We start from the raw sequence: 72089 nt of genomic DNA on the forward strand, positions 1-72089 counted from the left end.
AGTTACGATAAGAGGCTTACACAGTCAAAATCTCAATATAGATCATTTGACAAACGTCTTTGGTGGCCACTCGTTAAATTGGTTTCACCCGCATATTTGGGCCTTATTTAAAAGATATCTTTGAATAATGGTAAGCAGTTTAGCTCCTCTGAAAAGAGGAGGCCGATGCAAATGAACTCCATTTCACTCTACTTTGTTTAATCTATAACATTGTAGGTTTTCTGCAGTCTTTTCTAAGAGAGTTTAGTTTCTATATTCTTGCATAGATTAATACAGCTTAGGCATACCTATCTTGAATTTAAGTCACTCTAATACTCCTCATTGCATATCAAGGACACAAGAACATATTATCTGATCATTCCTTGCATTCATTACATTAATGAATCGAATATGAATAAGTGTCCCTCTTCCAAAAGAGTTCATTACCATAAACATTAATATTAATGTCATTAGGTGGTGATGCAGAGCTGCAATACCTAATGATGTGTTTCAGTATAATAGTATTTGCAAAAGAAAACCTGAGGAAAGCAAAATACTCTTCATAATTATTCTTTTAAATGTGACATTTTGGAAACAACACTTGCATTAAAATTATGGAAAACTAACTCACTTGCTTTTTTTGCAAAAGCAAAGCCTGTTCCGCTTATCATAATTTAAATGCTTACAATTTGCAGTCTGCCACTTTGGAGTTTCAGGCAGGTAAGATGTATAAGGAATGCTCCTCTCTATGTGCTTGCTTCTCTCAGACACATCTGTTTGGAATAACAATGACATCTGCTGAACATCACTGGATTTAAAACAGCTTCATTTTGCTCTGTAAACGGGAGTTTTTTTTTTGGCAAACAAGATAACACTAGTTTATTATCAACAATTACATTTCCTGGAATTAAATGTAAAAACAGCATTACAGAGTCACGTTGAACATCTACTATTACAAATCATGCTGCATGCAAGAAACGCATAGGGCATATACTCATAGTAAAAACAACACATACAGTAATGGCACACGTCCCAACTATGTGCCCTGAATATTCTGAAAAGCTGTTGCAGTTGGTCACTTTTGGTACCAAATTCATCAACAAGCTGGTTGTATTTTACCCCCATTGAAACGTTGGCTGTCAACAGAGCTCCCATCAAAAAGCAGCGGTACCATCCAGCGCCTAGAGCGCCTGGCTCTGTCCTCTTTTTCAGCCGGACTGGTCTCTGGCAGCTGCACGCATGCACACTGGCCGAGGTCAAAGCTGTCACTTCAGAGGGCACTGTCAAATCTCAGCCAGCGCTGGATGATGTGGGAGTGCTCCCTACAATCACCCAGATGTTTCCAATCAGCTGGGCTTCTCCTATCCTACTCACCCATTTTCACCACCGGCTGAATTTGGAGTGCTACCATCAACCACATGAAACATTTTATAAAAGTGAATGATCAAATCTGATTAAGTGAAATCAGTGCTGACATTTCCAATGATAATTTGCCATTTACTTATTTTTTGTCGACCTTTACATTCCTATTTTGATATAAAATATTGATAAATAAAATACAGTGCAGATAAAGAGAAGCATTTATGTCAGTGTGACTGCACTTTGTATATTTTCATTTAAACATTTTCAAGTTCTTCATGTAGTGTCAAGAGATATTATGACAATTTCAGATTTGGTTTTATATCTGTGTGTGTGTGTGTGTGTGTGTGTGTGTGTGTGTGTGTGTGTGTGTGTGTGTGTGTGTGTGTTGCTTAGGATCTCTATTTGACTATTGGTTGTTTTCATGTCTATTAACCTGTTTATGTTGATCCTGTGTCCATTTCCCATGCATATTATCATTGTTAATGAGTGATAGTAACTCTGCCTCTCTTTGTCTGTTTTCCATCAGTGTGACTGATAACTAATTAGCTTGATTAATCCCTTATGTAATTGTACTGGTAGTACGGTTTATATATTGGTGTCGTTTTTTTTATACATTTTTTGCAGCTTTTAGATTGTGGGCAGTCTTGCAATACTATGGATTGCTTTTGCCTGTGTGTATAACATGGCAGTAATACTGGACTGTCAAACCACAACAGTACAAATAATTTATTAAATGAGCAAATAGTGGGAAAAATGTTGTTAGATTGTACGCTTTTTATTAAACCACAATTCAGTTGGTGCATAAAAATACTTTCAGTAATAAATAACACCTTCACCTACAATACCCTTCTACTTATATCACTTGCCTTAAGTAAAAACGCATATTCTAATACCTGTAATGAGTAGGCAAAAATATTGCAGGGAAAATCTAAAATAAGTTGTCGGTCACTGTTTTGGTAACAAATGCATCAACAAGCTGGCAGTATTTTACCCCACCTCAGGAATTGGCAATCAACAAAACTCCCATCACAATCAAAAGTGCAGTGCTTAAAGCGCATGGCTGTATCCTTATTTAGATCTACTTATTCCAAACCTAAAGTGTTAATAATAAAGATAACACAACTGATTACAAGAAAGCCTGGTATTATTCCAGCAGAGTAGCAGTAGATATTTCTGGGTGTAATGAAGCTGCCATGTTGCTATTTAACTGTATTTTATTACGGTGTAAAAGATTTTGTGTTTTATATTTGATTTCTTGTTTTTTATATTTTATGTATGCACCATGACATCAAGTCAAATTCCTAGTATGTGCGAACCTACCTGGCAATAAACCTGTTTCTGATTCTGATTCTGATGTATGCAGGAAGCAACAGAGAACAAACACCATGCACAGAGGGCGGCAGGTAGGAGGGTCAAGAGTGGTCAACAGGTTAATCCAGACATCAATATTACTCCAAAGAAGGGCAACATTTTCTGCTACAATTGATGGTGAATTGCTCTGTAACTTAAAACAAATCCTAATGATGTTCTCTCTTTAGTAGTCATTCTAGGCATTACTGCCCCGCTCAAAGCACATGCATTAAATGTGACGGAGGGCATTATTAAATTCTGGATACTTGTACCTCAAGGAGCAAAAATGAATCATCCTTGACTGTACAGCGGCACAACAGTGCGAGACAAGGCGTGCCTCAACCAGCGAATGCAAATTACCACAATTTAGAGTCTTGTATTCAGCGGGAGACCATCGCTAAATAGTCAGACAAGCTAGTCACAGATATTAAAATAAATTATGTTTAATTTGAATTTTAGTCACGCTACATTAACTAATAGAAAGTTATTAACATTTCAAAAGACAGGGGAAAAAAAGCTTTTGCCTGCAAAATTAACAGTGGCTGGGCTGACCTGTAAGCCATGCAGTCTGATCACTGTAATGACAGCATAATGGCATATTTACATTAAAATCTGGGCAGCTAATATGTGATTCAGAATGGGAGGCTCAGTCAAGGATTATTTAGTCTGGCCTGCTGGCCTCTCGCTGAATGTTTCTTTCTTAACTTCAATACAAAGCAGAAGTTCTCATTTCGTGACTATTTATGTGGCTGCTCTCTGGCTTGCTTTCCCTCTCACCACCCTAATGTTCTCTTTAGTTGCAACCTTTTATCTTTCATCTCCTCTCTCTTTTCCCTCCTTGGTCTTTAAAGGCAATTATCATTTCACTTCAGAAATGTCAGAATCCTACACTTCACTTGTATCTTGAGGAGCCTTGTTGGGATGAATGGAATTCTTCACCGATAAAGATGAGTGGCTCTCTCGCACAAACCCCTAACCCTCTGATATTGCTAGTCTTTGAAACAAGAGAAGAATTTCTTTGCATTCCTAATTCATTTCTCCATACTTTGATATTCTGCAAGAAACTGCTGTGTTATTTCAAGATATAGGATGTGAGTAAGGAAGTGATAGGATCACACTGGTGGAGAAGTTTTAGGCTTCAGGTTTAATTGGTGTGAAAGCACAGATGGAATTAAATTGTCATAATATAGAATACATTTTGCCTCTGTATTATCGGATTGTGAGGAACAATGGCTTTACAATGAAGTTATGTCTGCAACAGTGATTAATGTCTGGACTATTTAACAATCAATCATTTAGTCCAAAAAACTCAGATCATAAGTTCAAACAACCTGAGGTGACTTCTGAAAAAGCTTTTCTATTATTATGTAAAAGAAAATGCAAACAGCCCAAAACCTTAATATCTTTTATTAAAAATCTATCTAAAATGATAAAAGTAGAAAACGCCAACTGTTTGAAAGTGGAATTTGCAAATGTTTAGAGTTTTTATCTTAATAAATGACAAACAATGTGTCCTATATCAAATTCAGTCAGTCAACAGAGTTGTAGGACTTGATGGATAAATATCAAATAAATATATCTAATTCTAATCTAATCTTATTGTCACGATCTGCCTGTATTGTATTTAGTCTTGTCTTGTTTCATGTTTTATGTTGAAAGGTCTTCACTTCCTGTCTTGCCTGTTTCTGTCTGCGTTGTGTCTTGTTTAAATCTGTCTGTGGTTCCCGGTCGTTAGTTTCCCTGGTGTGTCTAATTTACCCGATTCTGTTCACCTGGTGTTCCTGTGTTTTCTCCTCCCTCCTCACCTGTGTCTTGTTTCTGTGATTAGTCTTGTGTGTATTTAAGTTCTGGTTTTTCTGTCTGTCTTTGTCGGTTCGTCTTTTGTCATGACTAGTTCGTCGGTGAGTGTTCTGTTTTGTCTTTGTTGTTCACCTAGCCTTGACATAAAGGAATTCTCACTTTAATCTGCATTTGGGTCCTACCTGCTTCACACACCGTGACAGAACGAACCGACCACAAAATGGACCCAGCAGATGATCCATGGGAGGTTGAATTACAGCATTTAACCTTCTATCTGGCTTGCTGCTTCGATTGGTGGAAGGGAGCGTTCAGTGTTCGGCAGAAGATGGCAGCTCTGGTAGAGGCGCTCCGGTTGGCAGCAGAGAAGCCATGTTTTGTTGAATTACCTGACTGGATTTTGGACTTCCTTCAAGCATGTGATTCCCGGCCTGCTAGCCCCAGGCATGCTAGCTCCCTGTCGCCCAATTCCCAACCTGGCACCATACGCCTTGGTGGGTTCCGCCTGAAGTCAACCCGTGCTTCTGCCCCAGTTCCTGCTCCTGTCCAGGAGTCGTATTCCGGAACTCGTCTGGCTTATGGAGGTCCACGGAGTATTCAGGAGGCGTCGCAAGGCCAGGCTAGCAGCCCGAGTCCCAGCAGCCATGGTTCCGGCTCCAGTGCCGGACCCAGCAGCCATGCCTCCATGCTCCAGTACCGGCCCACGCAGCTTTGCGTCCATACTGGATTACCTGGCTTACACAGCCAGGGTCCAGGCTTCCGCGCCGGACCCAGCAGCCATGATTCTGGCTTCAATTCCGGCTCCAGAACCGGACCTTACAGCCATGTTTCCGGCTCCAGAACCGGACCTTACAGCCATGTTTCCGGCTCCAGAACCGGCCCCCGCAGCCATGGTTCCGGCCACAGCAGCCATGGTTCCGGCTTCAGTACCGGCCCCGGAAGCCATGGGCTCGACTCCAGTTTCGGCTACAGGGCTGGCTCCCCAGCCGACGCCAGCTCCCCGAGTCTTGTCGGCGTATCGGCCGACTCCAGCACCTCGTCTTCTGCTGGCTCCCCAGCCGACGCCAGCTCCCCGAGTCTTGTCGGCGTACCGGCCGACTCCAGCACCTCGTCTCCTGCTGGCTCCCCAGACGACGCCAGCTCCCCGTGTCCTGTCGGCATACCGACCGACTCATGTCCCCTCTCCAGTTCCTACCCGAGTCCCCTCTCCAGTTCCTACCCGAGTCCCCTCTCCAGTTCCTACCCGAGTCCCCTCTCGAGTTCCCTCTCGGGTCCCCTCTCGAGTTCCCTCTCGGGTTCCCTCTCGGGTCCCCTCTCGAGTTCCCTCTCGGGTCCCCTACTCGGGTCCCCTCTCGAGTCCCCTCTAGTCCCCTCTCCAGTCTCCTCTCGAGTCCCCTCTCGTGTCCCCTCTCGAGTTCCCTGCTCTAGTTCCCCTCTCTAGTTCCCCTCGCGAGTCCCCTCTCGAGTCACGTCTCGAGTTCCCCCTTGGTTCCCCTCTCGAGTCTCCTCTCGAGTCACGTCTCAAGTCCCTACCCAATGTCCTGGTCCGTTGGAGGTTCCGCTGGGGGTCCTGCCAACTCCATGTCCTGTCCCGTTGGAGGCCCCGTCGACTACTCCTCTGCCGAGGGTCCTACCAATCGTATGTCTGTCCCGTTGGAGGCCCCGTCGACTACTCCTCTGCCGAGGGTCCTACCAATCGTATGTCTGTCCCGTTGGAGGTCCCGCCGTCTACTCTCCTGCCGGGGGTCCTGCCAGCTCCTTGTCCTGTCTCGTTGGAGGTCCCGCCGACTACTCTCCTGCCGGGGGTCCTGCCAACCCTTTGTCCTGTCTCGTTGGAGGTCCCGCCGTCTACTCTCCTGCCGGGGGTCCTGCCAACCCTTTGTCCTGTGCCGTTGGAGGCCCCGCCGACTACTCTCCTGCCAGGGGTCCTGCCAACCCTTTGTCCTGTCCCCTTGGAGGTCCCGCCGTCTACTCTCCTGCCGGGGGTCCTGCCAGCTCCTTGTCCTGTCTCGTTGGAGGTCCCGCCGACTACTCTCCTGCCGGTGGTCCTGCCAACCCTTTGTCCTGTGCCGTTGGAGGCCCCGCCGACTGCTCTCCTGCCGGGGGTCCTGCAAATCCCGTGTCCTGGTCCTCTTCAGTGGGGGATCCTGCCGATGGCTGTCCCACCAGCTCCAACACCGGGTCCTGCCCGGCCTCCGGCACTGTCCTGTCAGCGCCTTCCTGCCCGGCCTCCGGAGCTCTCTGGTCTTCGCCCTCGAGCCCGGCCCCCTGAGAGCCACGGTCTTCGCCCTCGATCCCGGCCCTCTGTGAGCCGTGGTCTTCGCCCGCGATCCCGGCCCCCTGACTCTTCCTGCCGCTGCCTTCGCCCTCATGCTCGGCCGCCCGAGTCCCCCACCTTAGACTCTGCCTTTCCCCCGGGCCGTCCGCCCGAATCCCCCTTTTTGAACTCTGCCTTGCCCCCGGGCCGTCCGCCCGAGAACCCTTCCTGGTCCTCTGCTGTGCTCCTGGGTTGTCAGCCCAGACTCGTCCTCCGGACCCCCTCCACCCACCCTGGTGGCCCTAGTTTTGTGTCCCCCCTCCGGTCCCCCTCCACCCACCCTGCTGGACATTGTTTTTTTTGGTGTTTTAGGGACGTCTGGAATCCGTCTCTTGAGGGGGGGGTACTGTCACGATCTGCCTGTATTGTATTTAGTCTTGTTTTATGTTGAAAGGTCTTCACTTCCTGTCTTGCCTGTTTCTGTCTGCGTTGTGTCTTGTTTAAATCTGTCTGTGGTTCCCGGTCGTTAGTTTTCCTGGTGTGTCTAATTTACCCGATTGTGTTCACCTGGTGTCCCTGTGTTTTCTCCTCCCTCCTCACCTGTGTCTTGTTTCTGTGATTAGTCTTGTGTGTATTTAAGTTCTGGTTTTTCTGTCTGTCTTTGTCGGTTCGTCTTTTGTCATGACTAGTTCGTCGGTGAGTGTTCTGTTTTGTCTTTGTTGTTCACCTAGCCTTGAAATAAAGGAATTCTCACTTTAATCTGCATTTGGGTCCTACCTGCTTCACACACCGTGACACTTATCAATACACCAATCACTTTGGCCTTTTATTTTATTGTTTGGTTATTTCATTAAAATTACATGAAGATATTACGTTTTTTAATGTATAAAGCTAAACTGATTTTTGTACAGCAGTGTTTATGTTAACTTGGTAATTTCTTTTTATTTGGATTCACCCTATGTAGTAAAACCAATTTAAAAACATGTCACATTCAAATGTAGTTTAGAGCAGATATAAGGGCAGTTTCAGTGTTTATCGATGTATTTATCTAAACTCTTAGTGTCAAATAAATGTTTGATAAGGTATAGTGGTAATAAAATATCCTAAGATTAGCTTGGAAATACATTATAGTTATAACAAACCATTCATTAAACATTATTTTTATAATTTTATACTGAATAAGGGGGGGGGGAGTTAAGTCTTTAAAGGTGCTTTGACTCTGCTCCAACTTTACCTAATGATTTTTTTTTTGCAAGTGTCTTTTAGAAACACATATAATATTGCCACATGCACTCCCCATGACTGCTGGCTGTGAATATTGGACTCTGACATCCTGCAGGTGGGATGAGGTGATTTGTATTTAAAAATGCAAAATGACATCTAATGTTTAGCGTTGCTGCTTGTTTCCCAGACCCGGAGTGGACCTGACCATCTGCTCCCCCGGTCAGATGGAGCTACACTTTTGGCAGAGCTCAGAGCTGTTCCTTTGGCCTCTATCTCAAAGGACACCCAGTATTATCAGATTTCTCTTTGCTAGAAAACTGAGACGGTGGCGCTATAAGAATAACAATATGCTTAGAGAATGAAACGGGTGGGGGATAAAATGGGTGGAATGGAGGGAGTGGGACAACAATAACAACAAGTTGTCTTGCTAGCAGCCAGATACTGTCACATTACGGATGGAATCACTTCAGAAACGTGGAGAATTAATATCCTAATGAAGCTTCGAGTGGCCATTAGGTGTGTGTAATGTGGCTCCAGGGGGCTCGGATAGATGTCCAGCAGCTTTAGGCCCTTATTTGTGCACAGTTACCTCAGCGGTAGCTTTTATTAGGGAAACATTAGAGGAGGAGGGAAGAAGCCACAGAAAGATAGCATTTTATTACTCTGGCTCCCAGGGTGCCATGCTCTACCTGTCACAGGCACACAAAGCATGCTGTTTTAGTTTTAGTTTTAGTTTAGTTTTTACAGCTAAATATCTCTTTTACAAATGCCCCTGTCTGCGGAGCAACATTTGGGCTATTATCACCAAAGTGTTTCAGCATTGTCTGGAGATGAGTTATTTGGTATAATGTTTCAAACTGTGTGAAACGATTTCTGTGCAGACAGCCCTGAATATAAATTTCGTTCACATTAATATACTCCATTTCTCTCTTTTATCCACACCTCTCCCTCTCTCTCTTTTTCTATTTTGACAGGACTATTGCTTGCCTCTGCTTTTTATCTCCTTACATTTTCGGGGGAATGAATTGCTCTCCACTGTCACATGGTTTCTGGCCAATAATTCATTTTTGGTGGGTCAAATGTTTCAGAATGTCATCTTTGACAGGAACCAACCAGCAGGATGAATACAAGGAAAGACACGGCCTGCTGATTTTTTTGTTTTGTTCGATCACTGCATACACTTAAAGCATGGTAACCATGCAGTACACAAAGCACAGGCACATGTCTATGTAGAAATCAATATTGAATTAAAACTCACTCCCCACTCATGAATAAAAAACAAAAATGAAAAATGGTAAGGGTGCTGTCGGAGCTGCAGGACTCTACAGTCAGCTAATGAAGGTTATGTTGCATGGCAGAATTCAGTAATTGCACCGCACAAGTGAGGTATTAGACAGGATGTAGCTAATGGAAAACAATCACATTTAACATGGCTCCTTGGTTCTAGCTGTTCAATAAGTGAGCAGCAGGCTGGCTCACAGCAAACAGGAGGCAAGGGGGGTTCGCGCAGCACGGGGTTTTAATGTGATCGGACTATAACAGACAATCTATTTACAGTGTGCTCTGGGGAGCTAATAAACAAATGTTGAGTAATTTCAGCCAGCAGTAATTACCCTTGCAGCTGACAAGGAGAGTGTGATACTCTCTCCTTCACCTCCGGCTCGGTCCAGGAGGTGTGGGCTCTTCGTAGCTGTCCTCCTCTGCTCTTATAGATGTGGCTGCTGGCCAGCAGTCAACCGCACAGGATCATTTACAGTACGCTGCCTCTCTCTGAGCACCAGGGTGTCAGATTGTACACCATTGTTCTGTTTTGCTTTGGCAATAGCCAGACACAAATGAGTATGATGAAACCGGAGCATGTACTCCAACAATTTGGTGAGTTTCAAAACTTGGTAGAAATGGTGTTTGGATGTGTTGTGATAGTTTCCACATAATCATCTTAAAAAGAAACTCTAGCAGCAGGTTACCAACTTGAGTGGTAATTACCATTTGTACATGATTTCAGTGACACTCCTCACTTTCTTTAGCCACATGATATTGCCCTCTAACCCACCAGTAGAGGAAGAGAACAAATATTAAATTTAGGAAGCAAACAAATTACTTTGCAGGTTAGACAGGCGAGAAGGCCAAAGTCATCTTTATCCAGGGAGCTCAGGCTTGATCCCTCAGTTACGGGGAAATAGATTTTTATGCAAATACTGTATGTCTCTATTGATCGCTCTGCCTTTCTCTGATGGAACTGGATGTAGAAAACCGCATGTAATTAGATAGAGATAATCATTACTGAATAATCATGAACTGAACATGTTTACATCAGCGTAGCAAACAATCTCATTTAAAAGTTTCTAATACTCAATGTGTCCGTAGATGATCAAATAAACTGTCACAAATTAAATATAAGAAGATTTTCCAGTGACAATGTTATAAGAAGGGTTTTTTGTTGTAAGCAGCTTGTGCCAACCGCCGATATTTTCTGTTGCTGATCATGCCTATAGTGCATTGGCCTTAGTCCCCTCTCTCTTTCTGACCAGTATGGCACAAACAATGCCTCATATCAGATCCCTGTGTTCTCTCCCGAATAACAAGGAGGGAGTGGAGCGGTGACGTGAGGGGTCCAGTCTGAGGGGCTGACAGACGGATAGTGAGCCAGCCTGTCCCTTATCCTCAGACAGGCAGATGTCCCCTCTCCCTGCGTGGCCGGCTGCTGACCAGGGGAGAGCCAGGCGGCTGCTGAAATGAGGAAACTTGAGAGCTCCTCAGGGGGTGAGCTGGTCATTTGATGTCCAGCACAAGGGCAGGGTGTGATGCTGAATGAGCTGAGGGAGAGAGGCAGCCTCTGCAGTCTGTTACAAAGGCCCGGCCTGACGGGTTGGGAAGGAGGGAAAAATACTGAGCACAGACAGACCATTGCTTTATTTCATCTATTTTGTCATACAGAAAATGGTCGTGAAGAACATGGAGGATTTTGGTGTGGGGAAAATCTGAGGACCTTTCTGTAAAACACACATTGATAAAATCACATCCAATAAAGTCAGAATCAGAATTATTACTGTTAAATATATGCTTTACTTTATCTACAAACTGTAATCAGCTTTGTTATGACCAAGAGCTGTCCATGATACTACACTGTACAATCCCATTGAAATATGTGAAGTACAGTCACAATGGAGCCATGGCATCTTTCTTACCTGGCCTAGGTTCAGTCTTGCAGGCAGTGGAGAGCCCTTTGAAGGCTACAGAGAGGCTGAGATGAGAGGAAGCCCTGCCTGCAGAGGGATCAACCATGTCCAAGTGCCAGCACCACAGTGCTGTAATTAATCGCCAGCGATGGCAGCCTCAGTCCTGCACTTCTCCCTCACGACAAAACCTGCAGTCAGGAGACGCAACATTAACTGCTCGTACCATTTCCATTTTCTGAAAGGGGGTGGTGTGTGTGTGAGGGTGGAATCGTCCCGGGGTGGGTCTGTAGATATAGGACTACCGAGGGGGCTCAGGCGCAGAGAGCGACGGTGCATAAGCCATGGCTATGTACCTTTCATCTTGGAGGAGATTTGGAGAGGTTTCAGACCACAGAGACTTCTTAATTCTCACTAATTCATTTGCGTTCCAGATTCACTGGGCCTGGGATAACCTGAGAATGATAATGAACTCACAAGGGGAGTGCTTGGTCCCTTGCCTTTGAATGTGCTCAGAATAGATTCAGATAATCTTTCCTTGTGAATCTTTCTGGAGGAGAAGAATCCCATTAAGAGTGATTGCTTGTCATGAGATGTCCTCCAAATTGGGGTGGTTTTAACATATCCCGCTGCTGTCTGTGGACCAAACGCCAACATCGTGGTTCTTTTAAAAACACAAACATGCAATATGGATGCATCCACACAAAAAAGGAATAGATTTTTGCAAGTTTTCGATTTCAAAATCATACTTTATAATGAATATTTATTTACAAGCTTCATGAATCTTCAATCAATATATTCTACCCACCAGCTTATATAAAAACTAGGTTTTTTTTCTCCTTGGAAATCAAGCTTCATCCAAACAATATATTATCATCACAAATGAGGGAGCCAGCTATTTACATTTATGGATTGAAATGCCACATTTTCAATACACAAGCAAGAAGACCATGTTTACTGTATATCTGACAGGCAAGCAATGTTTTCAGTTTAAAACTTGGTACCTTTATTTGTTGGCAACATCACCATTGGGATATGTCCACAGTACCCTTTCATTACTATAAACAAACCATTTTTTTAAATAAAATGTTTGCAATTGCATTCTTGACTCATAACCAAACCGTGTTTACTGTCACATCAGGACTGAAATTTAGACTGAAAGAATGTTCCATGTGCTTCTTTATAGCTGGCTGACAATGACTTGAGAGATTTTGAAGAGATTTATAGGTCTGCGGAGTTCTAAGGGATAGATTGCAAACTCCGGTGAGAAAAAGGGAGGGAAAGCTGCCTTACTTCAGGGCCCGGTCTCATCTTTGGTCAAACAGAAGTGAGCTTAATTTGTGGGTCTGCCTGGGGAATTTCAAAGGAAAAAAGCTTTGAGTGACGCCAAGCTTGAGCTCCCTGATGTTAGTGAGATGAATGAAAGCAGGGTCTATAGGCTACAGGCCTTCTCACACTCCCACATTAACAGAGGTCTTTCAAGTTCTCATCAGGATAATTGTATGGGATGCAGTAAAATGCAAGACAGTGCTTTAGAGGAGCCATGCAGCACTTGTCATCAGTCTGATTAAGACGCATGCATTTGTTTGATGATATGACCACACTTTTAGGTGATTATAAAGTAATAACACATTCCTGGTGCAGAGTACCTGGTTTTTATCAAGAGACGAAAACAAAGTCTCCAGTTGTAACATTACTTCATAATTGTTATTTTTATTTATGGATTAAAACACTATAATGTAGTTAGCAGAAATATGGATACAATGTCTATAAAGTTATAGTTAATATAAAGTATTGGTCACTTATAACCTCCTCTATGAAGACATATCTTATTTAATTTTATTGTAATTTACTGTCTTTTAAATACAATTTGTTTAACGTATGGTACCAACAATAGGAGTTTGGCATTAATACATGTATATCTGAGTACACCTACATTTTAGTTTACATCACTGTTTTTATCAGATGCTTTTATATTGCTTGTGAATGGTTAATAGTGAGACTTAAAGTGACAAGTTGCACCCAAAATCACAGTCATACTAATGTTAAAAAAGATGATTCTTCCCCACTTTATTTTGAGAAATTATTTGGGTAGAAATCTGACAGAAATGGCTATTTACTGACAGTACTATAAGCTATAATATCGCATTTACAGAGTACAGGATAGCAGGTTGCTGTGGCAGAAATGTCTTACTGTACTATTGTATGGAACAGGCTGGCCTTGATAGAATGACCTAATATTTTGACAGGACAAAATATAAAGCTGCTCTTTATTCTTTGGACAATTCACCAGTAGCAGGCATGGGAATGGCTTTAATCAATAGGCATGTGGGTGTACTGTATGATTTATTCCAGGCTTTGCTTTATGTACAAAGAAATCTCGGACATTGCATAGAGTGCAAGCAATAACAGGACCCCCTCAATTTTCCCCGAAGCTTGTGTTGTGATGGTTGTTGCTGCAAGTATTTACAAGTGTTATCTGATCAGCCTCAGAGGCTTCGCAACGAGACAGATGATGAGGTGTGGCAAACGAGCCTCATCAGCGCCCAAAATTGATGATTCAATGCTGGATGACAGACAACCCTATTTGTATTAAGATAAGGCGTTGACAGTTGTGTATCAATCAAAATTGAGTTATTATTGAGCATAAAGAAAGGCATTTGTAATATCATTAAATCCAGATATGCCTCTCTTCACATCTGGCAGGTAGCCATGCGTGTTAAGGGGGGGTTGAGGGACAGAAAGAGAGAAGCAAAGCAAGAAAAAAATAACACTCGGGGCAATCATTCCTGGCAGTGTGTTGGCAGCTGCAGTGTTTTTTTCTGTAATTTCAATATGTTTCTCTGTACCCCAAGCTTAGGTGCAATAACAGTTTACAGATTGCTTATGTCATCAAATTTTGACAAACTTCTCAATATGTTTTGACCTTCATCTATAGCCATCTGCTTTCTACTCTTTCCTCTCCTTATAGCCCCCTCAGTCTAAATTGTTTCACCATGCAGTAATTGAGTACCTTAAATAGGTTGTGCTTGAAAGCCATAATCATATAATTCTAGACAACCGCGATAAAGTTTGCGTTATGAGTCATTAGGTTAGTCGTGTATATTCTAGTCAGTCAGTTGTGTTATTCATACTGTATGGGAGGAAACTCCAACAGATCAAAAGCTTAATACCTCTTAAATGGCGTTCTGACAACGTGGCATTAAGAAAGTATCTTGTTCCATGAGCCGGTGATCAGAGTAAACAACTCACAGCGTATAATATAGTCCATCCACAGTTTGACATTTCCCTTGGATTTTCATATCTTTGCTTGAAATGACAGTCTATGTAACATGTGGAGGCCTTAAAAATGTCATGGCTGATATGAAATCAATTTGCATTTCCCCGGTGCCTGGATAACATGGCCCTGTCAGAGGACCCTGCAGATCTGCTGGAGATAATGACGTTATAGAGGAAGGCTCGCACAGTGGAAAGGATGAAATTGAAAGAATGACGTTCTGTGTTTCCCATGATTGCCTTGACTGGAGGATGTGTGGCTATTGGACATGTACTCCTCTGTCTTTGCTCCCCATTAGCTCCACTTGTTCCCAGACAGGGGTTAAGACGGACTAAAGAGATCCACCAATCCGATCACTCAAAGCCTCCATGTGTCAGCGATGGTATTTCAACAGTATCAACTTTTAAATAAATAAATGACTGAATCGCAAATAGGCTCATTAATTCCACCCAATTGAAGGTTTTAAATATTTGGTGACCTGCAGAACATAAAAGCTCCAAATATTACAATTAATTAGGGATTTCATAACAGCAATTAAGATATTTTAGTTTTAGGTCACTTTTGACGTTATGCCTTCATTTATAAAGATAATTAATATGTTGATTGAGTCTTCAACAGATGAGAAAAAAGAGAATTGACACCAATTCAAATTAGATATCATTTTTTATTGGATAAAATAGGAAAAATAATAATTTAAAAATCCCTCCGTACTGGCTGTTATCCCATTGACTTCACACTGCAGCACTGGCATGGAGTTGCATGAATGGAGTATGATCCCATCATTATATTCTTCAAAGAGGGCAATGCAGTAATAGTGACTACATGCCACTTTGACCACTTTGCAAAAATGTGAAAAGGAATTATCGGAATGGTGGAGATCACACACAGAAGTGTGCTGCATTGGTAAAGCCATATTACCGTGCACAATCCAGAATTTGTTGTAAACATAGGAAGTGGATGGTTGACAGCGCTGACCTGAGGACATTTAGACGTGATCAGCTGGTGCAGGGGGCCAGCTTGTTATCGGGCTCAGTCTATGCTGACGGAGAGGGACATCTTTACCGCTGCGGCAACACTAATATACGCGGCTATAACTACAGGTGATTCCAGCAGAATCTTTCCTCAGTTTGCCTATTTCTGTTGAATGTGAAAAAAGCTGACCTCTACACTCTGTGACGCCTAAAGTGGAAAGCGTTGTGACTCTGGTCTATTCATTTGTGGTGGGCAGTAATAAATAAACTGGAGACCAAAGTCATCAGATGCTTCTGATTTCTTCTCAATTTCAACTGAACACAACAAACTGACTATATCAACAGACACAACAGTGTCATAACTAAGAAAGCACATCCAGGAGGGCTTTTTAAGCCCTATCAATCATGGGTGGAATTTAATGAAATACATTTACACTTTTTTGTACTTTTTAACTCCTTTTTCTACTACATTTATTTCACAATTAGTAACTTTGCAGAATATTTACATTAAGATAAATCAGTTTGCAAAATGTTCAGCAATCCACTGCTCCACCTTACACATTTAAAATGCTCCTTGTGTATTTATTCATCAATAATAATGTTCCAACTTCCCATATGCATATTTTTTGTTACAAACCTTTAATTATTGGGTAGTTTTTTCCTGATTTTGTGTAGGTTTATTCAAGTAAACTTTTAAATGAAGGGGTTTCACTCGTGAGGGAGTATTTGTATACTCTATAACAGTGTTTCTCAAACTTTCTCATACCAAGGACCACTTAACCAATAAAAAAAACGCGGACCACCTAACTCCACAAATATCAAAAAACACATCATTTTTCTAGAACAGATTACAAATCGCCTGAAAATGGTACAAACAAGTAGCAACATGTGTGATGAAGGTGTTGTGCTGGGCTATATCATGCAATCGAAAGTGAAACTTAACCTCACTCCATTGCGGAGATATTCCCGCGAGAGTGCGGAAAACTTACATTTATTTATTTATTTAAAATGTGAAATTGTACCAATATACTCGCGGACCACCAGGGGGCACTCACGGACCACAAGTGGTCCGCGGACCACACTTTGAGAAGCACTGCGCTATAACAATACCTCATACTCTTACTATGTCTTCCACTAAAATTGATCAGAGGTGTAACAAGTCATTAATATAGGATTGATAGATACTGCTGTGAAAGTTAGATATTGTGTCAAACAGAATCACGATATAATATTTTTTAAATTAATGATAGCAGCAACCTTGCCGTGTTAAAGTGATGCTAACTGTTCATATCCATATTATAAATATTTCTGTATTGCTCGTGATAAATTAAAACGGTTACTTGGTTCTCTGTAGTTACAGCTGGAGGTACATTCTAGAAGATGGTTGTAAAAGTAAATATTTAGGTTGTTTAATTTTTTTTGAGTAAAACAGAGGATATCGTGCTGACTACGTTGAGACACTAATTATTTTCTAGGGTCGTGGTTTGACTTGCGAATACATTTTTCTTTGTTTCCATACATCTCATTATTTTTTCAAATCAAGATAAAATTGCTTTGAATGCCTTGGGATTAGCAAGGTCATATCATAAATATCTAAATGTATATGGTAGGTTTAATGACGCAGGGGAATCAGTGAAGTACAAAATGTGCTGTTTTCCGTGTTATTACAATAAATAATCAATCTTATTACAGAAGTGCTCATGGGGTCTAATGTCCACACTTTTCAAGCTGTCATTTAAAATGCACTGCAGTACACCAGGATGTCCCATGTATAATGAAGACATTACTTACAATACAAGGTTGATAAAGAGACATCATGGCTTTAATCAACCTTATACAAGTCTGAAGAGGGTCAGAAATGTCTCTGCCGCACCAATAACTATTTTTAATTGATAAAAACATAATTTTGTCCAGTCCCCTGGGCCTAGGATGGAGATTCAGTATAACTTGAGGGCCTTCCCTCACATGGCGTGAACAAACCTTTATGCTCTGCTGCTGTGTAATTGTGTGTGTGTGTGTTTTTCCAAATTGTAGTCACAGAAACACACAGACACGGCAAGGAATTATACTTGTCTGTACGGTTTGTTAGCACTCAAGAGATAAAACTTTACATGTTGCTCCCAATTAGCACAGCAGTGACCGCACACTGTCTCCTGTGCTCAGCTTCCCCTCTGAAGAGGGGCTATTTATGTGGAGACTCATGAGAATGTGAGAATTGAGGCGAGATATGGACTGTGTGAGATAGAGTGTGTGTGTTAGAAGGGAGACAGGGTGAGAGAGGGAGTGAACGAAAGAGATAGAGAAAAAGGGAGAATTGAAATGGCTTAAGCATCCATTTTGAGAAGAGAGACAGGTCCTATTAGCATTTAACAGCATTTGTGCAACTTGGTGCCGAGGTTATGATGCAAATGAGGAGGAATTAAAACTGGCCAGAGGTTTGTCATTGATGGATTGCAGTCTGGCAGTGCTCACACTTCCCAGTGTCCATCAGAAGCGATTACTGTGTAATTAAACCTTATTTCTGGATTCTCTAGTGCATAATTACTTTGTGAATGTAACCATCATCTAAAAGCTACAAAATGCTTTACCATTTAGTGTAGCAGTCAGTTCCATGGGCTTGTGTCAGATATAGCCATCAGACAGAGCAAAAGAACTGTCACTTTTCATAAGAGGCAAAAAATTAAATGAAACAGAATGCTTATTACAGAAAAAATAGGCTTTCAAGAGTCCTTTCTGTTATTTGCATAATTTATCCCCCAACCCCCTACATATACACACACACACCGCAAGCTTTAGGCAATTTCCCTCACATTTAAATAGATTGCACATTTAAGGCTACTTAAGGAAAATTATCACTTTGCATATTTTAATTGTTATGAAGGAAGTGATTTGAGAGAGGTCTGTGGCTCATCCTCTTGAGCCATGCGGTTGCGAAGCTGTCTGATTCGGCTGCTCGGCGCTGCAGCTCCACAGATAACCTCCGAGTTCACACACATCCACTCCAGTTTCATCAGAATGCAAATGAAGCACCGAACGCTGGGACAAGTGGATCTTTGATATTTACAAAATAGCCACTAATAACTTGAGTGTAATTTGTTTGACTCAACTTTATTTTTTTCTCTTATCAGTCCTGATTTTTTTCCCCCACTAGTCAAATGGCTCTTGTTTAAAAATGCAGTGCAAGGAAACAAAGGGCGTGTTTGCTGCTAGAATTTCCGAGACAGCAGTATGTGGACTGTATCTATATCCATCCATTTAGATCTCTCTCATAACAGACATGCTGCTGAGGCACAAGTCCAAGATAGACACTGTTAAACATGAAAACAAAGCATGTGCATACATATGCAGTTAGATGTTATGATCTCCAACAAACATCAGTCACAGTTAACACTGTGAAAGGCAACAACCTGCTAAAGGAGCAATATTATGGAGCAGTTCAACTGTAGAGACTGTTTAAGGTGTCGCTGCCAGTCTGTTTCAGTTGGTACACAGTATAATGGAAAATGGGTTCATCTTCATCACAAACATCAGTTGTGTAGACACTTACCTCCTGGTGCACTGAATGTGTAGCTTGCTAAGTTAGATTCAATTTAGAACAACATGTTTAAACAGACTTTATTTATCATACTTTCATTAAAAACATTATGGATGTGGGCGTGGCTCACCTTGAACAATGTATTTATTTGTATCAGAAATGTTACAAAGTTGTACTTCAGAGATGAAATGTATAGAATACTAGAATGAACTGTTCCTGTTTTAAACACACAATTGATCAGGCAACGCTCTTCAGCATAATAGTCATGCTTGATAAGACTAGTGAACAATTCCATTCTCCAAGGACAGATTTCCATGAGAGACTGCAATGTTTCAAGTGTTAGTGTTCTCACCTTGACAAGCTGGTCAATGCTTGTGAGAGGAGTATTCAGAAACTGACAATATTAAATTCACTTTTTTTCTTTTTTCTTAACCCTTAGTTTTTGTAGTTCATTTTACTCCACATTATGTGCAACACAGGCTCTATGGAAAGGAAAACATGTTTTATGTATTCCAATGTATGAATATTTCCCCCAAATCAAATCTGTGTTTTTCACCCTGTGTTTATAATCAATGGAGTGCAGAAATAGTTCTAGGATAAAGCTCACCCATTTGTGTAAATTGCGGCAGGAACTTCCCCCGCACAGAAAACCTATTAATGTTAACATGAAAGAGGAATCTTAAGCATAGCTTCTCATTTCGTAATACAAAAACAGCAACTATGGGAATTGTATTATTGTGGATCATTACAGGTGTATTAAGTGAGTGGAGTGACATTTAAAAGTAAGCCTCAAAATTAGCCTATTTTAATTGCTGCAAACCAAATTACTTTACTTCATATTGTTTTTGAACACTAGTGAAATAAGAGAAATTATGATTTAAGTTGTCATGGATTCAACATGGTCTCAAGAAATAGCTGGAAACGGAAATAGCACAGGCTTACATCAATCACACCATTGCAAATGTAATGAAGGAAAAGTTACAAAATGCTTCCACTTTTCAGGACAAAAAGAAAACATCTTTATTTAGTATTTCAAAAACCTTTTTGTACCATGAAATCAAAATACATTTAAATCGACTGTACTGTAAGTATGGCAATACATACACACATATAAACATGTATGTGGTGCATTTTTCATATGTATGCTGTACATCATTAGCAAATGTACAATACGTACAGCTATGTGCAAGTTTATTCTCTGTACATGAATATGAAAAGTAAAAACCCAGATTGTTCATATGTTAATGTTATTCCCTCATACTTGCATGTAGAGTTGCAAGTGCACATGCATACACGTTAACATGCGCACTACAACAATTCACAAAGGATTAAAGCAATTTGTTTCTTTTTAGGAAATGATTTGAACTTGCATTGGAGACCTTGTAGAAGACCTACACAGCCAACAGCAATTCAATGGATATGTGATATCGTAAATAAACAGTAGTATGAGGAGGTTGACCTTATCTTTGCCCTCAAGGTGTCATATTTTTTATGTGACTTGTAATTGACAGTGTAAAGACAGTCTTTGTGAGGTAGACTGCTTAACTTCAAGAGCAAGCTTTTGTTTTGTTTTTCACTTTTTCACTTTTTTTTTCTTTTTTTTTTATCCACAAATGCATGACATTCAAAATGACAGGACATAAGTACTACATGTACAATATGTAGCAATGAGGTAGAAATGGTTATAAAGAATACCAGACTGTAAAACTACATAAGAATGGAATAAAGGTCTTAAGCAGTCCTCAACAAAATGTAATTACACAAATACTGACAGATTCTGAAACAAAAAAACGATTCAAGTGGCATCACTGTAAGACTCAATGTGCTTATCATAGGTCATGTGTTGGTTGTGAGTGTTGGCCTTTTTTTAATAAATCCCCCCCATTAACCAAAGCTTTTTTTAATGATAACATGTATAGCATGATAAAACATACACCTTAATAACCTCCATTGTTTCCTTACATCAGATCTTGTTGAAGGCTTTTTACTCTCTAGCTGTGATGTAAACTGAAACATCCAAATGTAATTATTCACCATTTGCCTTGTGTTACACTGTGTTCTACCACATGGTTCTGGATACAACAAACAGAAATGTGACGCGAGCTGTTTCTGTTGGAGTTATTACAAGCACAACTTCATTTGAGTGTAACATTCCCCCTTTTAACACACAATATCTCTCTGTAAGTTTATGAACTGTCGCCTACTTAAACTTGTGAAATCTGCGCATGTTAATGGCACTTAGGGCTCCTTATCACATTCTTGTCAAATATCATTTTGAAATTCACAATCACAGACACACAATTATATTCCGGTGTAAAAACACACTGGTTGTTTGTGACACAGTCTGCTAATATCTATGTTGATTTTTGTTTTAAAAGATTAACAAATTGTTACTTTTTGTAATGTAGGCTTGAGGTAAATGACTCTTCATAAACACAGACAGAATACAACAGAGGGGTTTACAGTTTTTTGCCCTTTCAGTGTTTTAAAAATGCAAATATCAAAAGTGTGACATTAAGGTCACTAAAATTCACAACTTCTTCAACTTGTTTCACTTTGGATTTAATTTGGCAACCAATAAACACCTCAAAGTATAGTATCAAATTAAACAATATTAGAGGGGCTTTACAAAACGTTTTTTCCATTTATATTTGCTTAACTACACATGTTTCACATTTGAAGCATCAAACCGGAGTTTGCTACACGTGTGTGTAAAAGAAATGTGGCTGAAGACACATCAAGGTGTTTACAGTTTGTGTAAAAAAGAAATTGCTATTTTACAGGATGAATGTAAACAATACATCTGTCTTTAGATTTGGTTTATAAAGAATCTGTGTAAATGAAAATGTGAAACTACAGCAAGATATTATGTTGAGAAGCGTGCAAGCTTTCCCTGCTGCTACGTAGCTTTTGTGTAGATGCTATGTATAAATCCCAACATGTGCAATAGGCAACAAGATTTAAGGATCTCCTTTGAAAAACCAACACAAGGTCCTTTAGTGCCTCTGCAGAATGACACACCTACAGTGATATCTACTTCAGTGGCATTTTTCAATGTGCGAGTGCTTTGCTTTCCCTACTGCTCAGAGGACGTAGTACATTCAATAACATTTCTTACTTGCCAATTCAGCTGTCAGTCTTGCTCTTTCATTGCCAAAAAAGAGTATGGAAATGTAATGGCAGCAAATAGTGATTAATAACACTGTAAACACAACAGTTAAAATGAATAAAAATACAAAACAGAATTCAAAAACAGTTTTTTGTACAGCGAGACTAGCCTTTAAAACATTTTCTTAAAAAGGAATGCCACTCAATTCATGATGGTCATAGTTATGGCCTAAGACAGACAAAACAACAATTAAAACAACTTGGAATTAAAATAATCGAACTGGTTTCAAGTCAGAGAATTCCTACGAAAGATCACTGTGATAACTTTTAAATTAAAATGTTTCCTTTGACATCACAGATTCAGGGGCCAAACAAGCAACAACATCCACTGGTGAATGTTAGCTAACACAGACCAATCTGTCCTAACGCAAAGGCGATGTGTATCCCAACCATAACATTCAGTGCTATTCCCCTTTAAGTGCATTATCTGGTTCATGGGAGTTATAAAAATGTAAAGCTAATAGATGTTACACACAACACAATACTGTTTGGTGTTGTTTCAAAAGGTCTCCTCATCAAACAAGCAGAATAGGTGCTGTCTTTTGCTGTCTTCATGTATTTGTCTTTCAGAGATAGCTAACAAAGTGAGGTAGAAAGGAACTTAGGCTATACATAATCCTTAGGTTTCATTATTGATAAAACAGCAGCAGGATGGAATTAAATAGCTCGGGGCCACTGTCTTCTTCAACCCCAATATGTTTGTCTGCACCTTTCAAATTTCTCTCAGCTCTGCATCACCACAAGCTCAAGTAAAGAACTCCAAACAAATTACTTTTTTTTGTCTTGTAAATAAACCGAAATGACTCTCATACATTCAATGTAGGGACTTTCTAATTTCCTGTGAAGCTTTTTGAGGTATTATATAGCCTTACATGGTTTGATGATGTTATATCAAATGTTACACAAGCCTATGAGGTACTGTACATATCATCACTTTCCTGAGTTTTTAAATAGAGAACATTAAAATAAAAATTGTACAATTTTACATTTATGTGAAACACTGTGAATTACTACCAAAACAATACTTAACGGCAAATACATAGTAATGTATTGTTGAGATTGAAGTCACATTGTATAATGATATTGTTTTTTTTTGTAATTTCATTTTGTATAGGCTAGTACAGCAACTACATTCACCTTATTCATCCAAGAGAAAACATTTGTGAGTGTTGTTGTAACGGCACACATAAAACCTTTGTAAGGTACTGAAGCCCAACTGAAATGATACCAATAAATGTAATTTAGCCCAAATAAACCACAACTGTTCACAGAGAGCACAAAACAGAAAACAGCTGTAGAACACTTATGGAAAGCAAGTTTTTTGGAAAGCAAAGCAAGTTTCTTGTCTAATTTTAAAGCTTTTTTTCATATTAGCACATGTCACCAATGGAGATTGTGAAGCAAAAAGTAAGACAAAAATTAAACAGCACCACCTCAGGCACTTGATAGCAACTAAATCTCAAGATCAGCAGAATAGTATGTATATATATTTAGATATATATATATATATGTATATACAAAAGGGGGGGGCATCTTCTTCCTTGTTGTTTGAGTTATAGAGAGCACAATGGCATCAGCCATATAAATAATTCAATTAGCATTTACCAATGTGTTGTGTCCAGGCTGTTAGCTTTTGTGTAACACCAAGGACATCCATTTGCCCTATACAGTATATTCATGTCACCACTGTTTGTTATTTTTGCTTGATCACTGAAGGCCAACTACTGAGAAATATATTCAATTAGTCTCTTTCATTGACTACAACCAAACATTTTATTCCACTCAGTGTACATGTCAAGTTCCTTTTGTGATATGCTGGGCTGGAATTTGCAAAACACACTGTCAAAGTCTTGGTAGGAGACTGGTCTCATCTGAGCTGGGTGAAGGGTTGACAAATCAGTACCAGGAATGCCGTGGAGAGGACCTACCACAGCCTCCTGACACAGCTGAGCCACATCCAGTCCGGAAAAGCCCTCTGTCCTCTGAACCAGTAGTGACATCTCTTTATCACTAAGACAGTAGTTGTGCTGTGAGAGCAGTTGGCTGATTATCTGGTGTCGTGCTGTCCCATCAGGCAAGGGGATGAGCAGTCGCTTGGCAAAGTACCTCCGTAGGGACTCGGGGATCTCTTCAGGCTTATTGGTGGAGCAAACCACGAGGACATGGTCCTCAGCAGAGGTCAGAATACTGTCAAGCTGCATGAGGAGCTCAGCCTTGAGGCGATTCACTGGGCTATCCTCACTGACCTGAGCTGATAGCAGCAGGTCCACCTCTCTGATGAACACCACCGATGGCTGGCGACACCGGGCCACGAGGAAAGAAGCTTGGATGATCTTTTCCCCTTCCCCGAGCCACTTGGTCACCAGAGCAGAACCGCTAAGTTGCAAGAAGGCCGCCCCCAGTTGTGTTGCCATGCAGTGGGCCATCAGCGTTCTACCAGTTCCCTGAGGTCCGAATAAAAGGAGGCTCCGAGGTAATGTGGCAAGTCCACTAAACATATCTGGCCGTAAAATGGGCCACAGTATCTCCTCTTTGATGGCTGTTTTGGCCATATCCAGACCCGCGATGTCGCTCCAGTCCACTGGAGGGCCCTGCTGAAGGATTTCTGTGGTCACCATCTCCACCAGGCTGGAGTCACTGTTCTTCAATTGTTCCTCTGCAGCATGGATGGACGAGGTAGCCGTACCAATGTCAGGCCCTGTTAGGGAGTGAGAGAGGTGCTGTCTGTGCTCTTCAGTTTGCTCGCTCATGATGGGGGATCCAAACTTGCTGTAGGGCTCACCAGTCCTCAGATCACCCACAGAGCTTTTGGTTGATCCATAGTTTGGAGGCGATAGTGCTCTGCCAGAGTGTAAAATAAATGTCCTTTGATGATCAGAAGACATTGGCTGTTTGGTGGGCTTAAAAGCTAAAGATGATGCCTCTCCATTTCTGTCAAAGCCATTGCCCCTGTTTGAGTCACTGTCTATTGTTCTGTACATTGGACTATGTGAAGAGCGCTGTTGGTTGTAGTTGAAATTACCATAGCTAGAGTCCATATCTCCATGTCCACTCATGTAGAAAGCTTTTCTTTTTAATGAGCTTGATGTGCTGCCATTTAACGGTGTAGGTGCAATTGGTGTATGATTATGGGACTGGTAGGTGTAGCCGGGCAGTGTGGAGGGAGGAATTGGTGTAGGAGCTGCAATACCGGACGACAGATACACAGAAGGGGGGGGTGCGCCCCCAGGGCTGTAACCAGGGCCAACTGCAGTCTGAGAAGGATACCCTGTTGGAGGATAATTGTAGTTGGGAGACCCGGCGTTGTAGCTCGGCACTAAGGCAGGGGGAGGCGGTGGGGGCGGTGGTTGTAAGAGCCCAGCACTGTGCAAAGGAGAGGGGTGGGGGGAGGGGAGAGCCGGGGTACTCTGGCCGCTGTAGCTTGAATGCAGGTAAGAGCCGTTGTAGCTGGCAGTATATTCCTGAGAGGGGAGGCCCGAGTGGAGAGTAGTGGCTGTGTGGCTCCCACAGTTACTGCTGGAGTAGCTGGGCTCAGACAAGCTGCTGGCCACCCCTGGGGAGCTGCCTATGCTAGCCGACACATCTGTAGGGGGCAGGGCAGCTGTCATTCCAGCTTTGCTCACAGATATAACATCTGGAGCACAGTTCATTGGGTAAATCCCCTCCTGCCAGGAATCATTCTCTGACTTTCTTCCATTCATGAGTCCAGTGGTGCTATCAGAGTAGGAACACAGCAGGCCTCTCTCATTTGGGCTCTCTAGGATCCCAGAGTACTTCTCTGCATATTTCTTAAGCAGATTGGAAGCAGTCAGTGCAGAGATGTCATCGTTTGCCCACGCATACTGGTATGTTCGCTGTAAGTGCCCCCGGTAGGCCTCTACTTTGTGTGCTGGAGAGCGGGTAGTGGATGAGATGTCAAAGTGTTGTTCTGCCCATTGTGTGTGCTCTGGGGTCCACTGCATCTTTAGACCTAGATATTCAATATAAGGGAGACAAATATTAAAGTAAGCATTAAATCATGGTAATAATCAATGTAATATTTTCATATTTTTTAAATGTCCGATAATAATCATCCATAATGCATTCATTTTTATAGATTGTTTAGGTGGTAAATGGTTGGAAATCAGGCAGTTATTTTTTCAATCAACTGTCCAAATGTCTCCCACATGACGAAAATACAACGTTAACAAAACACACATCTGGTCAGTATGAGGGTATAGGATCTAACACCTGGTTAGCGTGCTATAATCCACCCAACGCAGAGCAGAATGACACAGACATTGCGGGTCAGTCTATAATCCAACTCTCATCTGAGGCATTCTGAGACAGTTTCAAATCTACTTGGAGAAGAGCTGCAAAGCAATCTTTCTTGGCAGCGCTCTGTTGCTTTCATCACACAAACCCCTCAGCCCAGCATGAATTACATCCACATTCAGCCTGCCCACTGCTTCCTAGTCCACAGAGCGAGGGAGAGGAGAACAAAAAACATGCTTCACTTGTCTTTTTCTCTGCAGCATCTCTCAGTAACTCTATATGGCCTTGAGGGTTTGAATGACATAAACAATCGAGTTAAATCCTAAAGTCAATCTGCAAATTCAAGTTTTTAAACATGCTGTCGTCTTTTGCTTTGTTTAGGATTATCAAAGGATAGCCCAAAGAATGTAGACTATTAAAGAGGTTACAACTCAAATAATACATCGACACTAATCCGACCATAACCTACAAGCAGATATGAAAGGAGACATATTGAACAAAACGTTCAATGCCCGTTGTAATGCTCCCTGCTTTTGCTAATCAGGCGATGCAGTGCTATAGTTTGTACTTCAGTAGGTTAAGTCCATATCACAGGATTTAGGCAACAAACAGCCACTGTCCAGAGGCAGATTACAAACGCAGTGTTTGCGGATTCCCTTCTGACTCCCTCCAAGCTATTTGCCCACCCGCAACACTAGACACCAGGAGCTAATTAGCAGGATGATGCTGCACTAATTGCGTTAATTTACAAGGTTTTAGTCAAAGAGATCCATGCTATGTCTCACATGGTTGTCAACCATCCAAGCTAATGATTAAGAAAAAAAAGCCAGAGACAAAAAGCCCGAACAGACAAACGTGTATATTACCCATACTGTGCTGCAACAGAATGTGAAGTGAATTAGAAGATAGTCTTTTATCCCTATGTCCCTCTTATTATCACTGCATTTAACTACCCCCCCAATTAACATGTTGAATTTGAAATTTGTTGCCATGTTGTTGCAGAGAAAAGTGTTCCCCTCCCAACAATAAAAAACTGTATTTGGGCAGGAGCAAGTAGCGCTGAGTTGTCTGCCAACAAAATCTCATCCATTCACAGCATTTACTGACACCGCAGTGGAAGTATCAGGGTAATGGTTTTGTAAAATCATTCAGTAGAGTTCATTAACACTCAAGTCACAATTAGTCAATAACAAAATTGCACACAGCTTATTGAGTGTGATTCTTCTATTACTGCTAATCCTGATAATGTGGCACTTTGGATAATCAAAGGAGTGCTACTTGCAAAGTGTACTTGAGATCTTTAAGCATCAGGTATTTTACAAAATGGAAACCATCGAAGACGATTATCTAAATACAGCGCGCTGCTAAAAAATAACTGGGAAAGATTTATATTCTACAGAAAGTAATGCAATCTTGACATTTGGATGTATGGAGAACATGTTTTTTTCTGTTCTACAGGCAAAAAGGTATGTTTTATTAAAAAAACACAGACAAATAAAACATAAATTGATAAAATTATACTTTTCACTATGTTGATTACCAAAATAATTGTAGTACAATACAATATTAGCAACAACATCACCAACATTTGTGTCAATGAATCAACCAGTTTTCTCTTATGAGAAATATGGGACGCATGCTAACAAAAATCAGATTTCAAATGTTTTGATTTAGACAAAGGTTACGGAGTAGATAGTAAATGCATCCACTTCCAAGTAGGCACATAAACACTAACACATAAATCGACATAAATGCACCCATGTGCACTCACAACCATGCATTAGCATAATGATCTCGTACTTTGGCATTACGGTAAAACGGTTGTCCTTTATTCTACCTGCCTGAAAATTCAGATACAACATCCACAGGTTCCTTTGTCTTTCTTTGAAATGGTATAATTACAGAGCGCTCCATTAGTGGAATGTTTTCAGATAGCCTCGGGGCTCCAGCTCAAATTCCACTGATCAGCCACCAAGAAATACTGCCTTTGTTGGACCATTGTGTGTATCAATGTATAGATCTGGGGGGTCCTCTAGGGACAATTACAATGATGGTAATATAAGAAAATAATGTTTCGTCAGTTATCTGTTTCTATCTTCAGGTTGACTCAACTAAATGCTGCTGAATTTGAAAAAACAGACATTTGTTATTTAATCATAATTTATTTGATATTACAATTTATGTTATACACTTCTATAGATTATCTTATTGAATATAAAAAGAGCAGGCTGAGCCAAAATGCCATGTGATGCAATGGCGTTAAACTACGCTATGGTGTTTAATTTGTGGTTCAATGATCATCCCTGATGAAACAGAGATGCTGACCTTTTAGGGAACTATTCATCTGGTAGCCCAGGCTGTTTTTAAGCAAACAAGAGTGGGCCTCCACTCTGTCCATCCAATTTCCCAGTGCGTAAATTGGACCACCGCTTGCACAATTCTCTATTCATTACTGTTCTGCTGAAAGGAAGCACAGAGGTGGCAGAGCGGTTTTCCTTTCCTCTTTCTCAGTGAGTGTGAGTCTACAGTATGTGTGAGAGAGAGAGAGAGAGAGAGAGAGAGAGAGAGAGAGAGAGAGAGAGAGAGAGAGAGAGAGAGATATAATAAAGAGCTGGACTTTCCTTCCTTTTCTTAGATTGGGGGAGTGAAAGGTGGGAGGGTATAGGGAGAGGGGGGAGGGAAGTGAAAGCTGTCGTAATTGAAACGTGGCCTAATCAGACTCATTACCATTTTTACCAATTTGCACCACCAAAGATGCTTATTAGGTAACTGTGTTTAATAAGCCGCTCTTTAGAAAACTAACTGTAATGAGCTCTTTAAAGTCAGACTTGAGCGTGATTATGCACTGGAAGTGTTTTGCACAGCTAAAGCAGACTGGTACATTTAGTCATGTACAATGTCATAATTAAGCTGCACAAACTCTGCACTTCACACCACACAATAGTCCCAGCTGAGGCAGTAGACATGCCAAAAAGTATTTATAATGACTGATCATTACAACCCTGGGATTTTCATCGCTGGACGTAAACATAATTATGGGAGCTTTTGCTTTTATTCTGCACACACAAACCACTCTACTTGACAAGCGTGCAAATATTGCAGACAGATAGTAATTACGTTTATAAATAAAAACAAGCTCATATTCATATTCAAATTCACTGGAGATATTCTAAGTAGGGGTGGGGAAAAACACTCTAATACAATGTGAAGCAGTAATCGGTACAGCTACAGAGTCTCATTCATCTCACATATCAAGTTAAGACTGTTTAAACTCAATTTAGATCTCCATGTGGCAGTAATTCCAATCTTTAGACGGCAGGGTGCCATTTAACCCCTCATTTAGAAAATATATGCCTTCTTCAGTCACTGTCTTTTCCAGGGCTACTGCACATACATTTCACAGCATGACCACCAATAGCAGCAAATTACTACATGTCCCCACACTATCAAAGTGCACCAATCTTAGTCTATTTCATATAATCCGAATACAAAAGGTGGAACATTACTGGTAACGTCTGCACTTACAGTTAGTTAATTGTAGTTGACCTGTCAGGCAGGCAGACAACTTTGTTTACTCTCTTAGTAATCAGAATAAGAATAAGGATCGTACACATAGCAACGTGAGTTAGACAGACACACTTATACTTATTATCTAAAAAATAATTCTGATTAAAACATTTTTTTTTAAACAAATATGGTTAGATTTTGTATATCCACAGAGTGACTTCTGTGACTAATTAATCTGTTAATTAATGTAATTAATCATGTAGTGAATTAAGTGTCATGCAATACTCATAAATGTTAATAAGCTACTAGAGCATTAAACATGTGCCTACCTATGATGTCTAAACTGTACGCCATACTGCCAGTAGAGCAATGCAATGATATGTAGTTTCCCCTCTGAATTAAAGTATACATCCCAAATATATAATACTTTGATCTGCAGCTAGAGTAAATGTAATTTGCATTTTAAGATGTTTTGTGTTTATAAAAAAAGTTTGAGAAAAACGGCCCCAACTTGCAGTCAGTTCCCAACAATGTATGACTCTACAGAGCGGCCAATTATTTTAACAGCAGCTGTAAGAGCTTGTACTAGAATAAAGCTGTTTGCCTGCGAAGGGAAGTTGATGATCTGAGAAATTCATCTGAAATCCAGTGAGAAGATGTAAATGCCACTCTGAAATCCATTCATAATTTCACTGTACAAATTCCCACTTTGGATTTTAAATGACTGTTAAAGTAGCCTTTTTAAATATGTTGCGTATATGAGTGTACTGTGTAAATGTTTTGTTATTAAAGTGATGTGTAAGAGTAAGGACAAAAGTCGGCAAGGAACAACCAGTGAAGCGCTATGTGTGCATAATTTGCAACTGAAAAAAGTCCCCAACACATTTTTTTTTAATCCTGTCAGAGGAATATAAATTAAACATTTAAGTGCCTCGCTAAAAAAAAAAGAAAAAAAAGAAAGGACTTGCTGAGAATTGTGTGATGGACTAAATCTATTGGTCTTTGTCTTTTCCTGGGAATTGTTGACAATACGAAAGTATATCTGCAACTGCTTTTTCATATGCTCTGTATTCAAATGAAAGAAGACACAACAATTATACATACATTATCATTTATCTCTGTATGTTACATGTGAGCTTGTATATTTCACACACTTTTGTCACACAAACTGTAGTATCTCATCTTTCCAGTCGTCTATTGTCCTTGTCATAAAGATGCACACCCTATAAGCACACTTCACAGTGATTCTCAGTGAATATACACAGATGTTGTAATCTTCAATTTTGATATCATAATGCATTATTTTACACACCCTGGAATTTCTCACATCCCAGGGGCTTTTGGTCTGAGCTAATGATAAACTCTATTGGCCTGAGGGGAACATGTAATAGAGTAAATCTTGAAGTTGAGAGATTCTCTGAGCTGTGATTTCTCTGTCTCAGTGATGCTAATTAAACCATGGCTCTTCAGGCCAAGAAGTACAACTTGTACACTGAATAAAACCAAGACAATTATAGGAGACAGGCTTTATAGTGTTCTGTAGTGCATAATACTGATGTATACTCAAACGGCTTGTTAGTTAAAACTAAAAGAACACAGTTGTTGAATTCAAGCACTTTCTAAAACTTGTGTAAGAGCGCATGTACAGTAGAGGCAGTGGTTTTTGTGAGCCTCTATGAATTTGGCTTTCCTGCCTCTCAAGTGATCACTTACACACTTCAAAAGAGAAGAGAGGCAGATTGTGACCTTGCTACATGAACACTCATTGACCAAAAACTACTCAGTACATCTTTATTTCCCAAAATCCTGTTACCCTGAGGAAGACTCCAATCAAAGAGGCTCAGGCGGGTTTAGGGCAACAAATCTGGATTTTATCACATTTAGCACATCTTGACTTCTACTGTGAGGCAGCGGTTTGGTGGGACCAGAAGCCACTCATCTGATTTAAAAACCAACAGGCTGAGCCCCATTAGAAATGAACAGATTATCTTGTTCACTGGTCCAATTCACAACTGCGATTACACTTCCAACCATTAGACTTTACAGCCATCTTAACCTGGCTAACACAGGAAGGAAAATGCATTGTAAAAAAATCTCATTCTTCACGGTGTGATCTTGACATACAAATCAGAAAGTAAGTCATTTTTTTGAAAATTCACAGCCACTGGCAATACTGCAACGTTTCACAGACGCACTGCTTCTCTGTTTAACAATCGCAGCTAACTAAGAACTAACGTATAAGAGGTATCAGTCTGTGTTTCTAAATTGGGGTTTTCTATTTTCAATTTTGTTGTGTTTTAAAATGTTTTTACATCATGTATGAGGGTTTTCAGTCTGTGGCTATAAGGATGGTTTTTTACAATAGTTTATTTTTGTCCTATCGGTTTTGTCTAAATGTATTTATGCTGCTTTTTTTATATATTTATTGATGTACAGCACTTTGGTCAATATGTCCATCTAAGAAATAAATACCAGAAAATGTCTAATTTGTTCTAATGAGGATAAAATGATTCCATGCCGCTATACAGAAATGAATGCAAATGCACTTGTTGAGGTAAGCCGGGGCAATCTGTCGTTCTACTTATTGTTTCCCACACATTAAAATGATTAAAAGTTCAAATGGAACTATAATTGAAAATGCCCAAGTGAACAGAAAAAGGATGTTTGCCTGTAACCACTGCCAGCTTTTCGTCCAAGCATCCAGAAGCATTCTGTGGTATCGACTGCAAGTCTCAAAGAAGGTCACTTCTCCAACACAGGCCAGACAAAAGGTGAAATGAGACAACTGAAGCAATCTTAGGTCAATATGAAATAGAAATCTCTCAGCTATACTGTAATAAAGTTACTGAAGTGCAGTAGTGAAGCCATAAAGGGGAACTTTTACAAGGAGAGAGCGGTCTAGGAGATTGGTTCGCCCACTGGCAAACAATGGCTTCTGAGAGCTGAGGTGGCATGGTCAGTGCAGCACCATGGAGCCGAATAACAGCATTCACTTTTAAAAGTAAGTTAGGTTTAACTAGGACATTTGTATTACAGCACTTTATGTGTGTGACAAAATGTATTTTTATTATTGTAGTTTTAAAATGGTGACGCTTATGTTTACAGTGTCTAAGCTAAATATTAGAATTCATATTTTGATTATGAACAAAATCTGTTGAAGAGAATTACTTTAAAACCAAAATCTTTGCAACAGAAATAATACATGCACCTGAATCAAAGCATGAATTATGCCGATTGAGGCATATATTAATACAAAGTACGGGGTACAATCAAGCCGGCATTCAGCATTTATTTAGTATTATATGCAGAGAGAAAATCAACTGTTGACTGATAACCAGACATACTGAGTGGACCTGAAGTGTTTCCTATTAATGTGGTACGTTTCTCTCATTGTGGTAATTGTGAGTGATTGCTACAAGTTGCAGCATAGACTCTATATACTTTGAGATCATATATCTCTCCTCTGGTTGTATATGTTTCCATATAAAACAGTAAAATAAATGTTGGGTTGGGGATTTTATTTCAAAAGTAAAGCCAAGACAAACCATTTGCAGCCTAAAATATGAATTTATCGTAGCCAGACTTCCATTTGTTATACAATTGGTTGGCGTGGCTCATGTTCACACTTCATTATGACATTTTTATATCCAATTTACATGACTTTAGGCGTGTGTATACGTTATAACAAATATGTGAAACGGCAATGTAAATTGCATACAGCAAATTGACAATAATAATAATTTATTTTTCGACAATGGCAAGCTATGGAGGGCAAGGAATTCATTGAAAGATGCTTTTAAAAAACCTGCAATGCAGTCTATATTTTTCTTCCCCCAACCACAAAGACACAAAATAAAACATGTTTGCAAAGTGTCATGGCAGAGGTTCTGAATGACAGCTTTCATTGAAAACAAGTGTCAAGCACTGTGAGGCTGCTGAGAGTGGCAGCCTTCAAAGACTTCAGGGCTTTGATAGAGATGTGGAAAGAAAGCAAGAAGGGCCATGCAAATTCAAATTAATCTAGAGTATTCCTAGACTATGAAATAAAGAAAAGAAAAAAACAGATCCTGTGGCACAAAGCAATCGTTGAGAACAAATTAGATAATTAATAGAAATTGAGAGGTGGGAATTTTTAATATCTTCACTAACACCTTTCTGACTGGTGTTTGAAATCCCTTCCTCAGGTAAAATGCGAAGAAATAAATCTTCGACGCAAAACTGAAATTATAATAAAGGGGCACAACAAATCCATTTCCACAATTCATTAAGCAGACCTCAATACGCAGTTTAAAGCAATGATTGTTCTACATTGTGCAGCATTTGCATGTAACCGGCTCAACCAATTAAACACTAATTAATTAGACACAATTCTATTAAGAAACAAATCCCACTCATCAATATACACAACCCAGGGTCACCCACTGCTCAAATGTGAATTGGCTCTTTGCATCACATGGACTGGACTAGAAAATAGCACAATAGCACTATTGGAGCTCACAATAAACAGTTTGGCTCAGATATATTTGATGGAGCATGAACTCATCAGCGCTGATAGATTTTACCTCCCTGGATAGGAAGCAGCACTCGGAGGTGTCGCTTGGACATGCAGCTTTCTCTCAAATGATCACTATTAGGGCGAGGTGTTCAATATCACAACTCACAAATGCTCATATGTTAGCATAATAGTCAACACTGCAATCATACTTCCACCGTCATTATCAAAAACAGATACAATATTTAGTAAGGATGAACTGATTCCACTTTATTCAGTGCGATACAGATAACAGTGTTCAATTAATAAGCTGCACGCCTCACTGTGTGGAAGTGGCTGAGATAATTATTTTAGGCAACATCAGGCTTGGCTTAAACATAGATTTGTGTTTCTTTCTATAATTCATTGCTAAAAAAATATACTAAGATATAAATATAGTGAATTTGTTAATTAGTATTATAATAGTAACTCATATCAGCAACTTAATTTGATTTATTGCCATTAAAGTGTACATTCAAACCAAAACCAGCCACTAAAATACTATTTACATCCTTTTCAGATTTCACAATATCCAAAACCCAAATGCTATATACCCTGCAAAATAAATGTAGACTTGTTTTCTTAAAATAAATGTATTATATATATATATTGTCTTAAATTAGATATATGCCTAACAGCAGAAGTGATCCATGGACTTCTATTGCAAGGCTTGGATGCAGTCTTCAAAAGAACTCGCGTGATTCCTAACACTGGTTGAATGCTCTATGTGCCAGTGTTCCATCTATCACAATAAATGCTTAGGCAATAGGCAAACGGCCTGCTGGCTGAAATGTGTAATTAAAAACAACTATTCCACAGTTTATTTGTTATGTGTTGCCTCTCTTTCAGGTTATGTGCATACTGTTAAAAAAGAAATCTGCCTCTGGCTAGCGCGAGTTCCCTTGATGAACTGTGAACAGTAGACAGTGAAGAGTCTACTGGTCCACTTTGTACAAGGCAATTCGTACAGCCTTGCTCATTTGAGTATGCATGAAATAACAACGTCCTATTGGGAGCGTTCTTAGTTTCAAACATTTGGGGTCAAATACACGAGCAGATTCCACATCTGCAGCCCCTGGCCACTGAGGTCTGGAATCTACCTCCCTCCTGGCTGGGTGACGCTGCATGTTCTATTTCCAGACCGAGGGTTGAAGTGAGGCTGCAGGGAGTGTAACACTGACCCACATGGCCTGTGACCCAGAAGAGTTGCCTGAAGCTCTGCACACTAAAAACTTGCAGCAGCCTTTCAAAGGTAAACGAAACCTTTGCACATAGCATGTGTCTTTTCATGCCAAATGATTTGCATCCTCTTTATTCACATCTTTGACTTGTTGTTAATGTATTCCTTGCTGTTGTGGAGCCTCATGCTCACTCTCTGAAGTCTCAAGTGGGAAGAGAGAAAGGAAGTTGAAGAGGCAAAACTACTTTACTTTCAGACCCAGTGTCTACAGGCCACATGTCTCCAGTCATCTGTCACTAGTTTACACATACGATGACACTTCCTCTCTCTGTGGGAACCCGTTGTCACCACTTGGCCGCCAGCAGAGGCTGACTGGGTGCTAGATGGGTCTCCCCCAGGTACCTCTAGGGAGCCACATTAGGCCTAACTGACAGACTGACAGGAACTCGCAGACACACACAGGCAGGCGCACACACACACACACACATACAGTCCGTCCCTCGCCCAAGCTTTCACTCCTCCTACAGTACGGCAGCTCACATGCTCCCCAGGCATGGCACACTTTGCATAAAGTAGTGACTTTGCTCTACATCAATTTTTTCATACACAAAACTATTTTTCACCCCTCTAGCCTTTCCTTGCTACATGGAAGTTTTGAAATGAATAATGGAAACAACAGAGCTGAGGACTCATGGGATCCATTTAAAGATGTGGGAGAGGCGATGCAGTCAGGGTTGGACTGCAGAAACATCCCGCTCCAAGTGAATGAATCTACTATTGTTCTTTCCAGTATATAAATGCTGATATAAACCACGTGCACACCAATTAATGCCAACAATGAAATAGTGTTTATGGATTTTTTAAATATGGGTGAAAATACAACATTAAAATATACTTTAGTTTTTTTACCGTATAGGAAAGAAACAATCTGTGGCCAACTTGAGCTGGCAGAAAACAGCTAAGAACTTAAGGTCATTCTTCCCGCCCCTTATTTCTGCAGTAATACATTGCACTCTGGAATAACAGAAACCCAGCCTTTGTTTGGTACCAACAATATCCTAGAAAGCATAACTGGAAACATGGCTTGATTTACTTTGCTAAAGTGGGACTACAGTATGTTTAGCTTTTCTCTGTAAACCTCTGGTATTTCCACCTTGCCTCCCCAGATACTTCAAGTGGAAGTGAGCGAGCATGGGGCGATCCACTGTAACAGCTATTTTAGACAATGCAAAGTCAACACGACTCCCTGAGGTGATTTCCTGATAATGAACACAAAAGAAGTGTCAGCCTTCATAAAGCTCTGTGATTATGCTCAAGTCTTCAGTGCTCCTTTTTTTTCACTATTATCTTTCTGATTTAAATTAATCTAATTCCATGTGGACCCTAGGAGGGACTGTCAAATAGGCCACATGCCAAGACTTCTAGTGATTATTCACTTACAACGTGCTAGTGAAACTGAAGTTGTTATGTGAAAATAAATATTTATTAATTTAAATTATGCATTACATACAATACAAGTAATCAAAAGACAAAAACAATCTTAAATGTGTCATATTTAATGATGTCTACATCCAGATTAAGAACCTTATAAATCAAAGGTTTATCTCCATCTCATAAAAGCTACCTTGAAGAAAAAGAAATGATTCATGCAGTCAACTAACACAGCACCATAGGTAATAACTTAAGCACTATAAACACAACATCTGGCTCAGATATCCAGTCGCTCAGACGCTGCTGTGGTCACTTCTCAGTGACACTGCAGACCCCCGCTGCATTGCCGCAGCCTGACACCTTACACCTTTATGGCAGCGTATACGCAACCTTCTCTCCCCTCTTCCCTTCACTCGGCTCATCCCCCTCCTCTCCACGCCATCAGGCAGACCTCAACCCATCCTCTGCCGTCCTCGGCACTCAAGGCCCCCTCTGCCAGCACTTGGCAAAATGCCAACCTGTCAGCCCCCCCCCCCCCATCTCCACAAAGGTATAATGAATTGCTGAGACCTTAGCAAAAAAACACAGATAGCCCCCATCTCGTCTGATCATCGCTTTAGCTAATTGCCTCAAATATCAATTTGAGACAATTAACATGGGATGTAATGAATGGGACAATGAAAACCAGTCAAAAGATTACAGTTTATATTCAAAGCAAATCCTTGCATGATCTTGAATATAAATATCAAAGTTAAGTAAAGCATCTATTTCAATACATGAATTATAATGCTATAGTAATGAAGAAATCAAATAAATAACTAAAATATTAAAATTCTAATTTCAGTGTTACATCATTGATCTCTTATTTTATTTAGAGTGAGCCAAATGTTTTTAATTAAATCAGATCAGCTCCACTTGGTGTTATCATAATTAAGGGGTAATGTTGATTAAGACAGTTCAGCATTAAGACACATTTGAGAGTTTGAGGTCAAAAGAAAACTACATTTCAAACCCTCAGTTCATGAATCTGACAAATGTGATGTGGTGTAAAGTACTTATAGGTTCTCTTGTTGCATGGGTTTTCAGTCCAGCTAGAATAGCGACCTCGATTGCCAGATTAGTTAGACACTGTTTTGTGAGAACACAAGAGGAATTTCAATACAGCAACATATTGAGTTTTCTCTTATCCTCTTGTGAAAGGCTTGCTGCTCTCACAATACGAAACTCCCCAACAGCATGCAATAAAAGAAAAAACACCTTGGAAGAAGGACAGGCAAAAACACCTCTTCACCAAGGTTATTCAATGATAAGCAATAGTACTCAGGCACACAATGGCAGCTCAAAGTGCCAGCGATTTAAAGAAGTCATGGAATTGTTGATTCTGTTATTAATCAAAGTCCTTGGGGGTTGGATATTCACTGCCTGAGAGTAACAATACATAATTTATCTAAAGACATAATTAGCAATTATGAAAGCAGATTCAGTCATAATGTTTTAAGATGTCAATGGATCAATTAAATGGTAAGACCATCGTCCTAGAGCTGTATATTGCCAATGCATTTAGACTGTGTTCACAAAACCACAAATGACACTCTCAGTGAATAAACATTATAAATCATTTTAAGGGGATGTTAAGAAGACTGCATTCAAAAGACAGGCACTGTGGAAAATCATTTTTTTGGGGAGATGCACACAATGCTTCAAGACTTACAGGCATGCAACACTCTAGGCTTGGACTATCTTTGCTGAATTTAAGAAAGGAGAACCTCCAATCCTTTTGTCCACTAATAGAAAATCAAGAATTTACCATGTCTTATTAAAATGTAAACAGTGTAATGAGGACATCAGTGATTTAGGCAAACGTCTCTCTGGCTGCCACTGGGGGTATGATAATTACAGAGGCAAATCTATGAATGCACATGAATCTCCTACAAGTCCAGATTAAAAGCCTTAGTGCTAAACCTAGTTTAGTACACCTGGGGATTGGCTAGAATAGACAATCCCCCACAGATGCAGAGCTGCTTCGTCTCCTTACGAGTGCACAGACACCTCATGTGCAGGAGATGAAACAAAGCCTCTGTTTCGATGTGTTGGAAATGAGGAGAACAAGGAATTTAAAGCAACACATGCCATACTCCATGTTAATAATGTCTGGCATAAAAGGCCTGACTAAACGAGAGTTGCTACATGACTTATGAACATGTTTCTCTTATAATCAGTCATTCAGTTAGCTCTATAGGCACATTGTGCATATGGTGTAGATCATAAAACTATGAATTATTCTATAACAATTAGTTTATTTGAAAAATAAATAAGAGTGAGGCACTTTGTCCCCCCTTATACTGGTTATTTAAAAAAAAAAAACATGCACAAAGAGAAACAGACAGACATACAGTGCATGCATACACACAATCACATACAAAGATGCACATCTAAATAATACGTACATGCTACAACACACCCAGAGAAATGTATGGAGGGATTTGAATTGCGGACAGCAGTGAAACAGTAAGACTAAATATCCACACTATGTTCCATAAATGCAGCCAGTGTTTTTTAATCTAGTAGAATAGGACACATAAGAAGGGTAAGTACAAGCAGCCAATGGTAGGTGCATGTATTTTAGAAAATGTCTATGCCATATGCTGTCACTCAGAGGGAGAAAAAACAAGTCTGAGCAGACAGTCGCTATGTCTAAATGAGATGGTAGGAGGAGGAGGACGAGGAGGAGGAGGAGGGGAGAAAGGGAAGATGTCAAGGATTCGTGGTCCTTCATCTTTGCAGTAGAGCAAACACGTCCCTCAGTCTAGCAACAGACAGCTGCCTCCACTTTCTAATGCAGTCCAACTTAGATCACTGCGAGAATTGTCAGCGTAGAGAGAAACACACAGAGATAACATGCACGCTGCCACGGAGGAAACGACAGAGATGTGGATACAAGAGAGGGAGACGAGAGAGAAAGAAAGGAGAGGAAGGGAGGGAGGAATACTTGAATAGTCCCTACTGCGAGCGTCTTTATCCATTGGGGACTCCCTGGCTTTTTATATGAAAAACAGGAAAAAAACCACTTAACATATTTGCTTAAACATGACAATCCTGCACTGATCTCATCAAATATAGTCAAGAGGCTGAGTGGGATTTCTTGTAGTAAATGACAAATAGATCCATCTGAAAAGATTAATATTTCATCCATTTACAGACATCCCAGGGTGTTTACATAGAGGCAGCCCAAGGTATTCAAGACCTGGCTTTAATATTACTGAACACATATACCATACATTAAGTGTCTCTAATAGCGACTTATACCGCTTCCCTCTTTTAATGGTTAAAATAATGCTGTCAATTTGAGCCATCACTAATAGTGCTACTATCTTCAAATTACGGACAGGACATTTAGATCGGCGAAAAAGCTTCACACAGACACATGACAACATTAAAGTACAGATAGTTATAAGAGGCTAAAGATTGGTTTGTGTTTGCATTGTTAGGCGCAACTGTGATTTCAAATACACTGCATGTTAAAACGGTCAGAAAATCACAAGAAAAACACTGACAATTTTGGAAACCTGATTTGATAAATGTGATGAATTAAGTATAAGAACAATTCATATGAACTTTTAAAGCAGTATTTTTTACATAGGTTTGACATTTCTGAATTGTGTACATTACTATGGCTGCACTCAATTCCACCGTCTTTATGAGACAACTAAATATAAGTCTATTTCTATGTCTATGTCCCTGGGAAATCAGGGTGTGTTATCATTTAGCGCAGTTTATGCCACACAACTTATTGACATGACAGTCACTTTTAAAAGTGTAAATATGTGTGACAATCAGGCAAAAGGGTGATAAAAACAGGAGGGTCAGCATCTGTCGTCCGAATCGGCTCAGAGATTCACGTCAAGCAGCAGCTCAGAATGCTATCATAAGTGCTATCCTATCAGAATAAACAGAGCTGTCAGCTTTTTGCCATGCACACCGGAGGTGGCTGGGGTTAAATAAGGACCTGCGAGAATCACCTAACACGCTGCAGGAGCTCAGACATGGAACCCTTCCAGGGTTTGAACTCTGATAAAGATCCTCAGGTTGTTCTTAATAATTAAGATATTTAGAATGAAGGATCCAAGGGAGTGGTTCAATAAATACAGAACAGTTTCTTTTTCTGAGATAAACCCACTCTTACAATTAATGTGGAGATAAAATATAAAATATTACATTTAAAAAGACTGCACAGGGTATTGAGAATGTAAGTAAATGCAATTTGTGGATATGCATTTAATTATTAATAATTTCTCCAAACTATTTGCCACCAAGCTTAGTATCTATATCTGAGCAATAAAACCATAGTTCATTTGTAATAAAAAAATACCCTCCACACATTCATAGGAGGCGGTCTAAATATGAAAAAAAACCTGACCAACACATTTAATACCCACTTTAGAAAAACACATTACAACCAAACACTTAGACATAATGAACGTGGTAGTAATGTACATTTATTTTTTCCACTGAGTGACGGATGCTGTTATTTTGAAGAGGAATGAAAACATACTTCAGCTCACTGGTGATGATGTTAATTTCCTCTCAAAGGAAAACATGCAAATGAAATGTGTGAACACAATTAAGTAAATTGTTCTATGGAGGTGGAAAAGGTTCACTTAGGACAAAGTGTTTACCAAAGAGAGACAGCACACAACTTGTTACTCATCTAACTTTGTGTCCATGCTCAGATCCATTTACTGGCATGTCACACACCATTTCCACTGGAACATAAGAGCTATTTCTGACTCTGCCTTTGAATTACCTTGCGAGCAATTTTGATGTAGTTTTATAAGTGAATTGTCCTATTGTGTGACAAATAAATAAAAAACGACATGGCAGCTTCTTAAATTGAACTTTAAACAAAGTGAGTTTTCCTGTAAGACAAGGGTTGGACAAATTACCTATACAATAATATTGTCAACATAACCAGTTTTGCATTATAGGTGTCTCTTCTTTGTCCATCAACCTTCATATTTATAATAGTATAGATATTTTAATATGTAGTGTATTTGTGATGCAACTTGTACCAAATAATAAATATAAAGCCAATTGTGTTGTTGTAAAATGTTAATTTGAACAACAGTGATTTCAATAGCTGTAATACTTACTATTAAAAAATACATTTAGAATTGTATGGCATGCTACAGCAATTACAAATATTTTAAGTGCAAGTATTTATTTAATGCCTACATTTTGACATAAAGCAGAAATAATGTCTTGCAAAAATTAGATTACTTAATGTTAATTTGAAACAGATAAGTTGAATACATTGTCTTTAATGCAAAATGTTAATGTAAAGTTATGCATGCAAACATATTAAAGCATAGCAATGAAAAAAAAAGTGTAGACGAGGAATGTCAGTAACACAAACCACATTAAAATGGATTACAATTAGTTAACCTTTACAAGATACTCTGAGCCTATAATTGATAATGCCACTTGTATGAAATTAATCATATAAAGTGCCCTTATCTCTGGAATATGCCCGTGTATTATTATAAACTGAATTAAGTAAACTTTTGAAGATGCATCAAACATGCACAAAGAAAAAATGAATACTGCAATAACAGCCTCTTTTGAACAAATACACATATAACAACAATAATGTGGATAATTTCAAAATGAACGTACCATAAATACCGGTGCTAGTGATCATGTCTTCAAGCCTAAGACAAAAGGAGAGGGAAAAACAGCAGAAACGGAATTTTCACGAGGAGGAATTCCAAAGGTTGCTTCTCATTACAGCCACTTTCTCCTCAGCTATCGGATTTCACAAGTTTAAAAAACGCACGGTGCCTTGTTCTCTCCTCAGGTAGGTATTCATTTAGGTATTTAATTAAGACGAGCAAGAGTATATGCGAGCAACATATTAAAACAAATCAAAACAGCGCTGGATGGAGACGCAGAGAGCCACACAGGCACGGCAGGAGCCTGTCACTTCGTGCGCGAGTTGAACGAGAGAATAGGAAGCATGAGAGAGACTGTGGTCATGACATAAAACACACATTCTTCATGCCGCCTATTAGAGGAAGAGGCTAAACCAGCGTGATGCCCCCCTCCCTTTACTTTTAAAATAGATTACTTGCCAGCAGTTGTCCCAGTAAGAGCGCAATGACAACCCATTAAGCTCCCGCCTGCGGTTATCGCGGCAAGTTTTATTCAGGCTGACATGTAAAAACTTCTCCTTGCAGTAAAGTTATTTAAGAGCCTGGATCCAGACGTGTGTTTAACAATCTACTTTAACTACGGAGAGGAAAACAATAATAGCAAAATCGGTCTGATATGTAAACTTCATAGCGCTCATTTCGTCTTTTTTAAAGCGATGACAAGTCACTTGGCTCGTGCAGAATGACTGCGCTCGCTGCAGATCTGTGATGAGCGACAGTGTCTCGCAGCGAGCGTCTGCGCGTGCAGGGCTGCTCCGTTTCTCTTTTTAATTGTCAACATCGCTGATAGACAGGACGAGAGAGACTTACCTGTGTTAGGTGCCAGGGCAGCGTCAGGGTTTATAGTACCATCGATCCGGGCAGTGCGCAGATGAATGGCTCGCTGAGGTTAAGCGTGGCTGCTCGCGATTTGAAACCATTCCAAGTTAGTGAGGGGAAGACTGACCACAGCCTCTGCCATGTTGGAATTCCAAACCCTGGACAGCTGCTTCGCTGACTGAAGGCAGCACGCTGCACACTGCGCATGATCTGTGAGCAGGAGCCACATTCAAAGGGAATCAGCCCAAATAAGCAGCACTTCACAACTAGCATCATGGCAACATTTTGATTTAGGCAATTTGACGTAGGCTATTAACAGTTTAATTGTAGCCCACTGTCTACTACCACTACTACTGCCAAACACTACATGGGGACTCTCCTCTGTCTATAATGCTGATAGCATATTTGCACTGTTGGCAGCAACTTGGCACTAATTGAGGTGCATATTTGGTTGTATAAGGGCCAATACATTTATGAAACATTTCTATCTATAAACATGCTTTATTTCAATGTGTTTGACAGCCTTATCAGAAATTGCTTCTGTTTGAGATCTTTCAAAAATGTATTTACTACATTATTGTTAAACCAGTTATATAGCCTGTAGGCTACTGTATTGTCTCTGTTGATGCAGTGAACTGCATTTACCATAGGGGTCATAAGAGATGCATATTTCTCCATGGTAACAAAAGAAAGTGCAACAACAGTTTGAGACTGGAACATACTTGTATTTATTCTCTTGCCAAGAGTTAAAGAACGATACCTTATATCTTCCTACTATCTATAAAGCCACAGTTATTTGGTTTGCTTAAAAACAGAAACAAAAGACTATGCCGGTTGCCTGGCAACCTCACATTGAGACTTCAGAAAGTCAGCCCCTGGTTAAGAAACGGTCCTCCACCTAGTCCTTCGGAAATCACAATTGTATAGCTTACAAAATATTTGTATTTTCTGATTATATAAACGAGATGTACCAATTTTTTTTATTTGCTAGAGGTATACGATTTTGTTGACTTTAGATACAACTACGCTTACCGTTTAGTCTATATGCTAAGCTAACAGCTATAGCTGTAGCTTCAAACACACATAAAATGCAAAAGTGGTATCTATCTTCTGAATTTCTCTTAGCAAGAAATCAAATAATACAAACAAGTAAGCTCACCACTTTGAAGAGAGTTTGTCCAAAGTACTACATTTATATACAAAAATATTGTATAGGTTATTTCATTGAAAGATTGAAGTACATTTTTCCAGGTTATTTCCAACCTTTCTGTGTTATCCCTAGACCCTCATGGCCTTGAAAGGGAAGGGGAGGTTGAGATCTTCTCCTTTGGGAAAGCATTGCACAAAGACCCTGGTTAGACACATGATATGAGGATCAGCGCCAAAAGTCCTATTATGCCCTCTCATATCCATAACCAAGGCCCTAGGAGTGATGCATTGATTCAGCCTTCACTGCTCCCTTGACTGCACCATGATAATTCCAACTGCATGAGGTCTTTGGAGAAATCCTACCCAAAAGGCAGAAAACGGAGTGGCCATCGAGCTGCTGGACAATGACAGTTTAAGCTTACACTCCAGTATCATTCATTGCTACTGTCCCTGTTAGCACTGTTTCTTTAAAAAACTATTAGGAGACAAAAGCAATTACAGATCATGTTGAAGCTCTCAAAGATTTAAACAAAAAAAAGAGAAGATTATCCTGATAACATTTTATTTGCCCGGCAGCTAATTACATAAACGATCCTTGTGCTCATCATGTCCTGTTAATACGCAGCTGACTAAACCAGAAGTGAGTGTCCATGCTAGGAACAGCCTGTGAAAACCTCTCTGTGCTGTGGAGGTCGTGGTGAAAACAACAGCAGTGCATTTCCAGGTGTAGCCACGTCCATTGTCTCCTTGCTCATATGGGCATGTTCAGTCTGTGCCTTTGTCCTTGTGTCAGCAGGCAGGACATTCTAAATTATTTTGCTCAGCTGCCTCCCTGAACTCTTGCTACAGCACGTCAATACACACATCATGCAGACACCCACACATACAGCTACAGGGATCACAGTGCATGTCCATCACACTTGAATCCTCCTTGACACAGATAAAACCTCAAGGAAATAAAAACTTAGCCAGTTGCTATGATTTGGGGTAAGACCATTTTTTTATCAGAATTCTCAGATAACATATTGTTTTTTTAATGTCAAAATATGAAATACTGTAATAAAAAATGTATATGACCCTTCATTTTGCTGCATATCAGAATATTTTCTAGTCGAACATCAGGGTATGTTTAAAAGTATTACGTAACGGAATCAAACCATATACATGAATGTAGAACACACACTGAATTGTTCATTTCCCCAGGAATGAGGTTTACATGGCACGTGACCGCCTGTTTTTTAACCTTCTGCCTACAGACTCTTGTGTCATGTGTGATCACTTCAGCGATGTTGCTGGGCGTTTATTGTTTCTGCCATGAAACACTGACTTTGGAGAAACCAGCTGCATCAAGCTTTTCCTCACAGGAGCATGCATCTTGATGTAAAAAAAGGAGATTTTATTCCCCGATCAGTGGTTTGTAAAATGATTGACTCATCTTCACAGTGATTGTTGTAAATAATAACAGCATGGAGCATCAATATTTAACAGAGATAACAAATATATTGAGTGCTTCCACTGGCGCTGAAATGTATTGCTTTCCTTTCCTTAAACGGTCTTCATATTTTCCATCATCACCCAAGTTAACCAAATTTGATTTTGAGGTTATTCATGAAATAATGCCGTAAATAACATAATGTGTCAAGTCGCTGCTCTGTATCTCTGAGCGATCAGAGGCAGAGATTCTCTCCAGGAGTAGAGATCTTAGAATATAAATAATACACCGACTGAGGCTTACGACACGGCAGTCTAGTCACAGCCACAAAACCATTTTACTACAAAAGAGCACAAGCTATTATAGAGAGAAAGATGAGCAAATAATGGAAAAGCACAGGCTTGATTTCCCACATTATTTCTAGATGTGTATCCAAGTCCCTGTATAGACTCAGGCTGAAATCCTAATAGGGACAAGCTTGGAGTGAATAGAGCCCACAGAGGATAAGCTACTAAATCTTGCAATAAAAGCAATGTGATTTACAGTAAATTCCACAAGGCTGACAGTGCCACAGCTGAGGGCATAAACAGTCCTTTCAATGCTGCGCCTCAGCTCTGTCTGCTGTGAACTACAATCACACAGGCATGCTGCTCAGCAGCAGTGACTTTGATAAATCACCAGGAAGTCCCACTGTTGGCTTAAAACTACAACTTGTTCAGTTGCAATTCTACATTTGTCCCTCTTTAATGTGTATGGAAGTGGCTTTAGCAGTAATCTGTCAGTGATTGATTAGGTGTGGCCAAATCCCCTCTTCGTTCTCCTCTACTGCTCACTGTTCAGCCACAGATGTGTATTTACAGAGAGATGGCTGTATTAGTGAAGCGGCTGCCTTATTTACCTGCGACATAAACATTGCTACTTCCACTTGGGCACACAGAATGACCACCAGTAAACAAGAAACTAGAGGTGAACTGTTGTTGTCGGTGCTGAATTCATGCACTAATGGATAAACAAACATGCCTAGAGACCTCTGATGGGTTTGTTTAGTGAAGAAGCAATCACAATCCTTAGCTGTCATCCATGTGTGTAGCAGTCACACCAAGTAAGAATAAAAAGGCAGGAAAAGACCAACTACTGATATCTTAAGGCAGCACAATGACCCTTTATTCTGTGGAGAAAAAGCTGATATGTATGTAACTATTAAAACATATTTATTTTGTATGTGACACAAGAGGTTGAAAAAGCAATTTAGACAGGGTGCTGGATATTGATCAAACTTAGCAGCAAATCCATTTTAATTAAATATTAAGAGTGTGTGCTGCATTGATAGCAACTGAGCAGCAACCGTGTCTTGCTTTTCTTTTTCCATCATTAAAAAAATACACAAACTAAAAGAGACATGCTTTAATAATACTTACACATAATTAGACTTGAAGTATAAAAACAGAGCCGTTTTGCATCCGATAAATTTTGTATTCAAAGAACATTTTTAGTTATTTTTAAAAGAAGGTCTGAGTATGAACATCCGTGCATGAATTTTAATGGAGATACTTAAATGGTAATTATTCCACTCAGGCTCAAACGTAGGTAACAAATGGAATTCAATCAGTGTCCGTGCATAATGATGGTCATTAGGAGAAAGAAAATAATAATGACATCCTATCTGCATTAAACCTGCAGACACTTTACACAATGATCCTGCAGCCATTATTGATCTCCATGGAGATAAGCAATTGTCACTTTTCAGCATTGTGCCTGAATGTTAAATACAGCTCATTTTGGGTTTTTTCTGAAAACTATTTCAGCCATCACTACATTTACTTCCCTACTCGAAATCCTTGGTCTCATTCCACATGATTATAATTGTGTTTCATTGTCACAGCTGCCTCTCCTGTTACCATTATGTTTTTCTCCAATTCAAGGTTTCACAAGGCTCGCATTAAATCAACATCAAACCTGAATGTGTCTGTAGAGATAGTTTATCAACTGCTCTTGTGTGAATTTGTTAGAACGCCAAATGAAATGCAATACAGCCATCAAGGACCGAATGCACACTTGTTAAGACTTTACCGTCCTCTTCATTCACTTCTGCATTATGTTTTACAAAGTTAAACTGAAGGCAAAAACAAATGAGTTCATAACATTGATATAAAGGCAACAGAGAGACTTAAATGTGTAGATATCTCATATACTCCAAATACAACGTCTTTTTATCCCCTCAGTAAAACTCATCATTAGTTAAATGTTGTTGCTTACACATATTGTACAATAGGCAGCTTGTATGGAGTCTTCTCCAAGATGGCCACTTGGTTGAATAATTAAATAAGATCTCCAATCAAATGATCCATGATTTGCATGCCTTCTGTTGCCAACTAGCTCCATCTGTTTGGTTTTGAGAGCTTTGACACAGTGGCTCGTTTGAGTGAAACAGCAATAATGTAATTGTGGATGTGACAGATACACCAGATGATGCAGGGACTGTTCGAAAGTCTGGTGCAAGGCATACTGTACAGCACGGTGTCATATGGTTTACAAGAAAGCATGACAAAAACTGCTTAAGACTCTCGGCTGTCTCCTCGTCACAATAAACTGTAAAGCGCCTCTGCAGTGACAACGATCATTCATTTAAATCCAGGCTCCTTATACTCAACTATTTAAAGCATGCATCACAAAGTTCATGTATCTTAATTGAATAGCAGGCCTCAGAGCTTGTAAGGGTGAAGGACAATAGTAGCAGGGCCAGTTTGGCATGGTGCCAGCGGACGATGCAGAGCCGGCCTCAGCTCTCCGCAGCAGGCAGAGCCCATGCCGGACTCCACATCAGGAGAGACAGCCTCCGCTGCTTTGATGGATCTGTCATAGCAGCCAGTGTCTGCCCTCAGTGGGGGTTCAGGTTTTCACCACCAATAATCGCAGGTTAGACTGTTTTCTCTAGTTTGTCTCCCTTTCCTCGTGTGTCTGAAGGACAATGCAGTACCTCGAAACACTTTATTTTAGTGTACACAGGACCCAGATGAAATCAGGTTAACATTTTCAAGCATTCTGTCTGAAATGTTATATAATTCCTGCTTAAACCTTAGACACTCTTGTTTTACATAAATTAATCACCTTCACCAGTATTTTTTCTTCCAACTTTATAGTCAACAATTAAAAAAATTAAATTTTGGCCGATAATAAACAGCATTCAAGCTAAGGTCAAATATCTAGCTGTTAAAATAACCACTAAGATGCTATTTTCTCCAGTTGTAGGCTTTTTATATTGAAGTACATCCGCTTATTAAAACCATTGATGCCAAGGTCATTCAATTAATGTCTCTCCTTTTTATCAGCTTGAGTTTTTATCGGCAATAATAGTGCCACTTTGCCCATCACACTCAAGTGCTTTGTGCCCAAGACTCAAGACCACTATGATCACACAATGTATTTCTTTAATTCTACTTGATGGAACTAGGGAGAAATAATGAAGATATTTTAAAAGATTGTATTTTTTTCTTTTATCTTAATAGATATGGGCACCATTAGTATCAATTATGATAACATTTAAATGAACAGGTGAAATAAAGATAATGGTTCAGAAAGAGAAGCAGGTTATACTACAGTATACTGTTTATATCAGTTGTAAAAATGTGAAAAAAAATGTGAAAATTAAAATGAGTATTTTTTACTAATCCAGCTTTATGGTATGTTAACTTTTTTTATAAATCCAAATCCAATTGGTTGAATAAAATTATCTGGTTAGGAACTTTTTTATAACTCTATAAGACATACAATATAACACAACAACAATCTGTGTTAAATATAAAAAGCTATATAGGAACATTTGGCTAAAAATGAATTATCTGTAAATGCATCCCTATATCTCATTAATGGAATTGGCACATAACAAAATATCATAACTAATTGCAATTAAAATAAGACCCAAATTGCACAAACATCTAAATTAGTTATATTCTAACATTTCAGGGAGCCAAAAAGGAAACTAACCAAGAATCTACAAATCCAACATTACCTCTCTATGTGGTAAACATCCCCACGGATGGGCTGAGCTTTATTCACAGGCAGAGGCTTGTGAACACAGTGCCTGCAGTAGGATTCATTTTGCAAGGCAATGCTTTTCCAAACAGCTCCAAGACTTCCCGATCGACTGTAATCCCCAGCTTTCACACATAAGTCATTGAGAGCGATGGAGTCCCCTCTGTTTACTCACTCCAAACCAAATGATCTTTCACAAGTAGACCACTTCAGATGTGAAATGGAATTTGCCAGGCTGTTCTATCCCAAGTCTATTTCTCTGTACGCTTTACCAATTCCCAAATAGAGTTCAGTCGCTCACAGGTAATGTCTGTGAGGATTGAGCTAGGCTCCTCTGCTGTTTTAATGGCCCACGGGAAAAGGTATTTGACGGAGGTAAAGAAGTACTCTTAAGCACATACACAGCACTGAATCTCATTTTGCTTTAGTTGCTGCAATGCATTTGTTCGGGGGTGTTTAAAATAGTGTGGGAATGATTTAACATTAGAGCGGTTGCACAAAAATGACTTATGTTGTTACATTAATGCCAGAATTCATACAACTCAGCCAGTTAATAACCGGCGGAAAAAAAGAGGATGGAATTTTATATTTCAGTACATAATTTGTATTTAATATGTATTGTGATATAAAATATAATTTCTCCTGAAAAACAATAGATGTCTACTCTGTCACACGCTTACATGTGAGAGTTTAAAGAGCGTAGCTGATGGCTTTATCTTTCCAGTGCGGTTGACAGTGTAACTGCTTTGGTACGTAGTTATGATAAATGGTTGTTTTAAGAGGGCTGCGTTTACTTTGTAGAGTCATTATGAGAATATTATGTATGAGAAAACAGTCATTAATATTCATTATAATTGCAAACTACTGAGCTGAATGCTGATGGAGTGTGTTCGGACGCCAGCACAGGCCAGCCTTTTCTAATGTACCTCTTCATTGCATCTGTGCAGCAATAAATGTAGGTGTTTAGGAGGGTGTCTGTAACAGGATGGGACTTTTACTCATTTTCCCACTCAATCAGTAAGCTCATGACACCCTTGTGGGAAGCAGAGATTAACATACACCAGCAATAACATGCTCGAACAGTACAAACATTGCTAAGATATCAATTCTGAAATATGACCCATAAAAAAGCCTCACACTCAGTGTTTTTCACTCTTGTGGAATTCAGTGTATAAGCTGCCTTATATTCTCCAAAGGATACAGTGTTCCCATTCCAGTTGATAAGGCCTCCAATTTTGTTTGTGTCTGGTAATTGGAGCAATGTTGAAGTGAGGAGCATTGATACATTTCCCAGTCTATGTGTGAATGAGGCTGGCTCTGGAAGGGAAAGGTCAGGCCCTGGACTTGCCTTTCTCCCCCAGGGCCCTCAGCAGTAGGGGCCGGAGAACACCACTAACAATTAAACATGTTGCTTCTCAGGGTAGAGCAGCCGTACTCCTGTTGGTTAGAGAAGTTTTTTACCTTAGTGGGTTGCTGTTGGTCACTCTTCAGAGCAATAATCTGTAGGTCTGAGCAATCAATACAGCCACGACAGCCTCAGCTTCCATTAGCCTCGACATCTCCCAAGTGCCTGTGCATGCGAGAAGCACAGAATGGGCATCAACTAACACATCCGCTCACATACACACAAACTGATATATTCAAGCTCATGCACACATCATCCTTTTACACATGTACAAAGGCGTTGACATGTATGTAAGAGGATGCACCATTCTTCATAGCACACACAGAGACGTAAACACTGACCATATTCACTACGTTACGTAGGTAATTCTTTACTGTATGAGTTGACATATTTTCTGTGAAAAGAAAACTCTCTTCTGATAACATTGTCCCAGTTCTCATTTTTCAACCTGATCTCCTAGAAAATATGCAGCAAATACATTTTATTGGAAATGTAATTTTAAATATTTTTGATGGTCTTATCTGCCAAGTCAAAAAATATGCATACTGAATGTTTCTGCAAAACAACATCATATCTGTTTTTTCTACAATATTAACTCGTTGCATTTTAAGCATGATTAACCTTTATATGGTTATGTTAAGGGTCAAAGCTCTTGGTTGAGGTCAGAGAAAGATCACTATTTTGAAAAGAGTTGAAAGAAGCATGATACAGGATTTACAAGAAAGTTAACATTATTATCTTTCAACAAGTCCTCCAACTCATACGACCAAATAGGTAGATTGTTCATGCGCTTATTACAACCTATAATCACATTTTAAAGTTTTCGACCTCTAGTGCTCCCGTTGACTGCAAACGCTACATAGGGTCGTATGTTCACAAATAACCCTCTCTGGAAAATCCTAAATTGTAGAATACTTTGGCCAATAAAATGCTTTTTGATTAGATTTCTAGTTTGAGGTGTATATTGTACTTTTAGAATCCACGTCCAGTGGATGTGTAGGATCTATAGTTTGATAGATATTACGAAGATGATTTGAGGTCTCGCCAGGAGAACGTGTAACAGCAGCGTCCATGTAAAGTTAGCGTCAACCCTCACAGGGTGAAAACAGTATTTCCGGTCTCGAAGCTTTCATAATAAAACCTTATTATTTTTTTGTTAACAAACCTTTTTGTATTTTTTGTAGTTCATGGTACAATGCATAAGCTTGAAGAGACTGAAACTGTATTTTTCTTACAGTTTCCGACAGTTTTTTTAACCCGCACCGCCTAGTGGTTAAAGCACGTTATTGATTTTTTTTGTTGAATGTTATATTTGATGAAAACATTTAAATATTAAGAGTAGCCTACATACAAAATAGGGGGAAAGTAGAAGGTCAATGATAGAAATATAGAATAGAAAATATCAAGAAGATACTGTAAGTAATCTCTACAATAAAACAGCTAGTGGAGGACGTCCAAAGATATTAATAGGACCTGTTCAAGTCCAGTTTTGGATAGTCTACCGTGGTTTCATTCCATTTCAAAGAGCTCGGCGTAACCTTGTCGCACTGCCACTCCAACATCCAATCACAGAGCTTGAGGACTAATCACTGGGGCTGAAGTCGAATAGTCCATTTAGCTTAGGAACCTTAACGGAGTGAAATGACCCGGAAGTCCCTCAGTGGCAGCCAGTGGCGGCCGGCCCATAGGGGCGCTAGGGGCGCTGCCCCACCTCTTCCCACATACAAAATAAAAATAAAAAATATATTTAAAAAAACAAGGTAAATATTATATAATTGGTATCAGTAAAATGTATAATCTACAATACAATCTCGTTTAAAATTGTGTTACGACGATGTCTAAAGTTACTGATAAATCACATGTTTCCTGCCTGGCCTTGCCCATGTGTCATTACCTTTATATATACAGTCTATGGTCATTACCCTCTCTCGTCTGGGCGGTAAGAAAGGAGCCCTCAACCAGTGCAGCAGCAGCCACTAGCAGCTGACTGTTGCTATCTGTAAACTATGATGCCTAAACATAATTTCAGCCAATCAGCGTCGTCAAATCTGATGATCACCGGGCGCCAATGTCAGCGCCCGGTCCAGTCTGTGAGTAGTTTGGACACTAGTGACTCGTATCCGGCGGTGGGGTGACGCAGTACGGCAGTAGTTGATGAGCATGGCTTCATGTGCAGGTGGAGTCTCCGGACCTCGCTCCCCGCCCAATTCCGTTCAAGAGCTAATCTCCAATCCTTTCGAAAGGAGAAGTTTGGGCGATAAACTGTTGCTTAAAGACCTTGGACCGGACCAACCCGATTTGTATATATCGCAGCAAGCTCGTGAAAAAGACAAAACGTATCAACGAGGCTTCTCAAGTAGCTGGTACACCAGAAAGGCATGGCTAGCTGGATGCAAACAGGTAAATGCTGTCTTTTGTTTCCCATGCTTGCTCTTCAAAGAGCCGGGGACAGATACGATCTGTTCAGAAACTAGACAAAAGTTAAACAAGTACAAACCACAGACTGTCTGTGTCATGGAGAATACAGTCGCTGGTTTATTTATGTCTGTATACGCCGTTGTTGTGAGTGTGGTCGGTCGGAGCAACGTTAGCTTAGCCAAGCTCCATTTAGAAAACACGCATTTTAAAAGGGGTTTTCGCCTGCCGTCTGTCTGCAGACTTGTCAAAGCGTTAATTCATGGTTTTTACTAACCGGTATCAGTATGTTGTTACTTCGGCATCATTTTGAAACATGTATTACAATTAAATCAGAGTAAAATATGTTCATCTTGTTGTAGTTGTAGCCCCCTTGCCAGCGATTCTCTCTCTAGTTTAGCATACTCAGCCTGACTCAGCCTGGTTGTTCCTGGCCCTAGAACCACGATTTGATGGGGCCAGAAAAACTGTGAATTAGGACCCGCTAGCCGGTACTAGGCCAAGTGGAAACACAACCAAAAACGGGCCCCGCACGGCTCGGCACGCTTAAAGCGAGCTCCGCGCTGCAGTGGAAACGCACTATATCAACAGCCCCACCAAAAATATTTTCCACCAGCCGCCACTGGTGGCAGCCATGATAAGTGCCGTTCGAATTCTCTAGATGATAGGAAAGGAGGTTTCAAACTTCCTTTATAACCTCCTTTAGCTTAGGAACCACTGGACCTCCCTTGACGAAAGGAGAGGAGAAAATGCTGTCCCACAATGCCTTGCAGCCGCAGTATTTGCCGTCACACAACAGTCGGCCGTTCACGGAAACAACCGATTATGACCGAGAAATGATATCATGAAAGTTACGGTGCTTATTAAGCATTTTAAAACGTATGTGGTAACTTGCCAAAGTGCTTTGTTTTGAACGCTCATCAGTATTATAATCAAAAAGAGAAATATGAATGTTAGTTTTTACTGAAATTATCAAATAAAGTCAATATTTCAGTGTTTACTGAGCTGTTGTTCAACTTTTAAAAGATGTTTGAATGGTGATATACACAGTGATAGATGTTAAGGACTAACGTTTATAATAAATACATTTGTATTGATATTTTCATAGTTCATACAATCATACGTATTGGGATCATTTGTATTAATGTGGACTGGAGGGAGAGGGTGACAACGAGCATAAGTTTGACTTTCCTTTTTTATTTGAAGAATATGTTTCTCTGTTGTCCACGTTCATAAAGCATAAAACAACAGCATCAGAGCACGGTGCAGAGTCTCTAGATGAGTTTACAGTAGTCCCTCCTTCTTATTATACATCCATGTTGTAGTCCGCTGTATATAAAACTGTAGTTTCCAAAGTTTCCCCACAGCAGCAGACGCACATTTATTACATTACATTACATTGCATTTAGCTGACGCTTTTATCCAAAGCGACTTACAATAAGTACATTCGACCAGGAAGACACAACCTTGAAGAAAACAGAATCATATAAGTACATCAGGTTTCATAGAGCCAAACATTTCAAGTGCTACTCAACTGGCTTTAGGTAAGCCAGTCCTTTATTAGTATAAAAGTGCTTCGTTAATAGTTCTAACGCTCGAAGTGGAGTCGAAAGAGATGAGTTTTCAGTTTGCGCCGGAAGATGTGCAAGCTATCTGCCGTCCTGATGTCAATGGGGAGCTCATTCCACCATCTTGGAGCCAGGACAGCAAACCCACGTGTTTTCGCCGATGGGAACTTGGGTCCCCCTCGCAGCGAGGGCGCAACGAGTCGTTTGGCTGATGCAGAGCGTAGTGCACGCGCTGGGGTGTACGGTTTAACCATGTCCTGGATGTAGGAAGGGCCAGATCCATTCGCAGCATGGTAAGCAAGTACCAGTGTCTTGAAGTGGATTCTAGCAGTTACCGGAAGCCAGTGAAGGGAGCGGAGGAGCGGAGTGGTGTGGGAAAATGTAGGAAGGTTGAAGACCAGACGAGCCGCTGCATTCTGGATGAGCTGCAGAGGTCGGATGGCACATGCAGGTAGACCAGCCAGGAGGGAGTTGCAGTAGTCTAGGCGTGAGATGACGAGAGCCTGGACCAGAACCTGAGTCGCTTTCTGAGTCAGCTGGGGACGTATCTTCCTGATGTTGTAAAGCGTGTATCTGCAGCAACGGGTTGTAGCAGCGATGTTTGCAGTGAAGGACAGGTTGTTATCTAGGGTCACACCCAGATTCCTTGCAGTCTGAGTCGGGGAAACAACTGAGGTGCCGATGTTGATTGTCAGGTCAAGAGTGGGACAATTTTTTCCCGGGAGGAAGAGCAGTTCAATCTTGTCAAGGTTGAGCTTGAGGTGGTGAGCAGACATCCACTGAGAGATGTCAGCTAGACAAGCAGAGATGCGTGCAATGACCTGGGTCTCTGAGCGGGGAAAGGACAGAATTAATTGGGTGTCATCAGCGTAGCAGTGGTAAGAAAAACCATGCGGGCTAATGACTGATCCGAGCGAGTTTGTGTACAGGGATTTATGACGTCCGCTGGCGCATCATAAACACGTCAGATAGTGAAAGTGCAGTCGGATTCTCTAAAGTACCGCAGTCTCTTCTCCTAAATCCTTTTGAATTCTCCTATCCACTATCCCTTAACCATGTGACGTTTCACTCAGAGGTCAAGGAATAGACGATAGGGTTAGACGTTAGGAGCTGATTTTTGGATTATCCGACCGCAACCTAGGTTTGTAAAGCAAAGCGGATGTTGTAGTCCCAAACGATAGCTGAGGATTATGGGTAGTGTAGTGTCTTCGGAAACTCTGTAGTGTCTAAATTCCCCAAAAACTATTTGTTTCTCCGAATCGAAGGTTAAAAACATAAAAGCATTGTACACAATTTAAACCAATCAATATTTTGTAATTAACAAAGATAAACTGATGTTTTTTAGTTAATGAGTAATGCAGATATCACTGTGTATCATTTGACAGTGAGGGGAATACTCCCGGTTTTATTATGAAAACTACACATCCACTGGACGTATATTCTAAAAGTACAATATACACTTCTCGCTAGAAATCTAATCAAAAAGCATTTTAATGGCCAAACTATTCCACAAGGATTTTCCAGAGAGGGTTATGTTGTTTCTTACACGACCACTAGAGGTGCTACACTTTAAAACGTGAATATGGGTCGTAATAAGCTGCTGTACAATCGACCTATTTGGTCGTTTTTTGTAGGAGGACAGGCTGAAACTACCATGTTTCTCATACCATAATGCCTAAACCTACATCACACTGGACTATAACCCTGGGTCTCCAGTATCAAAGTCCTGCACTTTTTACAACCTCAATAATTTAACCAAATTACACTCAGAAAGGTTTTAGAAGTTGTTTTTGGCAATTACTAATAAAAGGCACCTTAGCATGCATTATTGCACATAAAAAAGAACAAACAGCTATCAATTCTGTTTTAAACCATATGTCAAATCTTCCATGAATATATTAATCAGCTGGAAATCCCAGGACTTGCAGAATTGTAATTGTCAGCGTACACAAGAAGGCAAAGGAAAAGAAGCAGTACTGAGTGCTGTGTAGTAGTCAGTCATCTGTAGTTGCTGAATAGCAGATAATAACAATGCAGCCCCCTGGGCTTCTGAGACAGAGCTGTGTGTGCTCAGGCTACTCCATCTGTGCTCTTTCTTGCTTTTAAGCTAGCAGTGTAATGCATTCAACAAGTGCAACACCACTGGCACATCTCCAACAAGACAGGGCTCCAAGGAAGGCAATGCTACAATAGCTTTACAATTATGCAAAGACAGATACCTCACTAAATGCTTTCTAATGGAAATCACAACTTAGAGAGGATTTTTGTATTATTTCTTGATGTAAAAAATATGAATTGGCCCACCTAACTGAACATTACAATTTGAATACTTCCTGCTCTCAAGTGCTGTATAGGGATGATTGCTACAAAACAGTAATATACATCGTTCAGCCATCAGATCTTCTATTATAATTGATGATTTTGTATCATTAAATGGAAAATGAAAAAAATTGGGCTTTTTCTTATTCAGACAAATATATGCCTTCTTATAGTTTTGATGTCTTTCATAGGTGCAATGAACAGAGCAATACACATGCTGACAAACAACATAATTCATTTTGTTCATAATTCTCATGTTTGCAAAGTCATATCTACTATAGTAGGACAGACATCCTGGGTGTGAAAAAGACTCAAGGTTGGTTTAAAAGAGGGATGTTTTTCTTTTACATTCTTATCATCAATAGCTTTATCGCTATACTGACAATAAGGTGCCGAATAGCCCTGTGGGAAGGTGATTCACGATCTGGATACACACCACAAAATTACATGCTTTTGTGCTGCAGAGCAGATAATGATTAATAAAATGTTCTGTGTAATCCAACCCAGAAACACTTCATACATCTTTTGTTGCAGCCAAGAGGTGTGACTGCAGCTTCCATGGGATCGCGGTTTTCTATTTTATGATAATGTTAAGCGCTTGTCTGTCCTTTCTTTAAACAGGAATCCACTCAAAGAACTGGCAACACTTGAATAGGATCTTATAGGAAACATGGGATTTACTGACACGGTTGTTTCACAAAAAAGAGAAGGGGAGATAAATCAGATTTGGTTTAAGCAACTGGTGATCCAGTTATTATGCAGGTTTAATTACTCTTAATTGTTCTGTGACCTTTCTGTACACCCTTAACAATTAGCTGATGACTTTGTCTGTGTTGTGGGTCAGTATAGGGTTGTAATCAACACAAACACAAAGAGGCTTTTTAGAAGAGCTTGGCTTGGCATTCAAGGACCCTTACCTTACTAAATGTTATTAATACCAAAACCATGATCAAATGGTGTTTGATGAAGGGGAAGCACACAACAAAAGATAACCAAGATGTTGTAAAGATTTTTTAAATTGTTCATCTTATCCACTGATAATGTGGCGCAAAATACCTCTTTTTCTCAACAGAGGTAGCATTGGACAACTCGAAAAATTTATTTTCTTTGCATTTTAAAGATTTTCAAAGTTTGTGGATAACTTTTCAAAAACACTAAAAGAGAAATAACAAAAGTAAAACATTGCAAACACTGCAATTATTAACAACAATGCTTCTTTATCTTTGGTCTTCATCACATCATCATTTCCTACTTCAGGAATATCTGTTTCACAATGATACACATTTCCCAGCTTTAATTAAAAAATTGACCAAAATGTGTTATTTCTTCCACCTTGATGACCCAGAAGCCTCATGTGAACAACTTAGGTCAGAGCTGCCCTCACATTATATAATTACGCCGTTATAAGGCTAATCAAACACAATGTGGGAGCTAATTCACCATCATTGTTATTTCACTGACTTTGGGACAACTAAGAGCCTTTTGTAATTTTTACAAAAATATATTGGATTTTGATAATAATTGACCAAGAAAAAAGGTCTATAGTCATGGTTATCTCTTCGAGGATGGACTTAGACACATTGGCGTATTGAGCTATCTGTTATTAGTTTTGCAGATTTTATGTTATGTGATGCTAAGAGTTATTCAATGGGAAATAGATGCATTATTAGTGTTTACATGTTCAAAGTAGGCTGACATTGTGATTCTTTGTTATCCTTTTTTTTTGTACTGGGCCCTGGGCAGATGTAGAAAGGGAGAGAAAACAACAGGCTAACAGACAACAGGCTGTAGCCATTATTGTTTAAACCAGCGATTAGGTGATTGTACAGCGATAGAGTTGACCAGCTTTATTCAAATCAAAGGTTTGGCAGTAGAATATCAGTGGTAATGGCTTCCAGATTTCCTCTTTGTGGTTCTGGACACTAACACTAGTGTCACCAGGCAGGCACTAACATGGTCCCACTTTGTGGACAGCAAAGAACACTGTTTTGGTCTCGGTCAGCAAGTGAGGCAGTCATTAGTGCGTTACCATGGAAAAAATGTGTCACGAACACAGTTTTAACGAGGGTGTACTGCTCAGTAAACTATTGACTGAGCTACTGTAACTGGGCCAGGTTTCAGTGCCTCTCCATAGCTTCTTTAATATATTCCTTGAAAACTGAGTAGTTAAACCTTGTCATCATGATGTGTTTACTGTATATAGAGGCTGATGTTGATTTGATGCATAAAGATGTGTATTAACACTGTGATCATGTTCACTTGGCGTTCTCCCACCACCTGATTTGTGATATTCCTTTAAAGCTGCAATTATCAGAAGATTAACAAGTTTATGCTGCTACGACAGGATGCTGTGAGGATGAGTTTTGGTTCCAAGAGCACTTGGCCGTTTGCCATCGCTGAAGGTGACAGAAATCTTGCCGATCTTGCACGACGGTGAAGGGGGATAGACATAGGCGGCTGGGTGGAGCTTGTAAATCTGAAAGTCATTGCTGTTTGGGCCTCCACCCTGCCCTCACTGCCCCAGTCCCCCAGATCAGCTTTACTCAGCAGATTCCTTCCCGGTGGGAAACAGAGGAGAGGCGGCAGGCGTCTGAAAGCAGCCTAACCAAGGACGTGGCTGAAGCCCCCACTGTCCTGATGCTAATTATTGATCCGATGATTAAGGCAGATGAAGAGATTTTTTTTCTTTTAAAGTGAGAGCTGTGATTGTGCATCTCCAACTTGTCTGGAGAGAAAGACCTGCCAAAAGATCAATACTTTCAATCATGCCAGAGAGCTCTTCTGTCAGTCACGCTGAGTAAGGTGATTACAATTGAGTCTTAAGACAATGAAGAACTTCGCAGGGCTTCCTCAGGCTCACTCAGCCTCCTCGCAGGGAGTCTAATGAACTCAGACCTGCTAAATAGGCCTCCAAACCACTTCAGCGCAGATCCTGAGAGACAGACCCCTGCTGCATTCGCTGCCAACGTCTCTCACCTGTAAGCACACAAGAAGACACAGATCCACATGAGCAGCAAAACAGTAACCTTTGATAATAAAAGAAGACAGAGAAAAGGACCACTGAAACCTTGTGGAATCCTTATACAAATCATTCTTCCTCATGTGGAGTTAAGTAGGAAGCTGTGCACTGACAGGACGTCACAGAAACAGCAAAGGAGTGATGGCCATTCCTCAGTAATAAGCAACTTTGTTCATGGGAGGTGTGTGGCGCAGTGGACTAGTGCGTTGGTGTTCGGATCAGGGGAGCACAGGTTCAAACCCCACTGCAGTCAGCATGCCGTTGTGTCCCTGGGCACACTTCACCCCAAATTGCTCCTGTGGGGATTGCCCACAGTATTGAGTATGTAAGTCGCTTTGGATAAAAGCGCCTAACAAGTAACATGTAATGTAATGTTGACAAATGGATAAGTCAACAGGGACACTGAGTCGTATACACACCGTCTGAAATGTATACTGTAGCTGCTGTGTTTTAATGTTTTTTGAGTGGATTGAATTTTTCAAGGCACATTTTTCTATAGGATCTCTAAAGAAAATTTAAGAAAATTATAACCTTCTGGAAAATAATTAAGTTAAGATACAACATTGTCATGTTAAAAATTATACCTTTTAAGCTAGTTCTTTCAGACCTTTTGTTTGACACCTGTCAAACAACAGGAGCTGAAAACATGGGCTCTATTAAAAGCACCTCCTTCAAAAGAAATTACAGAAAAAGTAAATGTAAGGATTTTACAATGTTAGAAACAAATAGCCTTTAGCAACAAATCCAAGGAAGCCTTAATCTAGATTTACACAAAATCCCTTTTCACTAAAGAAATGTGGCTCACAAAACTGCCGTATTCACAAACATAGCGTCCTGACTGAATGAAATGTTATGCATAAATCCCAGATTCATTCATGTTTTAGATTTGTTTGTATTCTGCATACACATTAAGAGTACAAATGCATAAGCACAAAATACGAAGGCCTTTCTCTTTTACAAAATGTAAACACGCCTTAATTCAAAAGGCTCCAATTAACAATTGCGATGTATTGTCCTAAACACCAGTAGGTCAATACATACTGTAGTCCCTATTTTATGGTAACAATTGTAAAAGTGAAACGCTTGACAGTGAGCGTTACGTTTTTCAAGGTTCGCTTGTGGAGTTTTTTGTCGAAAAACAAATGACATACATCCTTGTGTAGTCAAAGACAGAAGTTGTTTATTTTCTCACAACTCCTACATTGGATTTAAATTCCACATACTGTATGTCCAGTCATGACATGTTGTTGCCTATTTGAACTCTTATAACAACTTCAGTGCTTTCTCAAAGATTCGCTCTGGGCAAACACATTTTTCTACCAAGAAACATATGGGCTCCGCAGCATGCTAATTATAACCTGGCCGTTTGAGAAGATTCTTATTCACTAACAATGTTTTGTAATTTTGTGTTTCACCCATTGTGTGCAGAAAATAATGAATATATCTGTCTATGAATATATTAGAGTATGTATCCCATTGTGAGATAAAACCCTGCACTTTGAATGCACCATCATGCTAACCAGGAAACCTGCAAGACAAACAAAAACAAAGATGTTTCAGTTTTGAGTTGGATATGTTTTTCTGTCTTTAACAGGCAGCATGTAGCAGCATCCATCCCTCTGTGGCTGACACCAGCCTTTCAGGGAGCAGGTGACTTGTTAGTACTCTAAGCAACAACGGGAACAGATGTGTCCCTGACAGTGGATGGATGGTCAGGGTCCATCTGGTCAGTGCAGCCCTGGACAGGAATGATGAATACAGCTTCATCAGTGAATAGCTGTCATCAATCGCATGGCGTGGCGATGGCCGGTGACAGCACGCCAGCCCCTGGGCCCCAGGTGTGGTGAGCAGAGAAAGGGCTGGCTCTGGAATGCAGGTCAATCAGGCAAGTCCAAGCCAATGTTACATATCGAAATGTAAAGTGCATGCATTACAAAGCAGACAGAGTGCATTACTTGGTGTGGGTGCAAAGAATCTGCCGTAAGAATCTTTGATACAGGCACAGGCTGGGTCACAGATTTATTTTCAACAGGGCGGTTACTAAGCCGTCGTGCTAAGGACGAGCACCGGGCGTCTAGACAAGTCATGGCTCTACACTGTCTTACCCGGCAGTCCCAAATGAAATGCGCCGCATCCTTGTCTGCTTCAGCGCATAGACATGGAGAGGTACTAAAACACTGACCTTGCTCTGGACCATTCTGAATATGTTATGGCTCCCCGTTCCCTTGAACTGTCACAACTTCAAATCGACCACTTCTAATGGTTTCATACACTGTGTGGTGATCATTATGCAGGAGGCTCTAGCTGCGCTTGGTCTTGCTTCGAAACAACATCTTACTAAACATACTGTACATCCCTTTGATTGTTATTTTGTATTCATTGTTGTAAGAAATGGCATATTAATAATTGCAGCCAAGCGTCTCTCTGTCCTAATGGTCAGGCATAACGGTGAGGAGGGTGTGTTCCACGACCTCGGTGTCGCTGAAAACATATCACTTTAGTCTGGGAAAAAAATGACAAGTCTACAATACAAGTCTTGCAAATAGGCAATGTCTTTGGCAAATGTACAATTTATGGTAAACAAATTGGCAAACATGGCATTTAATCCTTACTCGAAATAGCACAACAAGGGAATGAAAGAGGAAAAGACACAACAGAATATTGTATAGGAAAAAGCTTCATCCATTTATGTCAGCCTTTAACAAGATCCCTCTTTAGCAGCCTGAATTGTCTTTTTCCTCTTCTTTTTTTATCAATTACAGATTAATAGTCGTCTTTACACAGCTGTCACTGATGTCACCCAGACCTCAGTGTCAGATTATAAATAGCCTGGCCATGTGGCACACCATCAAGGAGAGGGCCTTAACACAAGTGCACACACGACCTATTAGAGAGCAGGAAAGTCTAATACATATTTATTGGCACATTTCACCTCCACTCTTGCTGAATATGACTCTGAAACACTGTTAATCCTTTTTGGTCTGCTGGTGTAGAAAAGCCACCATTTTAAATGTTATTAAATCTGTTTGAATTACACATATTGAAGCACTGTTTGCCAATAAATTTAGCATAATTGAAAATATAACCTGTTTAATGCTTTTTTTCGAAATATTGCTGATGCACTCAAACCTTTTTGACTTTGACCTATTGAGTGGTATTTTATGTAAAATATTGCATATATATCTACAGTACTGTACATGTATGTGTTTTAAAATATTACAATCTCTCCACATTTTTAATGATTTGTTTTAAAAAATGATGAAAGGAAAGCAATTTGAGGGTATTATCCAAAAAGAGGTAAAACTGATGCATTGTCATGTTTGGGCTATAGAGCTCAGTTATTTGCATGACAGTGAAGAGGATTGCTTTTCAGTTGTTTATTCCTGCGGCTTGGTTCATGTGCCTTTTTCTATGAGCAGAGAAAGGTGGTGTAAGCCAGCAGAGGGCTGGTTTTGTACATTTTTGCTGCCCTGTCGTTTTCTCAGCAGGGTGTCTCTTGGGAAAATCAAGTGCAGGGAAGGCCATGGGGGGAGGGTCTAGGAGAAAAAACACACACCCAGGCATCACATCTTCAAAACACATTGAGGTGTCGGCTGTCTGATGCCGCTTACATGTGATTAAGCCTCTGCCTCTAAACAGGGTACGTCTGATGACCCTGCTGGTGTGTGTATCCAACGTGTTGTAGCGCTTGCTCTCCTCTCCTCTCTCCCCCCTCTGTTTTTCCATCTCCCCCTTGACATATGCTGCAGATGACCGTCTCAACAAGAATCATTCTCGTGTTCAAAGCTCCACTTTGCTTTGTGAGGCTCCCTGAAACTGACATTAATCCACTTTTTCTGCGATAGACTGACAAGAGCATGGAATGGAGGTGTCACACTTTCAGGCAGTGCAGGGGGCAGCCGGGTTTTGACGGCCCTGCTAAAGCACTGCCGCTGCCTGTAACAGTCAGAGCACTGCAAATTGGAAATCCAGGGTATATCATCTGTAAAGAACACGTCTACCAGTGGCATTGGATACAACCAAATCATAGAGGGGAGATGAGAAAAAGCCAGAAAGCAAACAGATGAATAAAAGCTTTCCAGTCATTCAAGTGGAATTTAACCAGGAATTTTATATTGCAAAAAATCCAAACAGCACACACATTCTGCTTACAATTTCCCCATGAGACATTACCAGAGGACTGTAACACAATACAGGTAACATACTGTGTGATGTTTCAGCTGTTTGTCAGAGAGTGTGTGGTTCACATCTCGCTGATCTTCAAACAAAAACTCTGCATTTCTCTGACATCTGCTGGGATGTTGAGTTTCACCAGGCACCCTGGGTATGTATTAGAACATGTGGGGCAAATTGCATTACCTGAAGGAATTTGACTAGGTCAGATGCAAAGATGAACTACATGTATCAAAGTAATACTTTTCTTTTGAAGGAACATATTGGGTTCTTAGCAGGAAAACTTGTTATGATTTCATTCCATCACTGACCAATATCTTGGGATTTCCAAGGCCATTACTTCATTCTTTTACCTACAGTACTATGCAGATTGATGGTTTAAGTGTCTACTAACGGATCTAATATTGTAATTGTTCGTTTGTCAGTAAGAAACTGAATTACGTCACATAAATGTGTGGTACAACACATGTGTTATTGCTAACAAGAGTTTTTTTTTTTATTTAGCCTTTATTTATACAGGTGTAAAATCTCATTGAGACACAAGGTCTCATTTTCAAGAGAGACCTGTTCAGTGGTAACACTACCACACAAAGTTACAGACAGACAGGACACTAAACACAGAGAGTGCAAGATAAAGATCAGAATGACTTCACTATAGACTGCAATTAGCATTCTCAACAAAAACTGACCAAGGAAAGTTAGTTGTTTGTTAATGTACCAAAATCAGTTTCATTGAAAACTTTATGGCAAGATGTTTTTGTTTTGAATCCCCGTCATGTACAACACCAGCAGACAGTTTTTCCCTGTGATCTGAGTCGAGATCATTGCTGTTGGGTAGAATTAGTTGAGTCGTTTGGATGCCTTGCTTATCTAATGGTTTGGTGATGGCAGAAGCCTTCAGCTTGCATTAAAGTAGACATCAGCCCACAAGAGAGAGTTGCCCGAGAGAGAGAGCTAAAGTACAAACTAACAATGGCAGCTCCGCGTTTTTTTTATATTTAAAGCGCCCAGCAGGTGTCAGCCACAGCAGTCTCTCTGCCCCCTTTGACACCCCATGGCTGCTCTGCTCCACCGTATGAAAGAAAAGCAAGGGGGAGGGGGGGCAGCTGCCGCCTGGGATTAGGTACCTGAATCCAATCTTGAGGAGCAGTGGGCTCCAGTGGCGTTAAAGTATTTTCTGGAGAATTTCTCATGTTCCCCACTAGCTGATTATTTCCAGATTTGAGTTCTGCCTCAGCGGAGATGAGCTCCACACTGTTTTGCAAGTCGTGGTTAAGATGTAGCTTGACACTCTTGGGCCACATCAGATGAGTTGTATAATCCCATTTAGAGGAGCACATCCCACAGGCAAATCATAATTCCCACAAACGGACATACAGTAAGTGTTTGTAAACATGCTACATACATGAAACGTTAACACTACATTTAAGATGTGCAGTAGGCAAATTGGTGATTTTTAAAACATGCATGATCTTTGTTTCAACCATAAAAAACAAAGGCATTCCCTTTGCATCTCTCTTTGCCTTCTTCTTTCACTGGTGTCAGCACTGCTCTGTCTACTCTTCCTCATTAACCTTCCTTGTTCTTCCACTTCATAGCACTGCTAATGTGACCCCCCCACCCCCAACTCTTAGAAGACTTTAAAATCCTTTGAATAACCAAAGGGAGGGAGGTAGTTATTGTGACATAAGTGCACAGTGATTAGCTTCTAGTAGAAATCACTTGCAAGGTTATGTTAATGTTTATATATTTAATTTGACGTATACGAGACATATTTGTTTAGCTGTAACCTTGCAACTGTGTGAAGGGTTTGTGCAGTATTGACATTAGCTGTAATGTTTAGTGGAGTTTGAATTATAGATAAAAGTATTTTTTCAGTTTCTCAGTTAATCATTCAATTGATTGATTGATTCAGTTTATGCCATGCTGTTAGATTATCCTAATGATATGCCATCTTCGCCATCATCATCATTATCATAACGTTATATACCGACTGTGTAATGTACACTGTAAAATGTTTGGCTGTAAAATTACAGTAAATTACTGGCTACTAGTTGCATGGATTTCACAGTAATTTACTGTAAATATTTCACAGTAATTTACTGTAGATATTTTACAGTAAATTAGAATAAAAGTAAAACTGAATACTGTGACTTTACAGTTGACATGCCCATGGAATTACTGTGATATAGCAGTACAGAGCTGTGGTATTATGGTACCTTGCTGTACATAGATTACAGTAATTACCTGTATTTTCACACTTTTACTGTAGAAGTAATGCAACACAGTAGCCAGTAATTTACTGTAAATATACAAATGTAAATAATACGATAATATATACTAGTTAACTGGGATTTTACCATAACTACACAATTCAATCAGCTCAACCAACAAAGAAAAACAAAGAAAATGCCCATTTTAACTTTGTATTACTCCATTGAAGTGCAAAGTACATTTCACAGTGTCTTGGACATGTTGTTACGGCCCCAAACTCTACTCCGCGGTAGTGGCTCGTGCTGAGACCCGCAACATGCAATAACCGGTACTTGGTAACGAGCATTTATTGATAATCAGCCGTTTGCTCAAACAAGCGAAACGGGAAACAAAAAGAGGTCTGGAGGACTGGCCAAAAGGAACAAACAGAAGGAGGGAACCCGAGCCAGCCACACCACGGACCGTAGGACCCAGAGCTCCCCCCTAACCAGAAATCAAATATAAACCATATGGGAAACAAAATAACGCCGCGAAAACTGGACTACCAGGTCCTCCAAGCTAAACATAAACACATCTGCAAAAATATGGCCTACAGCTCAAAATGGCAAAGAGGTATTCTAAGGAGAGTGTCTCCCGGAGTTAGGATAGGCGAGACATCCTTCTTCTCCAGCTTCTCTTTATATATACGCGGCTGAGTGGAATTTGGAACACCTGGGCAGAGGTGGAGCCAGGAGCAGACCAGGTGCACCTGGGCAGAGGCGGAGCCAGGGGCAGACCAGGTGCATCTGCGCAGCAGGGAGACAGAAAAGAAAACAAGGAGGGGAGCACTTGTCTACACAGACATCCACTCAAAGTCAACTATTTTTCTGAAGAATGTGCTGACATGGGGGTTTAAATTGCCATGCCTCTTTTTGGCTTTCGAGCCCGTCTTGGGATTAATGCCCAGGAAGCACCTGAAAACAATAAGCCAAGACAACAATTTCAATTTGACATAGATTTATATGTTGCATCGTTTATTTTAAGGCACATGCAGCGGTGCCCCTTTCAATTTAAGTAAAACCTGCACCAAAAAAAGAAATTAGTATTTAAAGCCAAGCAAGAGCGATAAAAGCAAGAAAATCACTTAATTTGTTGTTATCACAGAGGATGGTCTGAATACAGTATTTTACTGTGAAATAATACAGTAACATGTTGTGAAATCCTGGTAATCATTGATCCTGTACATTCACAGTAATTAACTGTGCCTGTATTGATTTCACTGTGAAATTCAAAATTACAGTATTATATTGTGAACATTACAGGTATAGACTGTAAAGTGGTAAAACAGTAATTTATTGTAAAATATTACAGCTAAATATTGTGAAATCATGGTAATATTTTACAGTGTAGTTAAACTGACGGTTTGTACAACTGATATATATTGCATCTAAATCTAAATGTTTTTGTATAAACCATTTTGACCACTTTGTATCATTGCTGATTCATTGCAGTTGTTTATTTATTAGGATATAACCATCTAAAATTATTGGGTTTTTGTTTTTTTAAGAATGAGCTCTTCATATTAACATAAGGAGCTGGTCTTCAACCTCAGAGTCATGTTATTATTGGAATCAGCACAAACACTGACAATCTGTCCATTATGTCTTGTTCTTATTTTAGGAAAACAGTAACTTGATAACAGAACAACGTAATAGCAGTGAAACAGGTGACATTTTGAAAATGAACATAAAAAGGTTTTTAAAACATAATTCTGAACTGAGACCCAAACTGAATTTAATGATGGGTAAGCACTTTGTTTGTATATTGACAGAGCCCTGGTAAAAAAAACAATAGCGTATACTGTACTCTAGCTTGCTTTTTAAGTGTAGACCTAGCACCTGCATGTTACTGTTTTTCTAATTTTCTTTCACAGATTGCACCTGTATTAAACCACATAGATTTGTATCACTGTTCACCATGACCTGTTTATATTCCACTAATAAACTTAAAATATATTAGGTGTACATTTTTGCACTAACCAAGGACTATGGATTATGTCTCCCATCACTTACATAGGCAGTGAATCAGGAGAAAATAAATAATTACTGGTATGAAAAGGAGGAATGATTATTGTAATCAAAAGTGTTTAATTAGATATGTTTATCAGTCCTTGAGGAAGTAGTCTACAAATGTTGTTTAGAAAGAACGTGCTTTGAAACATTTCCTTTTCGGGACAACAAGTGAGGAGTCACATTATGTTTCCAAGACAAACAGCTATGTACAATGTTACAATGGGATAGTCTGCCATTTGAAGTATATGTTTGCAAATTAATTTGGATTTTTTTTGTGTGTTTAATTATCATTTTGAATTTAATATGTGTATCATCTTTGACTGTATTGCGCTAGGTGTTGGTGATGTATGGCATGCATCTAGTAAAGTAGCTCTCTTCAGGTTTTTTGCTGGCATTTGGTCTTTGGATGAATAAAGGTCTAACTTTATAATGTAGAGAAAGTTTCCTATATGAGCAGCAGAGTGTCTATAATGTCAAAAATATCTCACTTACAGGCAACTTCCTGACAATATGTCTAAAAACATGGTTGCGTCACCCTGTACACAGTTTATCTGAAGGTACCCAAATGTAATGCTACAAATGTGTGACCAGTGTTATCGTATTCAAATACAAGTTTCCTCCTCAAAATGAACAGTGTAATGACTTGAGTGGGTGACGATACAAAAGAAAGCAATTAGTAAGTGGTTATTTGAGAAAGACGTGTTGGAGAAAATCGTAATGATACAGATGAATGAGTCAGAAAGCAGAATCTAAAGGAGCAAGACATCTGGGCAGAGCTTTAATTCTTAGCTTAAGCATCAAGGGTAAGAAAGCCAAGAGTTAAAGCTCTTTGATGTCACTATGCATTGTAAGATGATGGCACATTCAGCACAGTAAAAATCTCAGTGTTCCTGCTAATGATGACAGAGGAGGCCAATATGGCGGCAAGATCCAGGGGAATTCAACAAAAATGCTCATTAAAAGGTCTAATAATTAAAATATTGATTAATTAGTCTTACATTGATTTACAGTCACGCTTTATCAAAGCATGAGTCTCTAATTACCGTGCCATTATGCCACAGGCTGACCTACTCATTTTTTGTCACATGTAATGAAAATGTCTTTAACTGCCTTTTACATTTTTGACCTGTACAATTTGAATGGGCAGTACAGTGGGTGTCGAATCTGTATTGGCAGCATAGTCATGGGTGGCTAATGTCTGTGAGTCTGGTTAAGTGGCTGTACACACAGGAGCTCGAACGCCTCTCTTGAGGGTTTGATCAGGGTTACTCTGTTTAAACAAAATAGCATTCACTAGCCTCTGCAAAGGCACAGTGAATAATCACACAAAACTTGACTTCTCTAGTGTTTCAGTGCACTCTTTACAAAGCATTAAAACATCTGTGAAATACCCCCCAACAGTTTTTAAGAAGCATGGAAGTGCAGTCTTCAAAATCCTTTGAAACAAGCACTTTTGTGTAATGTGGTGGTTAGTTAATGAAGAGGTGTTGAACAGGAATTGAATCCTATTTCCACTCCATAGAGTCAAAAATGGTACTTCAATCAGGAGAGACGTGATGTATGAAATACATATTTATTACCGGGACACATAATATGAAGGAATAGTGATTGACAGATTATAACAAGTGAATGAAATGCCCCTGTTTCTACACGGACCACTATTGCGGTAAGCATGTTGTAACTTCCGGTTGTTGTCATCTCCGGGTATCCCGTGTGCCTGTTCTGTTGCTGATAGCTTATTATCTTAACCGATCGTTTTAAAACTCTTGATCACGGCAACTGCCTGACGTTGTAATCACACGTTACTACAGCTTAAGCACTCACAACTCTCCTTCTCTTAGCGACTGTAACTCCACAGTTGCCTACACTCTTTTCGGGTTTGCTAACGGTAGCTACTTTAGCTTGATAGCTAGCCATGGCTCTTTCCCCACCTTCGGGTGCTATTTCCTGCTCTAAACTGTCTCATGTTTGGTTACTCTCCCTGCCTCCTTTACTGGTACCGATACATGTGTTAAATGTAGTATAGTTGTTAGGTTGGAGGCGGGAATCATAGCCATAGAAGCCCGGCTCCGCATCTTAGAAAGTAACTCAGCTACAGTAAAAGCCCATGTTAGCCGGTGCGGACCGGCAAAAGGTAGCTCCTATTAGCCGTCCCCCGGCAACTCCCGAGCAGCAGGGAGACTGGTGACTGTTCAGAAGGGGCATAACGCGAAACCCCGCAGGTCCCCACCAACACCGTTCACGTATCTAACAGATATTCCCCACTCAGCGAGACACCCCGCTGAGAAGCCAACTCTGGTTATTGGTAGCTCTATTATGAGACACGTGAAATTAGAGACCGAAGCCTCCACAGTCGCATGCATTCCGGGGGCCAGAGCGGGCGACGTTGAGGCGCATCTTAAACTGCTGGCTAAAAATAAACGTAAATACAGTAGGATTGTTATTCACGTCGGTGGTAATGATGTTCGTTTACGCCAATCAGAATGCACCAAACTTAATGTGGAGTCGGTGTGTAGTTATGCTAAAACAATGTCGGACACCGTAATCTTCTCTGGTCCCCTCCCCAATCTGATCAATGATGACATGTATAGCCGCATGTCATCATTTCAGCGCTGGTTGTCTTGGTGGTGCCCAGCAAACAATGTGGGCTTCGTAAATAATTGGACAGCCTTCTGGGGAAAACCTGGTCTGATTAAGAGAGACGGCATTCATCCTACTTTGGAAGGTGCAAATCTCATTTCGGCAAACATTTCAGGGCTTTGTGGACTTAATCCATGACAAACTGG

At 40.1% G+C, this 72089-nt stretch overlaps 1 protein-coding gene across 1 annotated transcript; it reads right to left on the bottom strand.

Annotated features, from left to right (window-relative positions):
- Nucleotides 1-19980: 19980 nt before the first annotated feature.
- On the bottom strand, nt 19981-43751 carry fign (fidgetin). Its single transcript, XM_034232318.1, has 3 exons — nt 43518-43751; nt 42673-42707; nt 19981-26066 (listed from the first exon to the last, which is right to left on the bottom strand). The coding sequence occupies exons 2-3, from the start codon at nt 42695-42697 to the stop codon at nt 23848-23850; spliced, it is 2244 nt and encodes a 747-aa protein (XP_034088209.1). The 5' UTR covers nt 42698-42707; nt 43518-43751; the 3' UTR covers nt 19981-23847.
- Between the last annotated feature and the right edge of the window lie 28338 nt (nt 43752-72089).

The sequence above is a fragment of the Gymnodraco acuticeps genome, unplaced genomic scaffold (genome assembly GCF_902827175.1).
Source record: "Gymnodraco acuticeps unplaced genomic scaffold, fGymAcu1.1, whole genome shotgun sequence".
NCBI classification, from domain to species: domain Eukaryota; kingdom Metazoa; phylum Chordata; class Actinopteri; order Perciformes; family Bathydraconidae; genus Gymnodraco; species Gymnodraco acuticeps.

Excerpts from the sequence above, each read along its gene's own strand:
- fign (XM_034232318.1), bottom strand. The coding sequence starts at position 42,697 with ATGATCACTAGCACCGGTATTTATG. Across the intron at positions 26,067-42,672 it reads CACTAGCACCGGTATTTATG|GTCTAAAGATGCAGTGGACC; the intron begins GTACGTTCATTT and ends TTGAATATCTAG.